Source organism: Mauremys reevesii, linkage group 13, assembly GCF_016161935.1.
Source record: "Mauremys reevesii isolate NIE-2019 linkage group 13, ASM1616193v1, whole genome shotgun sequence".
In the NCBI taxonomy this organism is placed as follows: Eukaryota; Metazoa; Chordata; order Testudines; family Geoemydidae; genus Mauremys; species Mauremys reevesii.
In genome coordinates this window covers 2997538-3068830 of record NC_052635.1, presented here as the reverse complement: position 1 = coordinate 3068830, position 71293 = coordinate 2997538, and the positions used below count along the sequence as shown (strand labels likewise).

Here is a 71293-nt window from a genome sequence, read left to right as displayed (position 1 = left end):
GTCTCAGGCCAGAGTTCAGAGCTGGATGCGCAGCGCCAGGGCGGTGAATGTGCTGAGTGCAGAATGTCTCTGGGGTGAGCACTGAGTGTCACTGACAGCGGAGAATGTCGGGGGGGGGGGTAGAAAAGCCTGGGGGGAGTCTTCACCCGGGACTCCTCATGCCCGGCTTCTCGGGGTTCGGGCTGATGGTGGGAATTTGCAGCTTAGAGGCCGGCCGGTGCAGTGCCTGGGTATGATGGGGATAACAGCGATGGGCCGGTTCAGGAGTGGGTCTCGGGTGGGTTCAGCCGAAGTGTAATTCCTAAACCGGATCCTGGAGTTTGTCTGTGGGGAGGGGCTGTGGGTTTTTGTTGGTTTCTTTGTTTGTTTCCAGTTTTCTTTTTAGGAGGTGCCAAAATTCCTGTGCTTTACATATTGCGGGGTGGGGATGCGTGGGGGCTGTAGCACATTCATACGCAGGGCTGCCCAGAGGGCGGGCAAGTGGGGCAATTTTCTCTGGCCCTGCAGGGGCCCCCACCAGAGTTCTTTGGGACCCCTGGAGGGGTCCTTCACTGGCTTTGGGGACCCCAGAAAACTCTCACGGGGCCCACGTACCCGGAGCTTCTTCCGCTCGGGGTCTTTGGCGGTGGGGGTCCTTCCGCTCCGGGGCGGAAGGACTCCCTGCCACCGAATTACCTTCGAAGTGGGACCCGCTGCCGAAGTGCCGCATCTTCTGCGGTAATTCGGCGATTTGGGTCCCCGACGGGGGTCTTTGGGGCACTTCGGTGGCGGGTCCCAGAGAAGAAGGACCCCCCGCCACCGAATTACCGCCGAAGGGGGCTTCCCGCCGCCGAAGACCCCAGGCCCCCTGAATCCTCTGGGCGGCCTTGGCACAGAGATATCGTTCTGGTTCAAACAGGGAGGAGTTAGAGCTTCAAGCTGGAGCACTGAGTAATTTTGGGAAGGAGATAAACTCCCCTCCTTTCAGAGTGAGAAGAATCTAAGAAGGAGGGAGGATTATGAGAAATCTTCCCCTTTTGAGCAGGTGAGTTAATAATTGCCAAATATTGGGCTGCTTCCTATACAATAGTGGGTGCTAACGCCTCTGGGAGACAGAAGGTTGAGCTAGATGGGCCCTTGGGAGAGCGTTGGGGCTGGCAGTTCTTAGGGTCCCAGGTTAGGTCCATCAATGGCTTTTAGCCAGGATGGGCTGGGATGGTGTCTCTAGCCTCTGTTTGCCAGAAGCTGGGAATGGGCGACAGAAGATGGATCACTTGATGATCACCGGTTCTGTTCATTCCTTCAGAAGTACCTGGCATTGGTCACTGTTGGAAGGCAGGATACTGGGCTAGATGGACCTTTGGTCTGACCCAGTATGGCTGTTCTCATGTTCTTATTCCTGGGGTCTTTCCCTTCATTTCTTAGGGGCACCAGAGACAAAATGCAGCAGCCAGGACTCCTGGGTTCCACTCCCAGCCCTTGGGAGTTCTGCCTTTCAGTGCTAAGGGATTCGATTCTGGAGTGCTTGTATCACAAGGCAGAAGCAGTGTTGGCAGCTGCTCCTCCCTGGGGCTCATAAACCCAGACTGGTTCTCCGCAAGGTTAGTTTTAGTGCAGGCTTTAATAGGATTTTCCTCACAGTGTGTATCTGGCACCGTAATACACGGAGGTGTCTCCGGGCTGCAGGCCGGTCAGTTGGAGGGACACTTGGCCTTTGGAGGTGTCTCTGGTGATGGGGAGTCGACATTTGAGAGCATTGCTATAAGCAGTGCCCCCATCAGCCCAGATACCTCCCATCCAGTCCAACCCTTTCCCCGCTGGCTGGCGAGCCCAGTGCACGCAGTAGCTAGTGATGGAGAATCCGGACACAGTGCAGGTCAGTCTGAGGGTCTCCCCGGGCTTCTTGACTCCCCCTCCGGACTCCACCAGGCTGACCTGGGAATAGACATCTGCGGAGGGAAAATAAAGGGGGAATATTGCAGCGATTCCCGGAGGTGCAGTTATTAGGGAACACGCAGTACCGGGCGCGGAGCGGCAGCGCAGATCCCGCCCGTACCCGCGGGGAGCAGCAGGAGGAAGGCGATGGCCAGGCTGGGGGTCATGTCTGCGGCTGGCGGCTCGGTCCCCAGGCGGGATGGGAAGCTGAAGCCCGGCGCTGGCTCTGAGCGGGGTGAGCGGCCGGGACTGGGCTATGAACAGGGCCCCAGGGAGCTCATTTGCATGGGCTGGGGGGTGTGGACAATATAACGGGGGGGGGGACCCAGGAGGTGTGTGACACTGTAGCTCATTGTAAAATCTAATACAGGTGGGTTAGAGAGTCCGACCTTAGCAGCGAATCTTCCCTTAAGGTCATGATTTTACCATTATTTCATGTGTAAAACAACTGTATGGAAACAGTTGTGTTATCTATATATCTATCTGTCTAGCCCTGTACACCTCCTCTATCTATCTATCTTTGGATTTTTGCCTCTCTTCCCCCCGCCCTCTTCAATGTTGGTGTCAGTGTTATCAACTGGGAGCAAGTTACATTATTGATTCGTTCTGTTCTCGGGTAACCCGGTCACTGAGTGTGGAAACAGATTTTGCAACGGTGATTTGGAATATTTCTGGGGTTTTTTTGTTTTATTTTTGGCTACTGTGGAAGCAGAGAAAAGGATAAAGGGAATTTGAATGCAGATATCTTAACTTTTAGGAGTAAAGTAAGAGTTAGACTAACACTAGCTTTAATAACATGAGAGTTCAGGCAGGGCCTGGGCAAGTAGAAAGCAAGTGGAACAAAAAACTCTAAGAGATACTGTTTTTTGTCCTTGTGTTAGATAAGAATGGAATGTAGATTGTGGCAGAAATTCATGAGAAAAAGGGAGATATCAGGAAAGAATATGTATAAACAAGATGTGGTTGTTGATCATTACTGTCTGCAAGAAAAGGTGTAAATGCTTGTCCTAATTGTTTATCTAATAGAGACCTGGCTGGGACAAGGAACCCCGCCTGTGTGTACTCTCCCCTTGCAAGTGTCAGGAAAATAAACTGTCTTGGACTTGTTGCAACCAACCTGAGAGTGAAGACTCTATTTTCTTCCATACTACATTGCTGGAAATAGTTTTGGAGTCACTGTGGCTTGGTGTGAGGAGAAAGGTCAGAGCTCTGCAGAAGGGATAAAAGCCATCCCTGTGCAGAAGGGCAGCAGAAGGCTCAGCCAGTGGATAAATCCTACAGGAGGCTTAGGTTTGGACAGGGCTCGGGAGCTGGAGAGGACCTTGTACTGACTCCTACGAAAAGAGTGAATTTCAACCAGAGAATTATCAGCCTCAGAACAAAAGCGATAGATGATCAGTGACCCCCACCCCCCGCCTTCCAGTCCATAATCCTCCCTCATTCATTCATTCATTCATGCCCGTCACCCCAACCGGGGTATGGGCCGCCAACCACAGATCTCCATAGTCTTCTATCCTGGGCCATTCGCTCTAGCTGGTTCCAGGTATAGCCCATTTTTTTTGCTATCAACCTGAAGGTCGCGTCGCCAGGTATTTCTTGGGCGGCCTCTTTTCCACTTGCCTTGAGGGTTCCACTGCAGTGCCTGTCTGGTGATGTTGGTTGGCTGCTTGCGTAGTGTATGTCCTATCCAGCCCCACCTTCTCCTTCTAATTTCTTCCTCTGCTGGGAGTTGCAACAGTCATCTCTGTCCAGCTTGCGTCCATCTTGTCTTGCTAATGCCTAGTAGGGTCAGGTTGTTGCTCCTCATCTCTGCTGCAACCTGCGCCGTCTTTCCTGACTCGTACATGGTCCTCACATTCCATGTGCCGATGGTAATCCTCCTGGTTGTAAGAAGGGTGATCGGCTTAGTGGCTTCCTCGCGGCTTTCACCACCCAGCGTCATGCATCTTCGAGTTGAAGACCCTTCTTTTTCCAGGCTAAAAGTCTCTGTTAACTCTATTGTTGGCGTTTCTGTAGCAAGCTGATTTTTAGAGGGTGGAGTTGCTAGCCCCACGCCCAACCCTCCTCCTTTACCCTGACTTGGGACAGGCAGATGGCCCCAAAGGACCTCTCTGGTGGAGTTATAATCCTCCCTCAGGGCTCCGCATTCCCACTGCTCTTCGCTAAGGGCTCAGCGTCTCCATTGACTTCACTGGGGAAGGAGGGATCCGTAACTGCAGAGTATCTGATCCGAAAGCTCTGGTGGGCACTGGGGGCATCTATGGAGCGAGGGCGGATGCACCTGTTCTTTCCTCCTGCTCCGTGAAATAGACCCTGGGCATCCGCTCCCTGCGCTCCCCGGGGGAGTGGGGTCAGCAGAGCCCTCTGTCTGCTGGTACAGCTCTGTGCGGTGTCCCTGAGGGGAGACACTTCGTGCATGTTCTCAGTGCTGGGGAGCAGAGCTGCTGCCTTCCCCGGTCTCTGCAGGGGGAGGTTTGTGTCTGAGCTCAAACTCGCTTCCCCTCACTGTGTCTCTCACACAGTAATACACGGCGCGGTGTCCTCGGGCCTACAGTGGCTTGGGGCATTGGCGGGAGGCCAGGAGCAGCCGGCTGTGCTTCTCTCGCCCCAGCCCCACCCGTGTCGCTCAGGAGGAGGGGTTTTGGGGGGAGGGGTCCCACTCCACACTCACCGGTGGCGGGAAGCGGAGCGCCGTGGCTGGGAGCTGGCGGAGCAGAGTGGGCTGGGGCTGGGCTGCTCCGCTTTCCACTGCTGCCGGTGAGTGCGGGGTTGCTGGGGCTAGAGGTGGAATGGGGGTGGGGCGGGGGTGGAGCAGGGGAGAAGGCTAAGTGGTGGGGCAGAGGGAGTTGTCTGGGATCCTACACACCCCTAGGGATGGCTTTGCTCCTTGCAGTGGGTGCAGCCCACGGGGAGTGGGGGGGAGCCGGGGATAGGGCTGGTTGCTGGAGCTGGTGCTGCCACGTATACAGCACGCAGATGCCTAGGGTACCATGACAATTGGGGCAATTTGGCAATTATCAGTCCCTTTCTTAATGATTCCCAACATTGGGTTTGCTTTTCTGACTGTCACTGCACATTGACTGGATATTTTCAGAGAACCATCCACAATGACTCCAACATCACTTTCTTGACTGTTAACAACTAATTTAGACCCCATCATTTTATATATATAGTTGAGATTATGTTTTCCAATGTGTATTACTTTGCATTGATTAACATTGAGTTTTGTTGCCCAGTCACGTCCGCCAATGCCCCAAGCCACTGGAGGCCTGTGGGCAGGGCCGGCTCCAGGCACCAGCATCCCAAGCAGGTGCTTGGGGCGGCAATCTGCAAGGGGCGGCAGTCCCTGTGGTTTTGCCCCCAAGCAGTCCCGAATTGTCGGCGGGGGCAGTCCCTGTGCCTTTAGGGCGGCACGCGCATTTCCCCAGCGGAGGCAATTCGGCGGCAGCTTCTATGTTCAGCTGTCCGCCGCAGCGCAGCTTCTGTATTCTTGCTGAAGACAGAAGCAGTCACCAAATTGCTGCCACTGAGGAAATGCACGTGCTGCCCTCACGGCACACATGGACTGTCCCTGCCATTCACAGAGGCAATTCGGTGTGCTGCTTGGGGCAGCGAAAACAGCAGAGCCGGCCTGGCCTGTGGGGCCCCCCAAAGTGACCCCCTCACAGCTCCTGCCTCCCGGGCCTCGCAGGCCTTGAGTGCAGCCCAGACCCTGCGGGGGGGAGCAGGTTCTTTCCCCCGCTCCCGCAGATTCCTGGGGCCCCACACAGCCTCCCCACGGGGTGGGGGGGGAGGCTGCATAGGGCACCTGAGTGGCTAGAGACGGCTCTGCTGCCCTGCCTAGGAGCCCCAGGTAAGCACTGCACTCCTCCACTCCCTTTCCAGAGCCTGAACTCCTGCCCCTTCCCACACACCTCTCCTGCCCCCAAACTCCCTTCCAGAGCCTGCACCCCTCACCCCCTCCTGTACCCCACCCCCTGCTCCAGCCCATAGCCTGCACACAGCACCCAAACTCATCCCAAAGCCTGCACCCTGCACCCCAATCCCCTGCCCCAGCCCAGGGCCTGCCCCCAGCACCCCTCCCCACACACACACTCCCTCGCAGGGCCTTAGGCAGGTGGGGAGCAGAGTTGGGGATAGCGAGCTCTGGGTATTTTGGGCACCACCAAAATTTCTACAAACCTGCCCCCCCACCCCGGGAGGTCCTTTGGGATCAGGAGAACCTATGATTTGATGAGACAGGTTGTAAAGAACCACTCATCTCTGAATCTCGTGTTTTGGTGGTGACATCAGAACTGAGATGCCTGAGGAAACTGCCTTTATGTTTTCTTGTTAGCCCCTGCGGTGAAACAGGAGTTTAGTTTTGTGGCTGGTTTGGTAGATCTTATCAAAGAATAACCCCCAATTCTGGGTTGTGTTGTGACCCACTAAGCACAGTTACAAGCAGAAATCTCTTTCTGTCTGTTTATCACAGGTTGGATCCCCGTGGTGTCCATATCTGGCACAGTAATGCAGAGCGGTGCGCTCGGATCTGGGGCTGCTCAATGGCAAATGCAGCAAGTAGTTGAGCTGTAATAACGTGGGATTGTTAGTGTGTGTGTGTGGGGGGGGGGGGGTTGGCCTGCTATAGATTCTCACCTCTTCTACCTACATCCCCTGTTTCATGCTGGTTTAAGTAAAGGGTTTGGCCTGGAGCTGCAATGAAATGATAAAAAAACAACTAAATATCTCAGGAATTCTTCTACCACCCCTCGAGGGGCAGCGAGAGTGTGATGGGTGGGAGAGGGGAGGGCGGGGGCACTTTATAGAAGTTTTATCTTTGTATAAACTACTCACAATTATCTGGCGTTTCTGTTATAAGACCCGAGGGAAATAAAGCAAAGGAGTAATAATTTGGAGGCTGTGGTAACACAGGTGACATCCTGGGACCTTTAGGGAGGCAAAAGTTTAACTTGGAAAATTGATAAAACAGCAAGTTAGTGGAAACAGAATCTCATCTTCCTGGAGGTAGAGAAATGAGCGTGTCCAAGGATGGGGAGTCAATGAGAAACTGTGGAGAAGCCGGAGTCTCTGTCCGGGCGGGAGATGCAGGGAGAGAGGCGTGGTGGGATTTAAAGAGGGCGTTGGGTTATTAATTTCCCTGGGCACCTGTAAACGTAAGAGCCTCTCCCCGCAGTGTGTGATCCCAGCTCTGTGAGCAAAGGCTGAGAGAGGGGGGAGGGGTGAAGTATCCATGGATGGTGGATGGATCGATCATAGAATCACAGAACTGCAGGGCTGGAAGGGAGGGGTCATTCCCTCCAGACCCTGCGCTTTGGCACAGGTGCAGCCTGAGGCCAGGGGAGGTGAGACAGCGGATCAGACAGGGAGTCAGATAAGAACGGAAGCTATTTAACAGGCTTCTAAGCAAACATCACACAGCTCTAGGGCACTGGTCAGGCGTGTTTGGGGGGAGTAGCCTCTGCTCGTTGATAGTTGTCCTGGTCCGTGTTTTTCCTTGTCCCGGTTTTTCCCAGCACACAGAACATGGGGGTCACATGGGGAGTGTTTGGCATTTTCTGGGCTCTATGGAATGTATTGTGAGGCGTAGAACAGTTTATGGGACCCAGCGTGTCAGTCCCCCCATCCCAGTCCCGAGGTGCCGGCCTCGGGATCTCTGCTCTCTGTGGCACTGGACGTGGCTGCAGAGCCGAGAACATTTTAATCATTTCAAGGAAGGGAACCGCGAGAGCCCAGCGCCCGGACTGTCAGTGTCACAAACCAGCTGGGACTTCCCCTGCTGACCGCAACGGGAGGTTTGTGTCTGAGCTCAGCCCGGCTTCGCCTCACTGTGTGTCTCGCACAGTAATAGCGGGCGGTGTCCTCGGGCTTCAGGCCGGTCAGTTGCAGGTAGATCAGCTTCTTGGAGCTGTCTGTAGAGGTGGTGAATCGCCCTTTCACGGAATCTCCGTAATGGGTTGTTGCTCCACTAATTGCTGATACCCACTGCAGCCCCTGCCCGGGAGCCTGGCGGACCCAGCTCATCCAGTAGCTGTCTATGCTGAACCCCGAGGTGGTACAGGTCAGTCTGAGGGAGTCTCCGGGCTTTTTCACATCCCCGCCGGACTCCAGCAGCTGGACTTGTGACCGGACACCTGGAAAAAACGCATGTTAAAGCCAGGTCAGTGCGAATTGCCAACAATCCATCCCGCTGATTCCCCTGCCCGTACAAGGCGAGAAAATACCTCCCAAAGCTGCTGCAACGACCACGAAATGGAGCCAAAGAGGCATTTTCCCTGGTGTGGGAGGGGAGTGGAAAGGTCTCTGGTGGGTCGGTTGGTAACTGCACAGACCCAGTGGGCTGCAGATTGTCTCGGCGGGCAGACTCGGCAGAGAGAGATTTAAACAGGAAACTCTCACCCTTGTTTGCATATCCCCCTCCTTATAACAGCTAAAACTCCTTCCCAGTGACTCACTGGATGAATGCCCTGGTCTGGTCACTCCCTGTGGGGCACCTGGCACTGGCCAGTGTCGGTAGACAGGACACTGGGCTGGATGGACCTTTGGTCTTACCCAGTCTGGCGGTTCTTATGTTCTTATGATCTCACATCTTGGTCTGGGGACCCAAGACTCGTTCCTAGAGAAAAAGCTTTGAACTCCTCAAGGGTTTAACAGACTCTCACCCTTTGGTGTTGCCCCAGCAGCTAAGTGGCCTATGCTCTGTCTACAGGCCCAGCCCTGACACCCCTGGAGCGGACACGACTCTCCTCTTCGCAGTCAGGGAAGTGTCTTTAATTGCTGCCAGGGTTTGCCCGCGGGGACTGGAAGGAGCCCCACTCTGCCAGGCTTTCGGCGCTCTCACCTCCCCACATTTACAGGGACAGGCAAGAACCGGTATCTGACAGGTGTGTGTTGCTGTCCGGTTCTCAGAAGAGAAAGGTGAGACCCCTCAGCTCCCTGCCCCCGACATCCCTGGACATCCCTGTCTGTGTTTCTGATACTGTTTCTGAAAAGCCCGGGTTTCAGAGTTTTGCTGCGTGCTCCGTGTTCTGTTCTTGCGCGCCAGGGCTGGGGCGCATCAGCGCGAGAGGAGATGTATCGAAAGGGAAAGGAGGACCCCAAACGAACAGCCACCGGACAAGGCCACCAGCCCTGCGCTCTCTGACCCTAAAGATCCCTGACACCTCCCCTGTGGGGCTGCTGCTTCTCTCTGCATGATCCAAATAAGGCCTACCAGGCTTCTTCCCTGTACCCTTACTACCTCAATGCCCTCAGCGCCAACCTTTGGGAGTTCCCTGTAATTAAGGGCTGCAGGTTCAGTCCTTTATCTCCGCGGTCACTCTGTTAAACTGCTGGAACTGTATTGTGGGCTGGATCTTTAGCTCCGCCCTCGGAGAGCTGCAGAAATTCTGGACTGTGATTCTCAAATGTGAGGTGGGTTCCTTAATCCATGAGGCCCCTTTGAAAATCCCAACCCTGCGCCGTATTTCCAGTACCAGCTGAGCGGGGTTTCTTCAGGAACTGGGCGGTTTCTGCAGCACAGGCCCATCGGGACTTGCCACAGAAGTGCGTGACAAAGCCCGTGAATTATAGGGGGTTACAAACTGACGGCAGGCTCTTATTCACCCCTGGGGTTGGAGGGGAAAGTTCTCAGGGGATTGGCTGGTAACTGCACAGACCCAGGGGGCTGCGGGTTGTCTCTCCGGGTACAGCCCGTGCAGAGAGAGGGAGAGATATAAACAATGAGTGGCGGTTGTCCTGTCTGCCGAGCCACCTCGTTATAGGAGACACAAATTCTTTTGTGATTTATTATTTCTCTTAGGAATCTGGGACAGAGACTCAGACTGTCCCTTACCACATCCCAGGCTCCATCCGTTGGGTCTGATGCGAACCCCAATGCGCTTGTCCCGTTTACACTGACACAGCCTGTCCTGTGAGTCTGATACCGAGACGGGCCCCGGGAGAGCCAACGTGCCCGGTCTGCGAGGGGAGAGCGACTCAGAACAGGACTCACTCCGGATTGGGGTTCACAGATGGAGCGAGGGATCTCTGCACCCAGCGGGGCTCTGGGCAGGAAGAGGAGACACATTGCCCGGGAACTGAAGGGTTAAAAGTGCCGGGAGGTTTGTGTTACATTCACCCGGGTGCCGGGTCTCCTGTCCCAGCCCGGAGCGGTGCGTGTGTCACTGCTGCCCCCGCGCGGCTGCCGGGAGAAGGGCGATTCCGTCTCCTGGGTTTTTGTATGATCACAAATCGGTTTCGTGTCACTGTGTCTCGCACAGTAATAGCGGGCGGTGTCCTCGGGCTTCAGGCCGGTCAGTTGCAGATACAGCAGGTTGTTGGAGTTGTCCCTGGAGATGGTGAATCGGCCTTCAACAGCCGGGGAGTACCACTGCTTGGATGCATCGGGTCTAATATCAGCGACCCACTCCAGCCCCTTCCCAGGAGCCTGTCGGACCCAGTGCATGTAGTAATCGCTGAAGGTGAACCCGGAGGCTTTGCAGGAAAGGCGGAGAGAGTCTCCGGGCTTTTTCTCATCCCCTCCGGACTCCACCAGCTGCACCTGGGACCGGGCACCTGAGAATAAAGACAGGCCATTAATATCGGTATAAAATCAGCGGTAACACAATATTCTTCTAACTCTGCCCGTTATTCAGAGGAGGAAAATACCTTCCAAAGCGGCTACAATGAAAACTAAATGGAGCCAAAGCGTCATATTTCCCTGGTGCTGGAGGGGAATGTTCTCAGGGACTGGCTGGTCACTGCACAGACCCAGGGGCTGCGGATTGTGTCTCCGGATGCAGCCTGGGCAGAGGGAGGCACAGATTTAAACAGGAAACTGGCTCCCTCATTTGCATGTCCCCGCTTTATAAGAGACACACACTCCTGCTGCCAGTGATCTGAGTGACTCGCCCCAGGGCTCCGGGTGCGGGAGTCAGACTGTCCCAAGGCCGCCCAGAGAATTCCCGGGGCCCGGGGTCTTCGCCGAAGTGCCCCAAAGACCCGCGGCGGGGTCCCGAAGTGGGACCTGCCCCCCCCCCTCTGGGCGGACCTGCAGTTACATAGTGCCGGCTGCTCTGGGAGCAGCGCGAGGCCCATGGCACAAGGGGGTGACAATCCCATGGGGCAGATCCAAAGCCTTGATGGGCCCAATCCAGCCCACAGACCGTAGTTTTCCCACCCCTGGAAAATGGGAGCTGCAAGAAGCCACGGCGAGCACATCCCTTGGCCCGTGACGCTTCCCACAACCCCCATTGGCCTGGAGCGGCAAACCTGGGCCAGTGGGAGGTGCGATGAGTGGAACCTGCTGACCCAGCATGTAAACAAACTGGCCTGGCCAGCCATGGTGCTTACCCTGGTGAACTGTGTGCCAAAGGTTGCCGACCCCTGCTGCAGGGCTTTAGGAACATGAAGTCGCTCTTGGTGGACTCCGGGGTCAGTCAGACTTTGTAGCAGTAGCCCAGAGGGCTGCCGCCTGCCACATCCAGGCAGTTGGTTGACACTTTGTTGCCCAAGGAGAGCTGGAGCTTGATGTTGGACTTCTTGAGGATATCCACCAGAATGCTGCCCCTGGAAATGTGCCACCCCAAGCATGTGCTTGTTTTGCTGGTGCCTAGAGCTGGTCCTAGTTCGGAGTAGTGGGAGGGGGAACCCTGACACCAATTCATAACAAAAATAAATGTTAAGGAGATCCACTTTTATATGTGCACTCAGCTGCCTCAGGTACATCTCACCTCCAAGCACAAGGCATAGTTCACTCAGAGGAGTTTCTCAATATCATGCGGACGTTCAGAGATGAACAATCCGGATTCTCCCCTGCTCTGCTGCACGTGGTCCATGTTTAACCTCTGCAAGCAGATGGGATGTGGGCCCGTTCTGATGCCCAGCGCCTCCTGCACTTTCAGAACAGGGGGCAAGTTTCATCTCAAATTTCTAGAGTTGACTTCAGCTGATGTATAGAACAGGGGCAGAAGCCCAGTTTGTCAGGTGACCAGAGCCAAACTGTAAATAACCTGCTGGTGAAGACTCCACAGGAACGGGTCACAAACCCATCACAGACTGAACTTTATTCATCTCCGCCCAGCCTCGGTGCATAGACTGTCAGGTCACTTTCTGAGCGGTTCCCTGGCTTAGAACAAGGGGCTCTGAGGCGGAAGGACCCCCCACTGGCGAATTACCACTGAAGACGAAGCGGGACCCGCCGCCGAAGTGCAGCTCCGTCTTCGGTGGTAATTTGGCGGCGGGGGGCGCTTCCCTTCCGGGACCTGCCGCCAAAGTGCCCCGAAGACCCGCGGCAGGGGCCCCCCACCAACGAAGACTGGGCTGCGCTTTGGCGGCGGGGGGCCCCCGCCGCAGGTCTTCGGGGCACTTCGGTGGCGGGTCCCAGAATGGAAGGGCCCCCCGCCACCAAAAACCCCGGGCCCCCGGAATCCTCTGGGCGGCCCTGCCAGAAGGAGACTAATTGGCATCTTCTTTATCCATCCACTAGCTCCCACACCTAACCGTGATCTTGAGCAGGGGCGGCTCCAAGCACCAGTGCTCCAAGCGCCTGCCTGGGGTAGGAAGCTGGGGGTGTGCTTTGTGGGTTGCTGCTAGGGTGGCAGATAGGGTGCCTTTGGGGGCTTGACTGCAGAGAGTCTGCTGGCCCTGTGGCTTCAGCGGACTTCCCACAGTTTACTGAAGCCACGGGATCAGCAGATCCTCCGTGCTTGGGGTGACAAAATGTCTAGAGCTGACCCTGAGGATAAACTCCATCTTCATATGTGTCTTAACTGGAAAACTACATGAATACCTTACTTAGAACACCAAATCCTGACTTTACCCAGGATGCAATTCTAACCCCGAATGTACATTCTAACCTGATTTTTCTCTATGCTAAGAGGGAGGTTTATTCCTGTTTTTGTAACTTTGAAGCTGAGCCTAGAGAGGAATCATCTGTGTTTTACATCTATTTATTACTCTGTAAAGTTACCTTCCATCCTGATTTTCGCAGGTGTGATTCTTTTACTTTTTTAAAAATAAAATTCTCCTTTTAAGAACCTGACTGATTTTCAGTGTCCTAAAAACCAAGGGGTTTGGTCTGTGCTCACATTGTAACCAATTGGTTGGTAGATTATTCTCAAGCCTCCCCAGGAAAGGGGGTGAAGGGGCTTGGGGGGAATATTATGGGGAAATAAGGACTGCAAGTGGCCCTTTTCCTGAATTTTTTTGTCTAAATCACTTGGTGGTGGCAGCAATAGCATTCAAGGACAAGGAAAGGATTTGTGCCTTGAGGAAGTTTTTAACCTAAGCTGGTAGAAATAAGCTTAGGGGGTCTTTCATGCAGGTCCCCACATCTGTACCCCAGAATGGGGAGGGAACCGTGACAGAGCCACATTAACCACATTGTCCAATAAAGTTGTGAGATAACAAAATAAAGCTCTGTTATCAATCACAACCATTGCAGTGTCACTCATAGACCAATCCGTCACCCTTCAATAGATTTACTGGGGAGAAAATACCTTCCAAAGCCACAGCAATGAAAACTAGGAGACAAGGCTAATTTTTCCTGCTGTTCGAGGCAGGGGCAGCTCTAGGAATTGCGTCACCCCAAGCAGGGCAGCACGCCGCGGGGGGCACTCTGGCGGTCACCGGTGGACCTCCTGCTGACATGCCTGCGGAGGGTCTGCTGGTCCCACGGCTCCAGTGGATCTCCCGCAGGCATGCCTGCGGATGCTCCACCGAAACCGCGGGACCAGCAGACTCTCCACAGGCATGCCTGCAGGAGGTCCACTGGAGCCACCTGCCACCCTCCCGGTGACAGGCAGAGCGCCCCCCACGGCACGCCATCCCAAGCATGCACTTGGCGCGCTGGGGTCTGGAGCCGGCCCTGGTTCGAGGGGAAATTTCTCAGGGAATTGGCAGGGGGCTGCAGATTATCTCCCCTGGTGCAGCCTGGGCAGAGAGATAGACAGATTTAAACAGGAGACTCTCACTTTTGCTTGCATATCACCCTGTTTATAAGACACACAACTTCTGTTGTGGAACAAGCTCCGTTTTTTTTTTTTTTTTAATCTGGGACCAAGAAGGAGCTGGATTTTCCCTCTGTGGTACAACCTCCTGCCCTGTCAGTATCAGAGCACGATTGGCTTTGCACTTCCTACGTCGTTCTGAGGAGGTCAAATTCTCATCTTCTTTATCTGAACCCGAACCCTAACCCTAAATTTAAGGCTGAACTCTAACTCCAAATTTAACATTTACCTTAATCCTAAAAGGAAATGTAAAATCTAACCTTACCCTAAATCCTTACAGTAGTGCTAAAAGTACCTCTAACTTCAGGGGTAAACTCTAACCCCATCTTTTGACTTTTACCCTTCATTTAATTTTAATTTATACCTTGAACCTAATGGTACATTCTGAACTTACCTTAACCACCATAGAGGTAATTTCTAACCCTATGTTTTAAAACTCACCCAAACTGAATTGTTCACCTAAATCCTAAAACCTTACTCCAGCTGTAATTCTGAGAGTAAACTATAACTCTAAACATCAAAGCTAAAACACAATGTGTAAACTTAACCCTAACCTCAAACACTTATCTTTAACTCTTACCCTTAACCCAAATTTATGCCCTATCTCTACATCCTGTCCGACTAATGCTAATTATTACTCTAAACCACTATTTTAACCCAAAACGTAGCCCCAGTCTTAACTCTAAACTTTATCCTTCCCTAAGATAAACTCTAAGCCAGGGATCAGCAACCTTCGGCATGCCACTCACCAGGATAAGCACCCTGGCTGGCCAGGCCGGTTGGTTTACCTGCCGCATACACAGGTTCGGCCAATTGCAGCTCCCACTGGCCGCGGTTCGCTGCTCCAGGCCAATGGGAGCTGCAAGAAGTGGGGGCCAGCACGTCCCTCATCCTGCACCACTTCTCGCAGCCCCCATTGGCCTGGAGCGGTGAACCGTGGCCTGTGGGAGCTGCGATCGGCCAAACCTGCGGACGCCGCAGGTAAACAAAATGGCCAGGCCCACCAGGGTGCTTACCCTGGTGAACCACATGCCAAAGGTTGCTGATCCCTGCTCTACGCCCTAAATAGTAAATCTAGCTGTAGATGGATAGAATTTAATTCTAAGGTTATTAGCGGTGAGTTACTTTATAGGGCAGAACAAAGAGAGTTAGCTAATATTTTACAGCCTTCCAAGCAATAATGCCAATAGTCGATTGCAGTGGATAACCTTGTATTTGGGAGACGATCTGGTTGGCCGTCAGGTGGGATTTGAAAGTGTTTCTCGTGATTCCACAGTTTAGACTGGCATCGGTAGACAGATACTGGGCTAGATGGACCTTTGGTCTGACCCGGTACGGCCATTCTTATGTTCTTATGTTTATGGAAAGCTAGAAGGAGCTCAGGTGCTGGGAACAGAGACCGGGGCTGGACCAGACAAACGTGTGCAGGGACTAGTTCTCTTTAAGATCTTGCCATCCTTACTAATGGGACTGACCCCACTGGCTCTGGTGGAACAATTTGTGGGGGAAGGGTTACTAGGAAGGGTTTGCAGGGCCACTCTCAAAATCCCAATGGAGCTGAAATCAAGAACGTCTCTGAGCGCAGACCTCACTGTTTCCAATCAGGTTTGCCTCTCTGGGCTCCAATCCATGTAGGGTTTAAACGGAAATCGGTACCGTTTCCAAGCTAACCAGTTTGCATCAAGCTCAGAAGCCCTCAGTCCTGAATTTTGAGGGTGAGCAAGGGGCCAGCACATCTGGGAAGAGGAGAGCACAGAGGGGCTAGCACAGACGTGTCAGCCAACACAGGGTCCCTTCACTGGGATGTCTTGTAACCGCGATGGTTTGTAATGTCAGAACGCAGTCAGGCACCTGAGGGGAGAAACAAACAGCTGGTTTGTGGATCTCCAGAGTGAAGTTCGACGGACAGTTAGCAGGACTAGCTCTAGGCACCAGCAAACCAAGCAGGTGCTTGGGGTGGCACAATTCCAGGGGCAGCATTCTGGGAGGTTTTTTGTTTTGGTTTGGTTTTTTGCTCAGGGCAGCAAAAAACCTAGAGCCGGCCCTGGTGCTATGTAATGTGAATCACTTGATTCAGTGTGAAATAATCTTCTCTTTGTTCTCCAAAATGTATCTTTTTAAATAATACTCTCCCTTTTTTCCCTCCTGCAGCTGCAAATGTTTCTATGCTCCCCCTATCATCTCAGTCCCAGAGGCTAGCGGAGATTAGAAGATGAAAAAACCGCACTCAGGACAGACGTTCTCAGAGCTCATGCAGTCCTCCTGCACTGAAAGAGTTCAGCAGAATGCATGGAGGCAAACAATGGCAGAGTCTAGGAAAGCATTAAATGAACGCAATGAGAGGAGGGAGGAGCACGGTGAGAGGAGGCAGGATGCAATGCTGAGGCTAATGGGGGAGCAAACTGACATGCTCAGGCATCTGGTGGAGCTGCAGGAAAGGCAGCAGAAGCACAGACCGCCACTGCAGCCCCTGTTTAACCACCTGCCCTTCTCCCCAGGTTCCATATCCTCCTCACCCAGATGCCCAAGAATGTGGGGAGAGGCTACGGGCACCCAGCCACTCCAGCCCAGAGGATTGCCCAAGCAACAGAAGGCTGGCATTCAATACGTTTTGAACTGTAGTGTGTCTTGTCCTTCCTTCCTCCCCTCATCCACCACCCCACCTGGTGCTTCCCTCCTCACCCACCCCTCCCAGCTACCTTGTGGGTTTTCCCCCTATTTGTGTGTTGAATTAATAAAGAATAATGATGTTATTGCCTCTGCAAATGGTAATCTAAGGGGGAGGGGAGGGCGGTTGGCTTACAGGGAAGTAGAGTGAAGCAAGGGGGTGGGTTTTCATGAAGAAGAAACAAAGATAACTATCACACCATAGCCTGGCCAGTCATGACACTGGTTTTCAAAGCTTCTCTGATGTGCAGGGTGCCCAGCTGTGCTCTTCTAATAGCTCTGGTGTCTGGCTGTGCATAATTGGCTGCCAAGCGATTTGCCTCAACCTCCCATCCCACCAGAAATGTCTCCCCCTTACTCTCACAGATATTGTGGAGCACAGAGTAGGCAGCAATAACAATGGGAATATTGGTTTCACTGAGGTCTAACCTAGTCAGTAAACTGAGCAAATGAGCTTTTAAATTTCCAAATGCACATTCTACCACCATTCTGCACTTGCTCAGCCTGTAGTTGAACTGCTCCGTACTACTGTCCAGGGTGCCTGTGTATGGCTTCATGAGCTATGGCATCAAGGGGTAGGCTGGGTCCCCCAGGATGACTATAGGCATTTCAACATCCCCAATGGTAATTTTCTGGCCTGGGAAGTAAGTTCCTTCCTGCAGCTGTTCAAACAGACCAGAGTTCTTGAAGATGTGAGCATCATGTACCTTTCCCGGCCATCCCACGTTGGTGTCAGTGAAACATCCCTTGTGATCCACCAGTGCTTGCAGCACCATTGAAAAGTATCCCTTGTGGTTTACATGCTGGGTGCCAAGGTGGTCCAGTCCCAAGATAGGGATATGGGTTCCATTTATCGCTCCACCACAGTTAGGGAATCCTATTGCAGCAAAGCCATCCACTATGACCTGCACATTTCCCAGAGTCACTACCTTTGATAGCAGCAGCTCAGTGATTGCATTAGCTACTTGGATCACAGCAGCCCCAACAGTAGATTTGCCCACTCCAAATTGATTCCTGACTGACCGGTAGCTGTCTGGCATTGCAAGCTTCCAGAGGGCTATTGCCACTCACTTCTCAACTGTGAGGGCTGCTCTCATCTTGGTATTCTTGCACTTCAGGGCAGGAGAAAACAAGTCACAAAGTTCCATGAAAGTGCCCTTAAGCATGAGAAAGTTTTGCAGCCACTGGGAATCGTCCCACACCTGCAACACTATGCGGTCCCACCAGTCTGTGCTTGTTTCCCAGAATCAGCATTCCAAGGCAGGAACCTGCCCCATTACCACCATGATGTCCAAATTGCTAGGGCCTGTGTTTGAAAGAAGTCTGTGTCCATGTTCTCATCCCTATTGTGATCGCGCTGTTGTTGCCTCCTTGCCTGCTGTTGCAGGTTCTGCACATACTGCAGGATAATGCATGAGGTGTTTAAAATGCTCACAACAACAGCGGTGATCTGAGCGGGCTCCATGCTTGTCATGATATGGCGTCTGCAGGAGAGCATAGTTGCAGCGGAAGAGGTGGAGGATGATGGTTAGCAGTCCTACTGCACCATCTGCTGAGAGCAGCACCCCAGACACAACAGCAGTGGTGTCGGTGAGCTGAGCTGAGTGGGCTGCATGCTTGCTGTGGTATGGCGCCTGCGTGGAAAAAAGGCGGGAAACGATTGTCTGTCGTTGCTTTCATGGAGGGAAGGGTGACTGACGACATGTACCCAAAACCACACAGGACAATGTTTTTGCCCCATCAGGCAATGGGAGTTAACCCAGAATTCCACTGGGGAGCGGAGACTGCGGGAACTGTGGGATAGGTACCCACAGTGCACCACTCTGAAAGTCAACGCTAGCCATGGTAATGTGGATGCACTCCACCAACTTAATGTGCTTAGTGGGGACACACACAATCGACTTTATAAAATTGCTTCCTCAAAATTGACTTCTATAAATTCGACCTAATTTCACAGTGTAAATGAAGATGTGACTCTCTGTGCCTGCGGGCATCGGGGTTTGTGAAAACTGATCTCTGTTTCTAGTCTGCATTTGCACCATAGCCATAGGCTGGACCCTGAGACAAGGTAAACTGGAATAGTTAGGCTCCGGGTAGGATTTTGGCCCCTAACTTTGTTGTAGGAGCAACAGTGATCTTTATGCTCTGTATAACTATGCTCTGTATAACCTGTATGCTCAAAAGGTCTGTTATACTCCCCTTTTGTCTCCTCTCCCTCTCTGAATACCTGTGAAGTGGCTTTTCCCCTCCCCCTCTCCCCTGGAATGCTTGTGGGATGAACTGGCTGGTTGAACAGATGGAAGATCAGAAGAACTTCCAGTTGGACAAGGTGTCTGGGACTCTAATTAGGCAGCACTCACACATCCAATGCATGGACGCTGCATGGACACTGCTCGAGGTGGATTGTGACCAACCAGATGCGGCCAAGTCATCTCTAGTCGCAGGCCATGAGGAGCAGGTCTTTAAAATGGGAAGGGTGCACTCACAAGCTTGTACCTCTGTGAAGGCCCTTCTCCCGGATCACCTGGCCCATGGTTTGCTGCGTTGCTTTTCATCGTGCCTTGGGAAGACTTACCTTCGTCGCTCTGTCCATCGCTGCGCTGTGAGACATTTACCTTCAAGGATCCTAACATCTCCAGTGCCGTGCCTGTCCTGGGAGCCTGAGTATGTGTAAGCGGGGGAATGGTCTCGCTATTGTGGAGAACTTTCCTGGCTTCTGCACTACCCTGGTGAAGTGCTCCCACTTCCTTTACCCAGAGGCCTCCCTGCTCTTGAGGCCTCCCCTTCCACTCTCCTGTCTGGCAGATCCTCGTAACCCGACAAGGCTGGGCCCAGGATTCCTGGGGGGCTCAAACCCCAACCCTGCTGTGGTCACCTAGGACAGGGGCTAGGGTGTCCCCACTCCGGGGTGCTCTCTCTGCACTGCGCACCTCCCTGACCCACTGATCACATCATACAATTTAAAGCAAATACAAGTTATTTAATTAACACTTAATTTAAAAAAAGAATAAGGAAAAATGGGAAAGGTTAAAGGAAAACACATTACGCTGCTCTGTGGCAGGGAACATCACAAACGGTGTCTCTGGAACGTCAGGGCAGTTCACAGTCTGTTCCTTGTAGGTCTCAGGCCTCCTTCTCAGGCCCTGGCTGTGCTGCAGGGACCCTGTGGGTCGGACACTTGCTCTGGCAGTGGCCACACACTCTCAGGCTCTGGGTGGCAGGACCCTTCTCCCCAGCGTCACCCCCGCCCTGTCAGGGTTACGATCCCCCTCCCAGTCTGGCCTGCAGGGCCTCTTGGCTGTGGTATCTCCCTGCGCTGGGCCCACTGCCCGGGGTCCCCCTCGCTCTCCCCAGCTGCTCACCGCACCCAGCTTCGGACTGCTCCAGCTCCAGCTCCACTCTGCCTCAGCACGGCTGCTGCTGCTGCTGCTCTGACTTCAGCTCCCTGGGCTGCTTCTCTGGCCTCTCTGGCTCCAGTTGCTACCACTCTGCTCCCAGGGCAGGGCTGTTCTGCAGGCTGCTTCTGTGACTCTGCTCTGAGCTCTCATCTGCTTCCTGGGCTGCTTGTCTGGCCCCTCTGGCTCTGGTGCTGCAGCTCTGCTCCCAGGGCAGGGCTGCTCTCTCTGGGCTGTGCTCTGGCTTTTTGGGCTGCAGCTCCGCTCCCATCAGCTTAGCTTGGGGCCCCGCTCTCTCCTTAGCTCGGCCCCACTCCATCTGACACAGACAATTCCAGCTCACAGGGAGGACGGGACCCCCCCTGGCCTCATGCCTCCTTGATTAGCTGCCCGCCCTGTCAATCAGGCTAACCTGGAGCATTGACCTCTCCACATTGTTCCTGGAGACTGTCAGTCTCAGGCTCCTGATTTCCCATCAACCCCTCCCCTTTTAGTGCTGGGAGCTAGCAACCAAACCCCCCCACTGAGTATTGTGAGTGTGACACCCCCCCACACACCTTCTTTTGAGCTTAGCTATCAATATAATAAACGTGGGTCATTAGTCCTCCCTAAGCTTACTAACTGGCCCAGTTTCAGGTAACAAACATCACTAGCTTTCTTTGAAAATACTTGGCACAGTCAATAAATCTTTCCCGATTTCCTTGCCCATGGAGCATTTTGTGTATGATCGACGTCACTGTCAAAAATCTGAGCCTCCATTGTGGGCAAGCAATGGAATTGATTTTGGGGTAGGAATCAGTATGAGAAAGGCCCAGCCACTTGCAGTAGAGGCAGATGCCCTGTCAGGTCCCTTCAGCTGAGGAGCTGGGCTTGGATTTCAAATGGATTGGGGCCACCTTAATTCATGGAGCTGATTGGAAAATCCCAGCTCTGCCCCATATCTCCTGCTGTAGCTGATTGTGATTTGCTCAGGAATGGAGCCGTCTCTGTATGGAGCCCATCGTGAAGCAAGCGGTGACATTGGCAGGGAATTATAGGGTTAAAAGCCCATGGCAGATTTTGGATTCACCCTGATGCCTTTTCTCAGCCTGTGCCCAGAACTGCATGGTCACTGCTGCCCTCACGCGGCTCGGGGGAGATGGTGCAGTCTGGGTTTTTGCATCAGCGCTACTAAGCTTTGTGCCACCGTGTCTCTAGCACAGTAATAGCGGCCAGTGTCCTCGGCTTTGAGGCCGGTCATTTGTAGATAAGCCGAGCTGACGGAGTTGTCCCGGGAGATGGTGAATCGGCCTTGAACGGCCGGGGAATACCACTGGCTGGATCCACTTGGCTGACTGACTGTAGCGACCCACTCCAGCCCCTTCCCGGGAGCCTGTCGGACCCAGCTCATCCCGTAGTCGGTGAAGGTGAAGCCAGAGGCTTTGCAGGAGAGGCGGAGAGAGTCTCCGGGCTTTTTCACATCCCCTCCGGACTCCACCAGCTGTACCTGGGACCGGACACCTGGGAATAAAGACAGGCCATTAATATCGGTATAAAAACAGCGGTAACACAATATTCTTCACACTCTGCCCGTTATTCAGAGGAGGAAAATACCTTCCAAAGCTGCTGCAGCGAAAATTACAAGGAGCAAAAATCCCATTGTCCCGGATGCTGGAGGGGAAAGTTCTCAGGGACTGGCTGGTCACTGCACAGACTCAGGGGCTGCGGCTTGTGTCTCCGGGTGCAGGCTGGGCAGAAGGAGGCACAGATTTAAAGAGGAAACTCTCAGTCTCATTTGCATATCCCGCTCCTTATAAGAGACCCAAACTCTGATGTGATTTTTTAGCGTTCAGAGAGAAGGAATCAGATTATCTCAGACTGTGTGTTTGTGCAGCCCCGGCACAGTGCGATGGGGTCCCAAGTACACATTTGATAAGGGAAAAGCAAACAGAGGGATGGTGTAAATCACTCCTAGAGGCGGGGGGAGGAGCAGGTGTGACTGAAGGTTCAGCAGCCACCCCAACCCCCTTCCCGGGTTTCTGTGGGACCCACCATCCCTTGGGATTAAACCCGGTCCCGGTGCATTCCAGCAGGTGGATTCTCCGGGTTGCTTCACTTCAGGACCCATCTGGGTCAGAACAAGCTGCGACTGGGCCCCCGTGGGAGGGGTGAGAAGAGGGAACAGTGAGGGAAGCGGCCACAACAAACACATCCCCCGTCACCTAACGGGAGACCAAACACCCCCGCCCCCCAGGCAGAAGAGAGTCTGCGCTACAGTGACACCCCATAGCAGCGGGGAGCGGGGGAGCCGGGGGACGACACGACTCTGGGAGTTGGGTCCCTGCAGCCCCTTGTTCTAAACGAGGGAACCGCTCGGAAAGTGACCTGACATTCTATGCACCGAGGCTGGGCGGAGATGAATAAAGTTCAGCCTGTGAAGGGTTTCTGACCCATTCCCGTGGAATCTTCACCAGCAGGTTATTTACATTGTGGCTCTGGTCACCTGACAAACTGGGCTTCTGCCCATGTTCTATACATCAGCTGAAGTCAACTCTAGAAATTTGAGCTGAAACTTGCCCCCTGTTCTGAAAGGGCAGGAGGCGCTGGGCATCAGAACAGGCCCACATCCCATCTGCTTGCAGAGGTTAAACATGGACCACGTGTGGCAGAGCAGGGGAGAATCCGGATTGTTCATCTCTGAACATCGGCATGATATTGAGAAACTCCTCTGAGTGAACTATGCCTTGTGCTTGGAGGTGAGATGTACCTGAGGCAGCCGAGTGCACGTGTAAAAGTGGATCTCCCTAAACATTTATTTTTGTTAGGAATTGGTGTCAGGGTTCCCCCTCCCACTACTCCGAACTAGGACCAGCTCTAGGCACCAGCAAAACAAGCACGTGCTTGGGTTGGCACATTTCCAGGGGCAGCATTCTGGCGGATAGCTTCAAGAAGTCCAACATCAAGCCCCAGCTCTCCTTGGGCAACAAAGTGCCACCAACTGCCTGGATGTGGCAGGCGGCAGCCCTCTGGGCTACTGTTACAAAGTCTGCCTGACCCTGGAGTCCACCAAGAGCCACTTCATGTTCCTAAAGCCCTAGAGCAGGGGTCGGCAACCTTTGGCACACAGTTCGCCAGGTAAGCACCGTGGCTGGCCAGGCCAGTTTGTTTACATGCTGGGTCAGCAGATTCCACTGATCGCAGCTCCCACTGGCCCCGCTTCACCGCTCCAGGCCAATGGGGGCTGTGGGAAGCGGCACGGGCCAAGGGATGTGCTTGCCCTGGCTTCTTGCAGCTCCCATTGGCCTGGAGTGGTGAACCATGGCCATTGGGAGCCACAATCGGCCAAACCTGAGGATATGGCAGGTAAACAAACTGGCCTGGCCTGCCAGGGTGCTTACCCTGGCGAGCTGCGTGCCAGAGGTTGCTGATCCCTGCTCTAGTCCGTATTTCACCTCCGCACATATCACAGGCAGCGCGAGTTACTCAGGCCCTCTGGTGGCCCATGGGGTTTTCAGCTCCTCTGTCTCAATAAGAAATACAGACAGATACACCCGGCTCAAGCAGATTCAGATGCAGTCATTGCCGAATGCTGCATCAGTACCACACCCAGTCAAACAAACAAACAAACAAACAAAACCCAACAATATTGCAAAGTGCAAACATGTGTAAAAGCCAAAAAAAAAAAAAAAAAAGGAGGAGAGGCAGCCAAAAAGCACATGTTTGTGCTTTTACCTAAGGGAGAAATAAAATGATCTCAAATCCCAAGACATGCATCCGACGAAGTGGGGATTCACCCACGAAAGCTCATGCTCCAATATGTCTGTTAGTCTATAAGGTGCCACAAGATTCTTTGCTGCTTTTAAGGGGAGGTACTTACAAGCGAGGGGAGTGCACGGAGCCCTCTGCCTCCCCTCCCCCCGCTCAGGGGCCGCAGGGACATGGTGCTCGCTGCTTCCGGCAGTGGCATGGGACCAGGGCAGGCAGGCAGGAAGCCTGCCTTAGCCGCAGTGGGAGCTGCTGCCACCCTGGAGCTGCTCCAGGTAAACAGCGCTGGGCAGGAGCCTGCCCCTCAAAGCTCCCCTGCCCCCAAACCAATGTTCTCTCTAATTTTTGACAGGCTGTGTGCACAAAAAAATTCTTCTGTGCAAATTTTTTTGCATGCAGTGTTTCGCCATGTGCGCAGAGTTTAGGATCTGTGTGCACACACAGGTGCACAGCTTAGAGGGAACTGTGCTCTCAACCCACTGCCCTGAGCCCCCTGATGCACCCCACACCCCTCCTGCCCCCAACCTGCCTTGAGCCCCCCCACTTCCCTCCCCCTGCTCTGAGCCACCTCACTCACTCCGCACCCCCTCCTCCACCCCTGGGTTAGATTGTGGGAGACAAGAATATCTGGCAGCAGGACCAGAATCTGAAACTAGAAACTCTCTGAGTACAAGGGGAAGCAGGTTTAGCTTTTTGTAGCCATGGGAGACCTGGCAGTGACAATTGGCTGGTAGCTAATGCAGGGTGGGAATTTCACACGAGCCTTTGGAATGTTCTAGGCCAAATATCACTCAGTGGGAGCTGCGTTCTGTGACCATAGTGCACCCATGACCAGGGCCGCCCAGAGGATTCTGGGGGCCCGGGGTCTTCGGAGGCAGGGGGCCCTTCCGTTCCGGGACCCGCTGCTGAAGTGCCCCGAAGACCCACGGCGGGAACCCCCCGCCGCCGAATTCCCACCGAAGCGGGACCCACCGCCGAAGTGCAGCCTGGTCTTCGGCGGTAATTCGGCGGCGGGGGGGTCCCCGCCGCGGGTCTTCGGGGCACTTCGGCGGCGGGTCCCGGAATGGAAGGGCCCCCCGCCGCCGAATTACCACCAAAGACCGGGCTGCACGTCGGCGGCGGGTCCCGCTTCGGCGGTAATTCGCCACTGGGGGGTCCTTCCGCTCCGGAGCGGAAGGATCCCCCGCCGGCGAAGACCGGGAATGAAGACGCTCCTGCGCCCTCTTGCCCCACCCCCTCTGGGCGGCCCTGACCCTATCCACCCCCCCAGAACACCCACAATCCAACCCCCCCAGTCCCTGCCCCCTGACCGCTCCCCCAACCTCTGCCCCCTCCCTATGCCCTGACTGTCCCCAGGACTCCCTGCCGCTTAGCCAACGCCCCCGGCCCCAGCCTCTTACCCCGGCTTCCTCCTCACCCGGAGTCTCAGTGTGTCTCCGGCGGGGCCTGAGCCCCGCCCCGCTCAGAGCCGTGTGGGGAGGGGGCGGGGCTGGGAGCTCACGCCGAGCGGAGGGAGCTGAGCTCAGCCCGGTGCTCCCAGCCCCGCCCCCTGTCCACGCGGCTCTGAGGGGGCGGGGCTCAGGGGCCCCGGCGGAGACACGCTGCGGCGCTGTCTGAGGACAGCGCTTGATGCGCTCAGGCTCCAGGAGAGGGGCGGAGGCGGGAGCCTCAGCTGTTCTCTTGGGGGCCCCTGCGGAGCCCGGGGCCCAGGGCAAATTGCCCCCTTTGCCACCCCTCCGCGGCCCTGGATTCTACTCAACCTCTATGTAACTTTTACAGACCCCGTCTTATAAAACACCAACAGTTGAGTGGAGTGAGGCACTACTAGCAATGAGGCTGCCATGTGCTCAGGATAGAATAGAGAATTTGAACACAGAATGGGAATATCATAGGACGAGTGAATGAAGATTTGACTTCAACTTCTTTTTTTATCATCACTAGTGGCTTGAGCTGATCTTTATGCCATATTTCCTGGGATGAAAGAAGTAGGAATTCATCTCTTGCCACTCCCAGTCACAACAGCTACAGGTGAGGGTTCTTTTTCATCACTGAATAGAATTTTGTGTTCGGAAAGAAGTCCCCTTCTGCCTGGTGATGTGAATGAACTAATGAGCATATCAACTGAGGGAATGGAAGTACCAGACACACGCGAAGCCACAATAGATGAATGCATTCCAGTCAAGAAGTTCATTAACAGAGTTGTGCAAAACTATAACAAGAAACCAAGGATGTAGACGTAGGGCTTCATAGAAGGCTTGAGTAGCCAAATTTACTTTGTGTGATGATTTTAAAACATGAGTTAAATCTAATAAAATGGTCATGAAACATTTTCAGTTCTTACTATGGTGTCATTCAGCCCAACTTCATCCTCATGATCTCATCCCCGATTGGCTCTGAAACGCCTGTAAATTCAAACCCTCTCTCCCAAATTTCAATTACTGGAAAAAGACTGATGATGTCATCAAGTGCTGAGGGGCGGGGTCTGTTAGCTCCATGGTGACTCCATGAAATTGTGGAACTTTATTGTGGGCTGGATCCTTAGCTGCACCGTTCACGCTCAGACTGTGATTTCCAAATGTCACATGGATGAAAAAAACAAAACAAAACGCGAGTCTCTTTTGAAAGTCCCAGCAGTGCCCACATTTACCTGCTCGCTAGAGTGGGGCTCATTCAGCTCAGGGGCGGCTCTAGACACCAGCGCGCCAGCGCAGGCGGGGCGGCGCGCGTTCGGGGGGGCATTGCATTTGGGTGGAGCTCCGGCATGCACTGGCAGGTCCACCGACGGAGCCCGAACGAGCATGACTGGAGAGGGGGACAGCGGCGCGGGAAGGGACGCGCCGGACCGGGAAGGGCAGCGCAGCGCGCCGCGCTGCTCGGGGCTGCAGCGGGATTTCTAGAGCAGGGCGGCTCTAGACACCAGCGCGCCGCAGGCGCGCTTGGGGCGCTGCTTCCCGGGCATTTGCTCCTCCCGAGCTCCTGCCGGCATGACTGCGGCAGGTCCGGACGGAGCCCGGAACGAGCATGACTGCGGCGAGCAAGAGCCGGCGGAAGACGGACCCGCCGCAGGGGCGCGAGGCGGCAGCGCGCCCGCCGCTGGGCTTGGGGCAGCCGGGAGCGCCTGATTCAGCTCCACCCACTGACACCCGCGGAGAGTCCGGGCGGTGATTGCCCAGTGTCCGTGGGGTGAAAACAATCCACGAGCCGCTTGGGAAAGTCCCGGCGGTGCCACATCCCCAGGCTCAGCGGAGTGGGGTTTGTTCAGGCGCTGGGTGATCTCTGCCCACAGCCCCGCCCGGACTCTGAAAGGCCCATTTCCATATCCAGCCTCCAGCTCTCCGTGCCTCAGTCTCCCCGCTCTGACCCAGGGGCTGGGATCGTTCCCGGCCTCCCGGCGGCGCTGTGGGGAGAAAGGCGATAACCACTGTGAAGGGCCGAGTCGCCACGGTGAGGGGCCCCCACACGGATTATAATGAACTAATCACCTTCCGCTGCGTTAATCCGCTAAACGTCCCAGTTTGCTGAAAGGGCCAGAGCCTCCCTGGTGTAAATCCGGAGTAACTCGAGTCTAGCGGAAGCAGCTGCGGTGACTTTACACCAGCGGAGGATTTGGCCCCGGGGCAATTCGCTCCATCCGTTGTGTCTGATGCGAACCCCAATGCGCTTGTCCCGTTTACAACTGACAGACGCTGTCCTGTGAGTCTGATACCGAGACGGGCCCCGGGAGAGCCAACGTGCCGGGTCAGCGAGGGGAGAGAGACTCAGAACAGGACTCACTCCGGATTGGGGTTCACAGATGAAGCGGGGGATCTCTGCACCCAGCGGGGCTCTGGGCAGGAAGGGGAGACACATTGCCCGGGAACGGAAGGGTTAAAACTGCCGGGAGGTTTGTGTTACATTCACCCGGGTGCCGGGTCTCCTGTCCCAGCCCGGAGCGGTGTGTGTGTCACTGCTGCCCCCGCGCGGCTGCTGGGAGAAGGGCGATTCCGCCGCCTGGGTTTTTGTATGATCACAAATCGGTTTCGTGTCACTGTGTCTCGCACAGTAATAGCGGGCGGTGTCCTCGGGCTTCAGGCCGGTCATTTGCAGATATTATCCCTGGAGATGGTGAATCGGCCTTTCACTGAGTCTGCGTAAAATTGTTAGCTCCCATCATTGTAAATGTATGAGACCCACTCCAGCCCCTTCCTGGGAGCCTGTCGGACCCAGCTCATGTCGTAGCTGCTGAAGGTGAACCCGGAGGCTTTGCAGGAGAGGCGGAGAGAGTCTCCGGGCTTTTTCACATCCCCTCCGGACTCCATCACTGGACCTGGGACCGGACACCTGGGAATAAAGACAGGCCATTAATATCGGTATAAAAAAAGCGGTAACACAATATTCTTCTCACTCTGCCAGTTATTCAGAGGAGGAAAATACCTTCCAAAGCGGCTACAGCGAAAATTACAAGGAGCAAAAATCCCATTTTCCCTGGTTCTGGAGGGGAAATTTTCTCAGGGACTGGCTGGTCACTGCACAGACCCAGGGGCTGCGGCTTGTGTCTCCGGGTGCAGCGTGGGCAGAGAGAGGCACCGATTTAAACAGGAAACAGGCTCCTCATTTGCATGTCCCCGCTTTATAAGAGACACACACTCCTGCTGCCAGGGATCTGAGTGACTCGCCCCAGGGCTCCGGGTGCAGGGGTCAGACTGTCCCATCCTGTGTGTCTGTGCAGCGCCGGGCACAGGGCGCGGGGGTCCTCCCAACACTTTGGGACCCCTGGGAGGAGTGAAAAGCTACCCGCAGTGACTGTATTTCCTCACCCGGGAACTGAGGGCCTGGCTATTGTGAGGTGATACTGGGGATTGAGGGGACTCAGCTCTGGAGTCCCATTCCAGGGGCACAAGGGCCATGCAACGTCCGGTCGGGTCGTGTCCCAGGGATCCATTGGGCTGGGCCACCCCCTGGAGAGGGAAGATTTCCCATGGCGCAGGGGGGCTTGGGGACGGAAGCCCCTTTCCCTTCCCGGCAGTGACCGGCTCCATTGAAATGATCCGTGACACTAGGAACGTGATCGGAGCAAGCCTGGCTCGTGCTTTGGGCCGGGTCTGGGGCCCGCCTGTGGGTGCAGGTGGGAGAAGATGGGGGGAGGGGGAGTCTGAGGACAGTGTCAAGATTTCGTAGTGGAGCCCCTCTGACATTAGTGGGCCGAGAGCAGCGTGTCTGGGAGTTTTTCTTTAGGGCAGAGTCGAGGGAGGATTCAGGCTACAGAGAAGGAAGATGATTCTGCGCGGCTGATATTTATATTCGTGTTTCTATTCCTGTTCCCAGTCACACGCCACTTCCCATTCACACTCGGGGTGTAAACTCGGTGGGACTGAGAGAGGTTTTATGGTCTGTGTTTGTACCGTGCCGAGGACTACGGGAGCCTAGACTATAAATTAGGAACATAAGAAGGGCCAGACTGGGTCAGACCAAAGGTCCATCGAGCCCAGTGTCCTGTCTCCCAACAATAGCCGGTCCCAGGTTCCCCAGAGGGAATGAACAGAACAGGGAATCACTGAGTGACCCACCCCGTCGCCCATTCCCAGCTTCTGGAGACTCACAACTAGCACCAAATCTATCACCGCTGAGCATCATCACCAAGATCATTTGCTTAGTTAATTATTAATAAGCAATTAAGTGTAGACAGAAGCTTTCTCCTGGTTGTGTTTAAAGAACTTGTGTGATATGAACGCTACGTGTTTCTAAACCATCCCCAGGATGTAATATTGAGGGATAACAACAGAAACACCACCACAAATATTCCCACTGACTTTCAGACAAGTAGCAGCATTTACGCTGACGCACAGATCTCCATTCCCATGACCACTCGTGTTCCCTTTCATATCCCCACACTCATTCACACACACTGGAGGGGGGAATGTTCTCAGGGAATGTTCCATAGACAGTTACACTGAACGATGCTCAGAGGATGAGGGTGGGTGGGTGGCTCCATAATGCGCCATGGTACTAGGCTCTCAGACTGGCTGGAGACCAGTTCACTGATGAGGCTAATCGGAGGGAGACAATGTACAGGGCAGAGAGTGAAATAAATCTATAAACAGACACGACCCAGCTCTCTGGCATTGACCAACAGGGATCTGGGGAACAGCCTTGTTCCCTTTTATAGCTGCCAGGGTTTGGGTTTTCACCTCTCCTGCTTTCTATCCGCACACGGGAACTGAGAGGTGAACATGGGACTATTTTAGGCTTCTGATGCAGCTGCCAGGAAGGTTTTTGTCTGAGCCCAGACTGGCTTCCCCTCACTGTGTGTGTCAGTGTCTCTACACGGCGGTGTCCTTGGCTTTCAGGCAGTCCATGTGCAAGCGGAAAGTGATGCTGTCCTTGGAGGCTGCAGATCTCCCCTGGATGGAGGAGGCGTAACACTGGATGGAGGGATCATAGTACCTGGCCCCCCACCCCAGCCCCTTCCCGGCTCCTGTCTGACCCAGCCCATCCAGGCGCCGCTCAGAGCGAACCCGCTGGTGGCACATTGCAGCGTATGGGACTCTCCGGCCTGCTTCAGCGCTGGCCCCGACTGGCTCAGAACCACCTGGGAGCGGGCCCCTGGGGGAGAAGGGAGAAAACAAGGCAGCGGTACATTGAAGCGGGGAATTTTAATCAAAGGGGGAAAATGAGTTGCATTAACCACTGAATTTGCATCTCCTCCTCTTTATAAGACACATCTTGGACCTCAGCCCTCAGCAAACTCAGCCTCCCGGAGGTGGGTGTAGTGGGAAAGTATTACCTGAGTGAAGGAGAAGAGTAGAACTTCACTCAAAGAATAATTTCTGCAGAGTTGTCTACAATTTTTAGAGACAAAATTCCTTATTGATTGCTCATCTTAAGAACATAAAAACAGCCACACTGGGTCACACCAAAGGTCCATCTAGCCCAGTATCCTGTTTTCTGAGAGTGGCCAATGCCAGGTGCCCCAGAGGGAATGAACACAACAGGGAATCATCCAGTGATCCATCCACTGTCACCCATTCCCATCTTCTAGCAAATAGACTCTTTAAATAATGTCTCTGACATTTCTTCCTCTCCGTTGATGTGCACAAGGCAGGTTGAAGGGCAGAAAGCTAATGATCAATAGCTACTGAGGCGGATTCAATTTCTCCATTGCTACCCACTAAGTAAAGTCCTCGCTATTCTCTCAACATATTCTCTCAACGAGTCTTTAACTGCCAATGTGCATTTTGAGTTGACTGAAGCCCAGATACATTATTGGCGGTTTCTTATTCCATTTCCCGGTGTCTCAGCTGCTCTGCCCTGTCAGTGCCTGCTGCTCTCTGCTGGCCCTGAGAGCTGTTTGCGTCCGAGGAGGAGGTTTTTGTATTCACTGCAGTTCATTTCTGATCGCTGTGTCTCTCGCACAGTAATACCGGGCGGTGTCTTCCGCTTTCAGGCTGGTCATTTGCAGATACACCAGGCTGTTGGAGTCGTCTCTGGAGATGGTGAATCGCCCTTTAACGGCATCACTGTAAAACGTGCTTTGGCTATTAGCAGGGTTGTATATCCGTGAGACCCACTCCAGGTCCTTCCCGGGCGCCTGACGGACCCAGCTCATACGGTAGCTGGTGAAGGTGAACCCGGAGGCTTTGCAGGAGAGGCGGAGAGATCCCCCGGGCTTCTGAATTCCACCTCCGGACTCCACCAGAAGATCCTGGGACCGGACATCTGGCGGGGGGGTGGGGAGGAAAAAAAGCCATTAAGAATCATGTTAACACACGACCTGAGCCGAAGCTCACAGAAGCCGTTGGGAAGCGGCTCGTTCATTTCACTTCGCTTTGGGCTGGGGCAGGAATGTACAAACTGCCCCGGAGTCTCCCACCGATGCTGGGGGCGGGGGAGGGGGGAAGTACCTGGAAGGGCCGCTAGAGCCAAGAGAAGATTCAGCCACTATATCATGCTGCTGACGCTGGAGGGGTTTCCGATGGTAACTGCAAGACCTTGGCCTGCTCCCCGTTCATACTCTGCCCTCCAGGAGAACACTGGATTTATGCAGGGCTCCGAGACACTGAATTTGCATCTCCCCTTTTTAAAAATCACACCCCAGACCGCAGGGGCGGCTCTAGAAATCCGGCTGCCCCAAGCAGCGCGGAGCGCTGCGCTGCCCTTCCCCGGTCCTGCGGCGGGTCCCGTCTTCCCGCGGCTCCGGTTGAGCTCCCGCAGTCATGCCTGCGGGAGCTCAACCGGAGCCGCGGGAAGACGGGACCCGCCGCAGCCATGCCTGCGGCAGGTCCGCTCGTTCCGGGCTCCGGTGGACCTGCCGCAGTCATGCCGGCGGGAGCTCCACCGGAGCCAAATGCCGCCCCCCCGGGAAACGGCCGCCCCAAGCGCCTGCTTGGCGCGCTGGTGTCTAGAGCCACCCCTGCCAGACCGCAGCCCTTGTTAAACTCAGGCCTCCAGGAGACGGGTTCGGCGGAAGAAGATATTCGGCGGGAGAAGGAGGGTTGGAGTCTCTCTGATAGGCTCATTGCTGCAGTGACCTCTAGGGATGCTCGCTGCCTCTGAAGCCTGGTCTACACTAGGCGTTTAAATCGGTTTTAGGAGCATAAAACCGATTTAACGCCACAACCGTCCACACTAGGAGGCACCATATATCGATTTTAATGGCTCTTTAAACCGGTTTCTGTACTCCTCCCTAACGAGAGGAGTAACGCTAGTATCGGTATTAAAATATCGGATTAGGGTTAGTGTGGACGCTGATCGATGGCATTGGCCTCCGGGAGCTATCCCACAGTGCACCAGTGACCGCTCTGGACAGCATTCTGAACTCGGATGCACTGGCCAGGTAGACAGGAAAAGCCCCGCGAACTTTTGAAATTCATTTCCTGCTTCCCCAGCATGTAGATCTCATCAGCACAGGTGACCACGCACAGCTCATCAGCACAGTTAACAATGCAGTCTTCTGAGAATCATAAAAGAGCCCCAGCATGGACTGCACGGGAGGTACTGGATCTGATCGCTATCTGGGGAGAGGATTCAGTGCTAACAGAACTGCATTCCAAAAGACGAAATGAAAAAGTATTTGAAAGAATTTCTAAGGCTATGACGGATAAAGGCCACAGCCGGGACTCAGTGCAGTGCAGAGTGAAAGTTAAGGAGCTCAGACAAGGCTACCAGAAAACCAAAGAAGCAAACGGAAGGTCCGGGGCAGGTTGAAAAACATGCCGCTTCTATGCTGAGCTGCATGCAATTTTAGGGGGCTGAGCTCTGTCTGTTCTTCGTCTGTGAGTCCTTGCCACCGTGTGTCCCAGTGCAGAGAGCGCTAGGCCGGGCCATGGGACACTGGCTGCTTATTCCTTGGTCTGCTGGGTTGCCTTGGATAAGTCACTTCTCTCTGTAAAATGGGGATAGAAACCCAGACCCTCCTTTGTGAAGTGCGCTGAGATCTCTTGCTGGAAATTGCTATATAAATGCTAGGGGTTGGTGCTATTACTAATGTCTGAAAACATATTTTTCTTCTTCTATGAGAAGGAGGCAGGCATTGGAAAGCAGGGGTGCTGGAACAATGTATATAGTGCGGATGCTGAGAGACACTGAACAAAACTGGAAACCCTGTATATGATGGAAACCACTTCAAGCCAGGGTTGGAGCAGCACCCCTAGTTCCACCACCTATGTTTGAAACTCTTCCTTGCAATGCTGGATGACCAGACAGAATTATTATTAGATTAGCACCTTAAAATGAATGGGAGTTGGGTGTGGGTACCCCCTAGCCTGCTTTGAATGTTGTAGCCCAGAAGTCCTAAAGAGCTAAACTCTGCTCTTATATATATATATATATATATATATATATATATATATATATATATATATATATATATATATATATAGTGAAAATGGACAGTCGGTACCTGAAAAAATCTCCAGCCTAGGATTATAACCCAGCAGGTATTTGTATAACTCCACCAGAGAGGTCCTTTGGGGCCATCTGCCTGTCCCAAGTCAGGGTAAAGGAGGAGGGTTGGGCGTGGGGCTAGCAACTCCACCCTGTAAAAATCAGCTTGCTACAGAAACGCCAACAATAGAGTTAACAGAGACTTTTAGCCTGGAAAAAGAAGGGTCTTCAACTCGAAGATGCATGATGCTGGGTGGTGAAAGCCGCGAGGAAGCCACTAAGCCGATCACCCTTCTTGCAGCCAGGAGGATTACCATCAGCACATGGAACGTGAGGACCATGTACGAGTCAGGAAAGACGGCGCAGGTTGCAGCAGAGATGAGGAGCAACAACCTGACCCTACTAGGCATTAGCGAGACAAGATGGATGCAAGCTGGACAGAGACGACTGTTGACAGGAGAGCTGTTGCTGTATTCAGGACATGAAGAGAGTGACGCACACCACACACAGGGAGTAGGCTTCATGTTGTCCAAGCAGGCACAGAGAGCACTGATTGGTTGGGAGGCACATGGTCCCAGGATCATCACAGCATCCTTCAGAACTAAAATGAAGAGGATTAAGATGAATGTTGTTCAGTGCTACGCTCCAACCAATGACAGTGAAGAGGAGGACAAAGACTACTTTTACAACAGACTCCAGAAAATATTAGAGACTCTCCCAGACAAAGACATTACCATCCTTATGGGAGACTTTAATGCCAAAATTGGACCTGATAACACAGGATACGAACAAGTCATGGGGACCCATGCTCTGGGAGAGATGAGTGAGAATGGAGAGAGATTTGTGGATCTGTGTGCACTTAACAATCTGGTCATAGGAGGCAGCATCTTTCCTCACAAGCGGATCCACAAGAGTACCTGGGTATCGCCAGCAGGCATGACAGAAAACCAGATCGACCATGTCTGCATTAGCAAGAAGTTCAGAAGATCCTTGCAGGACGTTAGAGTTAGAAGAGGAGCAGACGTGGCGTCCGACCATCACTTAGTGGTGGCCAGATTGAAGCTGAAGCTGAAGAAAAACTGGATAGACGCGTCAGACAGAAGAGCGAAGTACAACGTCAACCTTCTGAAGGACCATAAGACCAAGGAAGATTTTGGATTGATGCTGAAGAATAAGTTTTCAGTACTACAGGATCGGTCTGAGGACGAGGAAGACAGTGTACTCAACAGATGGCAGAAAGTGAGAGACACACTTAGGTCAGCATGCCAGGAAGTGCTTGGAATTAAGAAACACCAGCAGAAAGAGTGGATCACAGCAGAGTCCTTGACAAAGATAGAAGACAGTAAGAAGAAGAAGGCAGCAGTCAACAACAGCAGGACTAGAGCAGCAAAGGCCAAAGCTCAAAAAGAGTATGCTGAAGCCCACAGAGCAGTGAAGAGGAATATTAGGAAGGACAAGAGAGATTATGTGGATGGACTGGCAGCAGAAGCAGAGCAGGCAGCATACAGCGGTAACATGAAACAGCTGTACGATACTACCAAGCGACTGTCTGGAAAGTTCAGCAAGCCAGAACGTCCCGTTAAAGACAAGCAGGGAAAGTCTATAACAGGAATAGAACTACAGATGAACAGATGGGCGGAGCACTTTGAGGAACTCCTGAACAGACCAGCACCACCAAATCCACCAGACATTGACCCAGTCAATGAGGACCTCCCAATCAATTGCGATAAACCAACCAGAGATGAGATCAGAAAAGCCATCACCATGATGAAGAACAGGAAGGCGGCTGGACCTGACAATATCCCAGCAGAGGCCCTGAAAGCAGACCTGGATGCCTCAGTGGAAATGCTGTACCCCCTCTTTGAGAAAATATGGGAAGAAGAAGTGATTCCGGCTGACTGGAAAGAGGGATATCTCATCAAAATCCCCAAGAAAGGAGACCTCAGCAACTGTGCCTACTATAGAGGAATCACACTCCTGTCGGTGCCAGGGAAGGTCTTCAACCGAGTCCTCTTAGAGAGAATGAAGGATGCCATCGATCCACAGTTACGAGATGAACAGGCAGGTTTCCGGCAGAACAGATCATGCACGGACCAGATAGCAACGCTCCGCATCATAGTCGAGCAGTCTATGGAGTGGAACTCCTCGTTGTACATCAACTTTGTTGGATATGAGAAAGCATTCGATAGCGTGGATCGAGAGACCCTCTGGAAGCTCCTTCGGCACTATGGCATCCCAGCAAAGGTGGTCAACCTGATCAAGAATTCATACGACGGCATACACTGTAGAGTGATCCATGGAGGGCAGCTCACAAACAGCTTCCAGGTGCGAACCGGAGTCAGACAAGGATGCTTGTTGTCACCACTTCTCTTTCTTCTCGTCATCGATTGGATTATGAAGACATCCACTTACAAGCGTAGGAATGGAATCCAATGGTCATTGTGGACCCAGCTTGATGACCTGGACTTTGCCGACGACCTTGCACTCCTTTCGCACAGTAAACAGCAGATGCAAGAGAAGACCAACGTAGTGGCAGCCACGTCATCACAGGTTGGCCTCAACATCCACAAGGACAAGACCAAGATCCTTAGGATCAATTCCATCAGCAACGACCCAGTCACACTGAATGGAAGCCCCCTGGAAGAAGTGCAGTCCTTCACCTACCTAGGTAGCATCATTGACCAGCAGGGTGGCACAGACACAGACATCAAAGTAAGGATTGGTAAGGCAAGAGCAGCCTTCTTACAGCTCAAGAACATCTGGAGCTCCAGAGAGCTGTCTTTGGCAATAAAGATTCGACTGTTCAACTCCAACGTGAAATCAGTCTTACTGTATGGAGCTGAAACCTGGAGGACAACCAAAACAACCACCAGGAAGATCCAGACCTTCATTAATAGCTGCCTCAGAAGGATTCTCCAGATCCGCTGGCCAGACACCATCAGTAACATCCACCTCTTGGAGAGGACCCATCAACTCCCAGCAGAGGAAGAAATTAGAAGGAGAAGGTGGGGCTGGATAGGACATACACTACGCAAGCAGCCAACCAACATCACCAGACAGGCACTGCAGTGGAACCCCCAAGGCAAGCGGAAAAGAGGCCGCCCAAGAAATACCTGGCGACGCGACCTTCAGGTTGATAGCAAAAAAATGGGCTATACCTGGAACCAGCTAGAGCGAATGGCCCAGGATAGAAGACTATGGAGATCTGTTGTTGGCAGCCCATACCCCGGTTGGGGTGACGGGCATGAATGAATGAATGAATGAGGTATTTGTATGTGTGTGTAACTGTAAGTGACAGAGAACTCCCGTTGCTTTGAGTGGGGTTAATTGTAAAAAAATCTGTTGCACAGAAGTTATTTCACTCTTCTCCTTCTTAGTATCAGTGTCAATATTATTTTCAACACCCACTGTATATAGGCAATAATACAGATAAAAATGTCAATAAGGTAAATGAAAGTCTCAATGGGAACACTGGATAAAATAATAAAAATTAACAGTAATACATAGACCTTAGATTAGAAGCTGAGCCCTGCCCCTGTGTTGATGCATTCTGATACAGGGGGGGAGTTTTTAGAGGATTTTAGCTTAAACAATGTAACTTCTCAAATCCCATGGGAGTTTGAAACCTCACAACGTTGGGTTCCTTTGAAAATCGGGAGCAAACTCTCTAATGGGTGGAGGACCTGTTGTTTCTCAGGAGAGATCCAGTGTGCTCAGAGGCACAGCTCAGCAACATTTCAGAGTGAGCAATCTCTTACAAAGATTGCTGTGTAAAATCCCACAGCAGTCTGGGGCTGGGATATTCCAAACAGTTTAAGGAGATAGAAGGTCGGGGAATGATTTTCAAGGATGCAAGTTAATTCGTGATTTCGTCTAGACCCTAGAATAATTTCTTAAGCCTTGATTCAGGATAGCACTTGGCATTTGCGTAACTCCATCTCTGTGCAGGACACCACTTCCAGTTGTAGTGGTACCATGGTACAATTCGTAGTACCATGGATTTAACTTCACACTTAATTCTCGGTAATGCCAGTGGCTATTCAAGATCTGAAAGAATGTTTGTCTCATATCACTAAAACACATAGAAATCCCTAAATATTTACCTGCTGATATGAACACAAACACGCTCTTTAATACTAATGCCTTAAACGATTTAATAAATCGGCATTTAATTGTAGTTCACTGCTGCCCTCTGCAGCATGTTGGTAAAGTTGTACTATTTCAGCTCGGTTTTTGTTCCGTGTTTAATAGCTTTAATCTGCTCACTGTGTGCCTAGCCCAGTGATACCGGGCGGTGCCCTCGGGCTTCAGGCCAGTCATTTGCAGATACAGCAGGTTGTTGGGGTTGTCCCTGGAGATGCTGAAGCGTCCCTTGAAGGGCTGGGCGTAGTTGATGGTAGTTGAAGTTGGGTGTATTTCCCCCGATCCACTCCAGTCCCGTCCCAGGGGCCTGGAGAACCCAGCTCATCCAGTAGCTGCTGAGGGTGAACCCGGTGGGTTTTCAGGAAAGGCGGAGGGAGTCTCTGGGCTTTTTCACATAAACTTGGGGGTCCAGGGGCTGGATCTGCGACCGGGCACCTGGGAATAGAAAGATATTATAAATCATATCAATAGTAATAACGATAATAGACTGCTCCCTTGCCCCGCCAATGCTTTCCAGGGGAGAAGATACCTTCCAGAGCTGCTACAATGAACAGTAAATGGTGCTGAAGTCTCATTTTCCCTGGAGTTGGAGGGAAAGGCTCTGAGGGGATTAGCTGATAACTGCACAGACCCAGGGGCTGCGGATTGTCTCTCTGGGTGCAGCCTGGGCAGAGAGAGAGAGATTTAAACAGGAAGTGTCACCCCTATTTGCATATCCCGCTCCTTATAAGACACACAAACTCCTTCCCTGAATGATCAAATTTCTTATCCTCCGATTCCGAGGGGTGGGCGAAGAATTTGTGTAACTTTCGGACGCAAACCTTCCTGAACTGAGGAGGAGCATGGCTTTGACTACCATTGACATCGGATCAGCTCCTACATGGAGAGCAAATATTGAATCCGGGGCTCTTTAATCTGACAGACAAAAGATATAGCAGGAATCAAAGGCTGGAGGTTGAAGCTTGACACATTCAGATTGGAAATAGGGTGCAAATATCTAAATGAGAATAATTGGCCATTGCACCGACTTACCAATGATCCTGGTGTGTTCACCATCGCTGACCATTTTTTAACCAAGACTACACGTTTTTTCCCTGGGAGATCTGCCTGAGAGATTATTTTCGGGGAAGTTCTCTGGCCTGTGGAGGTTCGATTAGATGTTCAAATGGTCCATTCTGGCCTTGGAATCCATGAATCAATGAGCAACCAGTCGCCTGGATAATGGTGCTGACCTCCCTGCAAAGCGCTTTGAGATCTGAGAGGAAGTGGTGACGGTGACAGGGCCACGGGGGGGGGGGGGGGAATTTTCCGCAGGCCCCGCAGCAGCCCCCAGGAGAATGTCGGAGGATCCTCCCCCCCCGCCACCCATTCCCCGGCGCCTCAGCGCACCAGGAGCGGCCCTGGACAGAGCTAAAGCAGCGAGGCTTGGGTGGGGCCTGAGCTCCTCCGGCTCAGAGCCACGTGGTAAGGGGCTGGGCCTGTGAGCTGCTGCCGAAGCTCAGGTCCCGCTGGAGCCACACCGCTGCAGCGCTGTCCAGGGTCGCTCCTGGACGCCGCACGCTGAGGTTCCAGAAGAGAGGGGAGGTGGGGGTAAATGGCATGATAAGGGGGCCGGAGCTGGGGGGGTTGGATAAGGGGTAGGGGACAGTCAAGGGACAGGGAATGGGCATAGGTTCAGGGGCGATCAGGGGATGGGGAATGGGGTGGGATTGTGGGCATTTAGATGGTCTGTCAGGACTCAGCAGGAGCGGGGGGGTGGATGGGGTTGGGGCAGTCAGGGGACAGGGAGCAGGGGGTACATGAGGGTGGGGTCCTGGGGGTGTTTGGGGAGGGTCTTGGGTGGGCGGTCAGGGGACAAGGAGCAGGATGGGTCAGAGATTCTGAGGGGGGCAGTCGGGGGGCAGGAAGTGGGTGGGGGGCAGATAGGGGGCAGGGCCAGGCTGTTTGGGAGGCACAGCCTTCCCTACCCTAAGACTCATTGAGCAGTTTGAGGCTTTCAGACAGCTATTTAACACAAAGCACCAAGCTGTTAGCTTTTCCCTTAGGGCTACCATCCCTTTCACTTCTCAAATGCCAAATTATAGTCTACATTTAATTTCAGTGCCATAGAGAGATTCATGTCAGGGGAGGGTAGCTCCTTGAAAATTAGCCACTTTAGATTAACAGTGATAGAGCCAAGAGAGCCATGGAGGAGGGATCACACAAGAAGAGCAATATCCTACACCACCTACCTCCTTCCCAACCCTACCAAGGGAGACCCCCCTCCCCTGCTTTCCCCGAGGCTCCAGGAGGTTAATTCCGTGGTTCTCAAACTTTTGTACTGGTGACCCCTTTCACATAGTAAACCTCTGAGTGTGACTCTCCCCCCTTTATAAATTAAAATACTTTTTAATATATTTAACATTATTATAAATGCTGGAGACAAAACGGGGTTTGAGGTGGAGGCTGACAGCTCGCGACCCCCAGTAATAACCTCGTGACCCCTTGAGGGATCCCAACTGCCAGTTTGAGAACCCCTGGGTTAATTTAATTTTAGCACCCTGTGTCCATTCACATACTTGTGCTATTTTGAGCATTTCAGTTTCACAACATAGGCTCATCCCAGATTGTGGAACAAGCTCAAATGCTCAGTTTGTGGAGTATGTACATAAGTTATATGAAAGACAAACACACAGTAACCGTCTCCAGTTTGTGAGGGACCACATGGAGCCAGTCTCTAGGAAACAGGTAAATGCATGGAGATTAAGTCTATTAATGGCTATTAGCCAGGATGGGTAAGGAATGGTGTCCCTAGGCTCTGTTTCTCAGAGAGTGGAGATGGATGGCAGGAGAGAGATCACTTGATCATTACCTGTTAGGTTCACTCCCTCTGGGGCACTTGGCATTGGCCACTGTTGGTAGACAGGATACTGAGCTGGATGGACCTTTGGTCTGACCCAGTATGGCCATTCTTATGTTCTTATGTTCTAAGCTAAATGAACCCAAAGTTATGGAGACAGGTATGAATCAAGGAAGCCAGCAGAGTTTCAGAAACCTGGGAAAATCTCTGACTGGATGGGCTTAGGCGTTTGGTCACAAGCTGAGGTGGTTCAAAAGTTTTGGATTTTTTTTAAGCAGAATTTTTTTATTGTTTCTTTAAACAAACAAACACAGCAAGTAGCAAATATTGGGCCACACACTTCTGAAACCCCAAACCATGTCCAGACTAATTTCACAACACATTTTGAAGGAAAGCAGACATTGTCCATGATTTTTTTCTGCTTTTTAAAAACCTCGAGTTTTCAATCCAAAAAAAGTTTTGACGGAAAATATTTGTCCAACCCTTTTAATGAGCTTTGGTGCCTTTCAGCACTAGCTGATGCTGAGAACCAGTGATACCTTTTTAAATGTTTATTTTTCCCGGGGGGGGGGCAAGTGGGGCTATTTGCCCGAGACCCCACAGGGGCTCCCATGAGTATATACTAGTCTATATTATTGCAACTTTTTTTTATGGAAGGGGCCCATGAAATTGATTTTCCCCAGGCCCCCGGAATCCTCTAGGCAGCCCTGGCATCAATTACTGGATCCCTTTATCGCATGTAGATGAGATGCAATAAATTGATCCCTGATATATCTAACACTACCCGCCGATCTGGCGAGTTGTATAGACATACACTTAGTCTCTTTGACTGTGTGAAGCCACTTTAGCTCAGCATGGTCAGTCTGCAGGTGGAATCTGTGTCCCCAGATGTATGGGCATAACTTCTCCAGAGCGTACACAATGGCATAACATTCCTGAGACAGACCAGTGGCTTTCCCTCTCAGGGCAGGTCTTCACTACCTGCTGGATTAGCAGGTCGGGATTGATCTATCAGGGATTGATTTATTACAGGGGTCCCCAACGCGTTGCCCGCATGCACCATGGTGCCCACAGGGGCATCTAAATGTGCCTGCATCCTAGACGGTGGTTGAGCACCCGCCGAAATACCGCTGAAATTCGGCGGCATTTTGGTGGTGACACCTCTGGATGACAGCACTTGATCTAGATCAGTGGTCCCCAACCTTTTTGTCTGTCACACACCAGATGAAGGACCATGGTGGCGGTTGAGCATCTTGAAAAATGCCGCCGAATTTCTGCGGCATTTCGGTGGTGACGCCTCTCAATGATGTTGCTTGTTGGCGGCAAGCAGCATCATCGAGAGGCATCACTGCTGAAATGCTGGAGAAATTCAGCAGCATTTAGTCGGATGCTTGACCGCCAGCCAGGACGCTGGCACATTTAGATGCCGCCATGGGCACTGCGTTGGGGACCCCCTGGTCTAGATGGTGCTGGTCCTGCCATGAGTGCAGGTGACTGGACTTGATGGCCTCTTGAGGTCCCTTCCAGTTCTTTGATTCTAAGTCTTCATGTACATTTTTAGATGTTCCTCTGTGTTTGTGGGTCTTTTTGTTTGTTTCTGTGTTTGGAGTAGAAAAAGGGGTGAGAATAGCTCTTACCATGGCAGTGCGTGAAGTGGAGCAATTACACTGCTCTACAGCCAAAATGCTTCTGAAATAAATGTAGTCCAACTTTACTAATTCTGGGTCACTGAGAACAAAAATGATGCTTAAAATTGTTGATTGGCTCTAGTTTTCAAGATATGCTATTGGGTCAATATATACGACCCTTGACTTGGGAATGGCGGAGGATAAGTGAGATATAAAGGGAAAGGATCTCAATTTAAACCAGAAATGACTAAAATACATCTTTGACTGGATCTATGAATAAATCTATGAATGGCTCTGGACAGTACTTGCTTTTTAGGCAAAACAATGAAGGATGCAATCTGAAGCTGGTATTGCCTCATACATGATATGAATTGCATCATGTTATTCCTAGAAGTCATGGATGATGCAATCATAACGAAGCTTACATCACTCTGCTGAACAAATTGCCCTGTATCAGCTCTAGAAATCATACAGTGTCGTGCTCTCGTATTTGTCAGTGTTTGATTTTGCAAAGGGACACATTTCTGTTTAGCCAAAGTGAGCAGAGATGCCTCGTACTTGTGTGAACAGTGCAGATAACTTCTGCTATGTTTGTGGTGAAGTGACTTTTGCATCACAAAAGCGCAGTCTAACCACTATGGTTAAGAAAGCCTATCACCTTTATTTTGGCTGCAAAATTGGAGATCAGGACAAGAGGTGGGCCCCACACATATGCTGCAACACTTGTGCAACAAATCTTTGCCAGTGGTTGAACAGGAAAAGGAAATCTATGCCTTTTGCAGTGCCAATGATGTGGAGAGAGCCAACAGATCATACCAGCAATTGTTACTTCTGCATGGTGCCCCAGTTGGGAAAGGTGTGTCAAAGAAGAAAAAGTGGACTGTGCATTATCCAAACATTCCATCAGCTATACGCCCAGTACCCCACGGAGAAGGACTGCCGGTTCCTGATGCACCAGAATCATTCTCACTTGAGTCAGATGAGGAAGAGGATGAAACTTCTGGTCCTGAACCATCAATGTCACAGGACCCACATTTTCTCCCATCCTCCTCCTCTGAACCACACCTTATAACACAAGGTGAACTGAATGACCTTGTCAGGCATTTGGAACTACCCAAGAGTAAGGCAGAGCTGTTGGGCTCCAGACTACAGCAGTGGAATCTCCTGGCAGGTGATGTTAGGGTTTCCATGTTCCGTGACTGTCAAAAGGATCTTGTCCCATTCTTCTTCATGGAAGGTGATCTTGTAGCCTGCAACAACATCGATGGTGTGATGGCAGCCCTCAACCTCATTCACGATCCAGATGAGTGGAGACTGTTCACTGATTCATCGAAGACGAGTCTTAAAGCTGTTTTACTGAATAATGGCAATTTTTTGCCATCAATTCCAGTTGGTCATGCAGTCCATATGAAGGAAACCTATGACAACATGAAACAACTTTTGAGGTGCATAAACTATGACCAACATCTGTGGCAGCTTTGTGGTGATTTGAAGGTTGTTGCTCTCTTGCTTGGTCTGCAGACTGGATACACAAAGTACTGCTGTCTTTTCTGTGAATGGGATAGTCGTGCAAGAGATTCCCACTACATCAAGAAAGATTGGCCACTCCAACAGTCATTGGAGCCTGGGAGGAAAAGTGTTCAGCATCCACCACTTGTTGAATCAAGGAAGTTTTTGTTACCACCCTTACACATCAAGCTGGGTCTGATGAAGAACTTTGTCAAGGCCATTGACAAAACACAAGCAGCTTTCAAGTACCTCTGTGGAAAATTTCCAAGGTTAAGTGAAGCTAAGATAAAGGAAGGTGTCTTTGTTGGTCCTCAGATTCGTGAACTTCTTCAAGATGATGCATTTGACCATGCGTGGCAAGGAAAAGACGGCATGGAAAGCCTTCCAGTTAGTGGCAATAAATTTTCTCGGAAACAACAAGGCAGATATGACCAACAGGTTGTTGGTGGAAAACCTCCTCAAGGCATACAAAAGCCTTGATTGCAACATGTCACTAAAGACACATTTTTTGCACTCTCATCTAGATTTTTTTCCACCGAACTGCGGAGCAATGAGCGACAAGCACGGCAAGCAATTTCACCAGGACATTGCAACAATGGAGAAATGCTATCAGGGCAAATAGAGCCCATCAGTGCTTGCAGACTATTGCTGGACAGTGGCAAGAGATGCTCCATTTAATGAATACAAGAGACAAGCCAAGAAGCGCCGAGTAGACACTGAATAGGACTAAACTATGTACTGTGATGGAGCAAGGCCGGATGGCTACAGGAAAGTACTGAGGAGCAGGTATGTTAGCTCCAGGCTAAGCAAATCCCTAGTACCATGGGAACCAAAATGGCAGTTGCTCCAGGCTAATCAAGGCACCTGGGGCCAATTAAGAACTTTCTAGAAGGCACCGGAGAGAGCTACATTGATTGGAGCACCTGCAGCCAATCAGAACAGGCTAATCAAGGCACCTGGTATAAAAAGGGGAGCTCACTCCAGTCTAGGGAGGAGGAGCCAGAGGAAAGAATTGTGCATGAGGAGCTGCGAGCAAGAGACACAAGGAACTAAGAACTGAGAGGGGGTACTACTGGAGGATTGAGGAAAACACCATACAATCAAGCAGTATCAGACACCAGGACGATCCTGTGGTGAGGATAAAGAAGGTGTTTGAAGGAGGCTATGGGGAAGTAGCCCAGGGAGCTGTAGCGGTCAAGCAGCGGTTACAAGTAGCACTATAGAGACTGCTGCAATTCACAAGGCCCTGGGCTGGAACCCGGAGTAGAGGGCGGGCCCGGGTTCCCCCCTAGCCCCGCTACTCCTAATCAGACATAGGAGTAGTTGATCCAGACTATGGGTTTCATCCAAGGGGAAAACCACTGAGGGGAAGAAATCCGCCAGTAAGTGCAGGACTTTCTGGAGGAGAGGAGGAACTTTGCCACAGTACATAATAGTTTTTTGCCTTTTGATTCATAATAAATTTTAGTTAGATAACCCTTTTGCTGATTTTTAAAGTGTGACATAAACAGGACAGGTGAAATATTATCATGTAAAGCAACCATAACCACATGAAAAGACCTAGGCTTACAATTTATGATTAAAACTCTACTATCAATATACATAGATATAAAATGTAAAAACTTAAATATCTTAGAAACAGTAGCCAATCCGTTGTTTTAATTGTCATAGTTGAATTCAGCACATCAAAATACATAATAAATAGCACATTTTATCTCTGAAGCAGACGAATTCTCAAAAATTGTAGACTAGTGTTACAGGTTGAATCATTATAGAATGAAAACCAAATGGAGCCAAAGTCTCAGTTTCCCTGCTGCTGGAGGGGAAGTTTCTCAGGAGGATTGGCCGGGCCATCACTGCCAGGGCCAGCTCTAGGTTTTTTGCTGCCCCAAGCAAAAAATTTTTTGGCTGCACCCCCCCCAGCCCTGAGCTCCCCCACGCCCACCAGTGCCCCCCCACCCGCACCTTCTGCTGCTCCAGCACTGGGCTCCCTCCAAAACTTGGGATCCGCTACCAGCACATGGCTGCCGAGCCCTGGTCCAGCCCCGGCGGGCGGGAAGGCGAGGATCTCTGGCTGCGGGGCTACGGGCTCAGCACTGACGAGCCCAGCCGGCCGCTCACCTCCTCACACACACAGCCCCTCGGCTCCAGGGGACCCCGCTTCCCTCCCTCCCCAGATCCTCACACAATCTGGGCAGGGCCACCCAGGGGATTCAGGGGGCCTGGGGCAAAGCAATTTCGGAGGCCCCGTCCATAAAAAAAGTGGCAATACAATAGTAACATGTATTTGGAAATGTAAAAAGTAAGCAGTGAAATACATTCAAAAATTAATTTGTAATAATTTGAAAATACACCAAATACATTATTTAAAAACATGAACTGCTTTACTGGTCTGTCTACATTTGCAATTACATAATGGGCTGTTGCTGGGTGATGGTGACGGTTGGTGCCAATGGGCTGTCGCTGCCTGGGGGTGGTGCTGCTGTTGCCCAGGGCTGGGTGGGGAGCTGGGCTCTGGGTTGGGGGTGCCCGGCTCACAGGGGCTGGGCTCAGGAGGACTGTGGGGAGATGGGGTTGGGGGGTGTCTGGATCACAGGGGCTGGGAGTCAGGGGCTGTGGGGGATGGGGCCAGGGGGTGCCCGGTTCAGAGGAGCTGGGCTCGGAGCTGGGGGTCAAGGCTTGGGGGGATGGGGTCAGGGGGGTGCCGCCCCAGCCCCTTACCATGCCGCTTACCCCCTGCAGCGGCGTGGTGTCTCCAACTGGGGCCTGAGTTCCCAGCGCTCGGCTGCAGCTCGCAGCCCCGCCCCCTTATCAGCGGAGACACCGGGGGATGGGAGAAGAGGGAGGCAGAAGGAGCCTCCGACACACTCCTGGGGACCCCTATGGGGCCCGGGGCCTGGGGAAAATTACCCCACTTGCTCCCCCCTGGGCAGCCCTGACTCTGGGAGCCCTTCTCGCTGCCGCCGCAGCCCGGGCTCGGCTACAGGGGACACAACCTCCCTCCCTCCCTCCCTCCCTCCCCAGCTCCTCGCACACTGTGGGATCCCCTCTGGCCGCGGTGGTGAAAGGGGCTCCCGGAATGTGTGAGGAGCCTGGGAGGGAGGGAGGCGGGGTCCGGAGGCAGGGAGGGAGAAGGGGTCCTGCTGCCAATGCCTCTCCGAGTCTCCCCAGGGCGGCGCGGCGTTTCCCTTCCAGAGTGGGCTGTGCAGGGCGCCGCTGGGCTGGGCAGGTGGCGCGGATCCCGGCTCCGGCGAGAGGCGGCGCCAGGCACGGCTCCCGGCAATGCCGTCCCAAGCAAAAAAATAAAAATAAAAATGGGGGGCAGAGTGCTGCCCCTTAGAAATTGCTGCCCCAAGCACCTGCTTGGAAGGCTGGTGTCTAGAGCCGGCCCTGGTCACTGCTCAGACCCAGGGGACTGCGAACTGTGTCTCTGGGTGCTGCCTGGGCGGAGAGAGGAACAGATTTGAACAAGAAACTTCTCAACCTGTTTGCATACTCCCTTCCTTATAAGACACAAGCTTCTACCCTTTGCATTAGTCTTGAAGAAGAGAACTCACAGGACCCCTCACTCTGCGTTGTGAAGTGCCTGGGCTGGGGGATCGTGTCTGTGCTTTTACCTAAGGGAGAAGTAAAATTAAGTTAAATGGGCGGTGATTTCCCAGTGTCCGTGGGGTGAAAACAATCCACAAGCCGCTTGGGAAAGTCCCGGCGGTGCCACATCCCCAGGCTCAGCGGAGTGGAGTTTGTTCAGGCGCCGGGTGATCTCTGCCCACAGCCCCGACCGGACTCTGAATGGCCCATTTCCATATCCAGCCTCCAGCTCTCCCTGCCTCAGTCTCCCCGCTCTGACCCAGGGGCTGGGATAGTTCCCGGCCTCCCGGCGGCGCTGTGGGGAGAAAGGCGATAACCGCGTGTGAAGGGCCGAGACGCCGCAGTGAGGGACCCCACACGGGTTATAATGAACTAATCACCTTCCGCTGCGTTACTGCGCTAAACGTCCCAGTTTGCTGAAAGGGCCAGAGCCTCCCTGGTGTAAATCCGGAGAAACTCGAGTCTAGCGGAAGCAGCTGCGGTGACTTTACACCAGCGGAGGATTTGGCCCCAGGAGCAATTCGCTCCATCCATTGGGTCTGATGCGAACCCCAATGTGCTTGCCTCGTTTACACTGACAGACGCTGCCCTGTGAGTCTAACACCGAGACGGGCCCCGGGGGAGCCAACGAGCCAGGGCTCCGAGGGGAGAGCGACTCAGAACAGGACTCACTCCGGATTGGGGTTCACAGATGGAGCGAGGGATCTCTACACCCAGCGGGGCTGTGGGCAGGAAGGGGAGACACATTGCCCGGGAACGGAAGGGTTAAAACTGCCGGGAGGTTTGTGTTACATTCACCCGGGTGCCGGGTCTCATGTCCCAGCCCCGAGCGGTGTGTGTGTCACTGCTGCCCCCGCGCGGCTGCCGGGAGAAGGGCGGTTCCGCAGCCTGGGTTTTTGTATGATCACAAACCGGTTTCGTGTCACTGTGTCTCCCGCACAGTAATAGCGGGCGGTGTCCTCGGGCTTCAGGCCGGTCATTTGCAGATACAGCTCACTCTTGGGATTATCCCTGGAGATGGTGAATCGGCCTTTCACTGAATCAGGGTAATATATATCACTCCCATCGTACCTTATAAAAGCGACCCATTCTAGTCCCTTGCCAGGAGCCTGTCGGACCCAGCTCATACTGTAGCTGCTGAAGGTGAACCCGGAGGCTTTGCAGGAGAGGCGGAGAGAGTCTCCGGCTTTTTCACATCCCCTCCGGACTCCACCAGCTGCACCTGGGACCGGGCACCTGACAATAAAGACAGGCCATTATTATCGGTATAAAAACAGCGGTAAAACAATATTCTTCTAACGCTGCCAGTGACTCAGAGGACGAAAATACCTTCCAAAGCGGCTACAACGAAAATTACAAGGAGCAAAAATCCCATTTTCCCTGGTGCTGGAGGGGAAAGTTCTCAGGGACTGGCTGGTCACTGCACAGACCCAGGGGCTGCGGATTGTGTCTCCGGGTGCAGCCTGGGCAGAGAGAGGCACAGATTTAAACAGGAAACTGTGTCCCTCATTTGCATGTCCCCGCTTTATAAGAGACACACACTCCTGCTGCCAGGGATCTGAGTGACTCGCACTAGGGCTCCGGGTGCGGGAGTCAGACTGTCCCATCCTGTGTGTCTGTGCAGCGCCGGGCACAGGGAGCTGGGCACCTCCTGACACTTTCGGACCCCTGGGAGCAGGGCCGGCTCTAGGTTTTTTGCTGCCTCAAGAAAAAAAAATAGCCGCTCCCACCCAGCCCCTTGTGTGTGTGGCTTTTATACGTTTGCACTTTGCAATGTTGTTGTTTTGATTTGTTTGACTGGGTGCGGTACTGATGCAGCATTGAGCAACGACTGCACCTGAATCTTCCTGGGCCACCAAAGAGCCTGAGTAACTCGTGCCCCTGTGATACGTGCGGGGGGGGGGGAATACAGACCAGAGAGGGGCATTTCAAAAGGCTTAAATCCCCGCATGCTTTGCGGCCCCGGTGTCACGCCTGGGTCTCTTGAAGGGAGGCTCCGGGGTTGTGCAGCCGCGATCGGAGGCTGAGCGAGAGCCTCCAATGGGGACAGTTATCTCCTGAGACAGCCCCTGGCTTTCCTGGGCACGCTCCGGATTTCAGTCTTACTAGGAGCTGGGCTGCTGCTTCTGAGCGCTCTGCTCCTTGCGCTCGTTTAAAATGAGCCCGACGTTCCCCAAATCATTAACTGACACGGACAAGGAGCGCTGGAGAATTGCCCGCTGTCCGACGGGTGCTAATTAACATAAGAACATAAGAAAGGCAGTACCGGGTCAGACCTAAGGTCCATCTAGCCCAGTATCTGTCTACCAACAGTGGCCAATGCCAGGTGCCCCTGAGGGAGTGAACCTAACAGGCAATGATCAAGTGATCTCTCTCCTGCCATCCATCTCCATCCTCTGACGAACAGAGGCTAGGGACACCATTCTTACCCAACCTGGCTAATAGCCATTTATGGATTTAGCCACCATGAATTTATCCAGTCCCCTTTTAAACATTGTTATAGTCCTAGCCTTCACAACCTCCTCAGGTAAGGAGTTCCACAAGTTGACTGTGCGCTGCATGAAGAAGAACTTCCTTTTATTTGTTTTAAACCTGCTGCCTATTAATTTCATTTGGTGACCCCTAGTTCTTGTATTATGGGAATAAGTAAATAACTTTTCCTTATCCACTTTCTCAACATCACTCATCATTTTATATACCTCTATCATGTCCCCCCTTAGTCTTCTCTTTTCCAAGCTGAAGAGTCCTAGCCTCTTTAATCTTTCCTCATATGGGACCCTCTCTAAACCCCTAATCATTGTAGTTGCCCTTTTCTGAACCTTTTCTAGTGCTAGAATATCTTTTTTGAGGTGAGGAGACCACATCTGTACACAGTATTCGATATGTGGGTGTACCATGGATTTATATAAGGGCAATAATATATTTTCAGTCTTATTCTCTATCCCCTTTTTAATGATTCCTAACATCCTGTTTGCTTTTTTGACCGCCTCTGCACACTGCGTGGACATCTTTAGAGAACTATCCACGATAACTCCAAGATCTTTTTCCTGACTCGTTGTAGCTAAATTAGCCCCCATCATGTTGTATGTATAGTTGGGGTTATTTTTTCCAACGTGCATTACTTTACATTTATCCACATTAAATTTCATTTGCCATTTTGTTGCCCAATCACTTAGTTTTGTGAGATCTTTTTGAAGTTCTTCACAATCTGCTTTGGTCTTAACTATCTTGAGTAGTTTAGTATCATCTGCAAACTTTGCCACTTCACTGTTTACCCCTTTCTCCAGATCATTTATGAATAAATTGAATAGGATTGGTTCTAGGACTGACCCTTGGGGAACACCACTAGTTACCCCTCTCCATTCTGAGAATTTACCATTAATTCCTACCCTTTGTTCCCTGTCCTTTAACCAGTTCTCGATCCATGAAAGGACCTTTCCTTTTATCCCATGACAGCTTAATTTACGTAAGAGCCTTTGGTGAGGGACCTTGTCAAAGGCTTTCTGGAAATCTAAGTACACTATGTCCACCAGATCCCCCTTGTCCACATGTTTGTTGACCCCTTCAAAGAACTCTAATAGATTAGTAAGACACGATTTCCCTTTACAGAAACCATGTTGACTATTGCTCAACAGTTTGTTTTTCTATGTGTCTGACAATTTTATTCTTAACTATTGTTTAAACTAATTTGCCCGGTACCGACGTTAGACTTACCGCTCTGTAATTGCCGATATCACCCCTAGAGCCCTTTTTAAATATTGGCGTTACATTAGCTAACTTCCAGTAATTGGTTACTGAAGCTGATTTAAAGGACAGGTTACAAACCTTAGTTAATAGTTCCGCAACTTCACATTTGAGTTCTTTCAGAACTCTTGGGTGAATGCCATCTGGTCCCGGTGACTTGTTAATGTTGAGTTTATCAATTAATTCCAAAACCTCCTCTAGTGACACTTCAATCTGTGACAGTTCCTCAGATTTGTCACCTACAAAAGCCAGCTCAGGTTTGGGAATCTCCCTAACATCCTCAGCCGTGAAGACTGAAGCAAAGAATCCATTTAGTTTCTCTGCAATGACTTTATCATCTTTAAGCGCTCCTTTTGTATTCTGATCATCCAGGGGCCCCACTGGTTATTTAGCAGGCTTCCTGCTTCTGATGTACTGAAATTCCGACACTGCCACTCAGGGCCAGCTCCGGGGTTTTTGCCCCCCCCCCCAAGGGATGGGAGGGGGAAAAAAGCTGCGATCGGCACTTCGGCTGCAATTCTGTGGCAGGTCCTTCCCTCTGAGAGGGACCGAGACACCCGCCTCCGAAGAGCCCGGTGTGCTGCCCCTTCCTCTTGGTGCCCCAAGCACCTGCTTGCCGAGCTGGTGCCTGGAGCTGGCCCTGCTGCCACTTGATCAAAGGATCCGGTCATTATCTTTAAAAAGTTGTGCCTGAATGAAAGGATTTCTCCAGGCTCAGATTCGTTTCCAAGGGGGCGGGGGCAGGAGAGAAGAAGGGGAAAGCCAGGCTAACCCTTGGGGGGTATTTCATGGCGCTCTCTCCTCACTGAGCCCCACCGGCTGTACTGCAGCACAGGGTTACCTGGCTGGTGGCACTGACAGTGTTACTGGCCGCTCGGGGCTTCCTGCCCAACCCTGGTGAGATCTCGGCAGCTCTCGCTGTTCCTCTGGGAACTCGGGCTTTAGGAACATGAAGTGGCTCTTGGCAGACTCCGGGGTCAGGCAGACTTTGTAGCAGTATCCCGGAGGGCCGCTGCCCGACACATCCAGGCAGTTGGTGGCACTTCGTTGCCCGAGGAGAGCTGGGGCTTGATGCTGGAATTTTTGAAGCTGTTGGCCGGAATGCGGCTCCTGGAAATGTGCTGCCCCAATCACCTGCTTGTTTTTCTGGTGCCTAGAGCCCATCCTGACAAGTACTATCTGACCTGCCCCTCTCCAGTGTTTAAAGACAGAGCTGATTAGGCTCCATAGATAGTCTTTTGTTCTGCTCTCTGTGTGTGTATATATATCTCCTCAATATATGTTCCATTCCATGCATCCGAAGAAGTGGGCTGTAGCCCATGAAAGCTTATGCTCAAATAAATTTGTTAGTCTCTAAGGTGCTGTGACGGAGCTGTTCTGGCGGGACCCAACTGAGAGTGCCAAATCAGGACCAATTGCTCAAACAGGGCAGTTACAGCCCTAGGCTGGGGTTTTTCCACCTCTAAGGCAAACCAAACCAGCCAGACAAAAAGGACTTTGGTCTCACCCCACTGGCTAACCACAAGTCACACAAGCAATTTCCTTAGACACTCCAGTCTCCCAGTATCACCACCAGTGCACTCGTCCTGGGGATGAATGGTTATGAAAACCAACACCCCAATAAAAGAAAAAGGTTCCCTCGATCCCAAAGGACCAAACCCAAGACCCAGGTCAATATACACATCAGATCTTACCCACAAATCACGCTGTTGCCAATCCTTTAGAATCTAAAATCTAAAGGTTTATTTACAAAGGGGAAAAGGTAGAGAAGAGAGGTAGAATTGGTTAAATTGAATCAATTACATACAGTAATGGCAAAGTTCTTAGTTCAGGCTTGCAGCAGTGATGGAGTAAACTGCAGGTTCAGTTTAAGTCTCTGGAATGCATCCCCCGCTGGGATGGGTCCTCAGTCCCTGGTGTAGAGCTTCAGTTTGTAGCAAAGTCCCTCCAGAGATCAGAAGCAGGATTGAAGACGAGATGGAGATGAGGCATTGGCCTTATATAGACTTTTCCAGGTGTAAGAATCCCTTTGTCTTCACTGTGGAAATTTACAGCAACATGGAGCCTAGAGTCACATGGGCCAGTCCCTGCATACTTTGCTGAGTCACAAGGCGTGTCTGCCTTCTCTCCATGGGTCAATTGTGTAGCCGATGGCCCTTTAATGGGCCATCAATCCAGCTATGCCGGGCTAACATCAGCTTGTCTGGGACACTTCCCAGAGGCAGAGCAGAATACAAACTATAGACATTACAGAGCCAATACTTATAACTTTAACTACAAATGATACAGACATATAGACAGCATAATTATAACCAGCAACCCATAATCTGGTCTTAGACACCTTAGATGACCCCCTTTATCTAAGATTTGGTGCCACTGCAGGACCTTGGTTGCAACCCATGTTCTATATGGTCCCAATTTATATCAATAACGTCACAGGTGCCACAAGCACTCCTGTTCTTTTTGTGGATACAGACTAACACGGCTGCTACTCTGAAACCTATCTTTTGTTTGTCACTGTTTAGTGACTACTACAGCTGAAATCACTGCTAATCAGGTCTAAGTGCTTTGGCAAGGCACCTTCCCGGTCTCCCCAGCTTCCACTGCTTTTAGCCCTGGCGAGACAGGCTTGGGTAAAATAGTCCCTCTTGGTGGCACAGAGGCAGTCCTTTCCTTCTCTCCACCAGCCTTTTTAGGTTGGTTTTCTCCCTTATGGGAGAGAATGCAGCCCCCTCGCCTGGTGAGGGTTGCTGTCCTGCTGCTCCTACCCTGCTGGTAACAAGACTCCTTTTCTCTCCCTCCCTCTTCTCCAACAGGGGAGGGTTTAAAAAGGTCTCAGGCAACCCTTAGTTGGAATCAGCTGATCCTAATTGACCTCAGGTAGCTCCCTCTCAGCTGATTCTAATTCATACTCTGGTAACCCCTTCTCAGCTGAACCGGATTGATCTGTAGTTACCACTCGTAGGTTGATAGAGAGGAGGGCCTTTTAACCCTCTGAGACTAATTTCTACCCCACTCCTCTTGCAGCTGTCTGTCCTGAGTTTATCACACTGCTTAAAACTATTGTGGGAAAGTGTTTCTGTGGAAGAGATGCCCAGTCTGCACTAGCAGTGAGGTTCCCCTACTGAGAGCTCAGCTGAAATCACTGAGAGCTGGTGGAACCTCAAGAGACCAACTCATCGAGGTCACAGTGACAGGTGGCAGCAGAAGGTGATGGTGCAGGGCCATTGGCAACAGAGCAATGGAGTGAACAGTGGCACAATGAAAAACAGTGGCCAGACCAAACAGTGAGCAGCTGGAGGAACGAACAAAGTGCCTTCTTGGCCTCCAACTGGGAGGTGACCTCATGTGAAAGCACCTCTCCACTGACCAAAGACAACTCAGCTCGCCATGCCAGCAGTGTGGATGGCTCCAGCTGGGCGACATGGCTCTGGGCAGATTTGCCAATGAACACAGGGTGCCCTGGCACGGGGCCCCCCAACAACAGGGGACCCCAGAGCTGGGCTCTTGGGCAGCTCAGCACTGGTGCACCCCCCTGCAGAGGCAGGGGAGCAGGCGTGCAGTGCGGGTGGTTGGAGCACAGGGAACGTGGGTGGAGGACTCAGGAGGAGCACCGGGCAGACTCGCAGACGACCAGAGAGAAGTGGTGCTTTGAAAGGGAAACCGCTGCCTCTCTCCAGCTGTGTGACTGCCGCTGCTCCTCCTGAGTCCACATTCAGAAAGGGGCTGGGGGGGGGGGATGTGTGGATGGGGAGGTTCCAGGGGAGTGGTTAGGGGCAGGGGGTCCAGGAGGGCAGTTAGAGACAGGGGTCCTGGGAGGGGATGGTCAGGGGATAAGGAGCAGGGGGGGTGGATGGGTAGGGTATCTGAGGGGGGCAGTCAGGGAGCAGGAAGTAGGAGGGGGCAGATAAGGGGCAGGGGGCAGGCTGTTTGGGGAGGCAGAGCCTTCCCTACCCAGCCCTCCATACTGTTTCGCAACCCCAATGTGGCCCTCGGCCAAAACGTTTGCCCACCCTGGGCTAGAAGCATGTGGTTCAACAGTGAAAGATTCAACAGTTGAAAAAGTGAAGAACTCTCTCAACACATTCAAAAAAATTGCATACATGGCTGATGAATGCACCGATGCAAATGGGCATCAAGTATTAAGTTATTGTGTACATTAACTTGATGTCAGGGGTAGGCCAGTAGATGCATTTCTAGATGTTCAAGTTATAGAAGATACATCAGCTGCATCTGTGGCAACCCACATCTTAGAAGAGTTAAATGCTTGTCAATTGGACCCCAAACACATGGCTGCTTGCACATTTGATGGAGCTGCAAACTTTTCTGGATGACATGGTGGAGTACAAGCTTTGCTCAGAGAAAAGTGTAACCCTAATCTCTCCTATACACACCGCAGAAGCCATCTACTCTAAGTAGCACTAGTACAAGCTGAAGACTCTTCAAAAGACATTTTAAAAAGCTATAAATTTATTGTCTTCATTATATTCTTTTTTCAGCAAGAGTCCAAAAAGACTGAATATCTTAGAAAATATAGAAAATACACTGGGACTGAAGTTCAAATCAGTCCAGCCTGGGAAAACCCGCTGGCTTTCTCATGAGCGATCCTTGGCTGTTGTCTTAAAATTACTCCAGCTGAGGCACTACCAGCAATGAGGCTGCCATGTGCTCAGGATAGACTAGAGAATTTGAACATAGAGTGGGAAGATCATAGGACGAATGAATGAAGATTTGACTTCAACTTATTTTTTATCATCACTAGTGGCTTGAGCGGATCTTTATGCCATATTTTCTGGGATGAAAAATAGGAATTCATCTCTTGCTACTCCCAGTCACAACAGCTACAGCTGAGGGTTCTTTTTCATTACTGAATAGAATTTTGTGTTCAGAAAGAAGTGGCCTTCTGCCTGATCATGTGAATGAACTAATGAGCATATCAACCCGGGAGAGCCAACGTGCCCGGTCAGCGAGGGGAGAGCGACTCAGAACAGGACTCACTCCGGATTGGGTTTCACAGATGGAGCGAGGGATCTCTGCACCGCAGGCCCAGCGGGGCTCTGGGCAGGAAGGGGAGATACGTTGCCCGGGAACGAAAGGGTTAAAACTGCCGGCAAGTTTGTGTTACATTCACCCGGGTGCCGGGTCTCCTGTCCCAGCCCCGAGCGGTTTGTGTGTCACTGCTGCCCCCGCGCGGCTGCCGGGAGAACCGCGATTCCGCAGCCTGGGTTTTTGTATGATCACAAACCGGTTTCCTGTCACTGTGTCTCTCGCACAGTAATAGCGGGCGGTGTCCTCGGGCTTCAGGCCGGTCATTTGCAGATACAGCTCACTCTTGGGATTATCCCGGGAGATGGTGAATCGGCCTTTCACTGAATCAAGGTAGATTGCAGTACCCCCACCGGGATATATAAAAGCGATCCATTCCAGTCCCTTGCCAGGAGCCTGTCGGACCCAGCTCATGTAGTAGCTGCTGAACGTGAACCCGGAGGCTTTGCAGGAGAGGCGGAGAGAGTCTCCGGGCTTTTTCACATCCCCTCCGGACTCCACCAGCTGCACCTGGGACCGGACACCTGGGAATAAAGACAGGCCATTAATATCGGTATAAAAACAGCGGTAACACAATATTCTTCTCACTCTGCCAGTTATTCAGAGGAGGAAAATACCTTCCAAAGCTGCTAGAGCGAAAATTACAAGAATCAAAAATCCCATTTTCCCGGGTGCTGGAGGGGAAAGTTCTCAGGGGACTGGCTGGTCACTGCACAGACCCAGGGGCTTCGGATTGTGTCTCCGGGTGCAGCCTGAGCAAAGAGAGGCACAGATTTAAACAGGAAACTGTCACCCTCATTTGCATGTCCCCACTTTATAAAAGACACACACCCCTGCTGCCAGTGATCTGAGTGACTCGCCCTAGGGCTCCGGGTGCGGGAGTCAGACTGTCTCGTCTTGTGTGTCTGTGCAGCGCCGGGCACAGGACGCTGGGCTCCTCCTGACACTTTCGGACCCCTGGGAGGAATGAACAGCTCCCTGCAGTGACTGTATTTCCTCACCTAGGAACTGAGGGCCTGGCTATTGTGAGGTGTTATTGGGGCTGGGGGCGGGGGCCAGTCAGCTCTGGAGCCCCGCCCCAGGGGCACAAGGGCCATGCAATGTCCAGTCAGGGGGGTCTGTGTCTGGGGAGGGGTCGTGTCCCAGGGATCCATTGGGCTGGGCCACCCGCCGGAGAGGGAAGATTCCCCATGGCACTGGGAGGGATTGGGGGGACGGAAGCCCCTTTCCCTTCCCGGCAGTGACCGGCTCCATTGAAATGATCCGTGACACTAGGAACGTGATCGGAGCAAGCCTGGCTCGTGCTTTGGGCCGGGTCTGGGGCCCGCCTGTGGGTGCAGGTGGGAGAAGCTGGAGGTGGGAGTCTGAGGGCAGAGTTAAATTTGCTGTGGAGGCTCCCTGGGATTAGTGGACCAAGAGCGGCCTGACCAGGGACCAGGGTTTCTTGCAATCGGTTCTGGCCACTAATAGAGACAGGAAAATGGCCTAGTTCAGTGGCTGTCCTGTCAGCCTTTCCAGACTGTACTGAATCAGGAGTCTGATTTGTCTCGCATACTCCAAGTTTCACTTCACATAAAAACTGTATCAGACATCAAAATACAAAAGTGTCACAGCACCTTATCGAGAAATTGCTGAGTCTCATTTTATCATATAGTTAGAAAATAAATTGATTGGAATATAAATATTGGTCTAAATTTCAGCCTATAGAGCAGTATAAACAAGTCATTGTCCGTATGAAGTCTGAGTTTGTACTGAATTGGCTAGTGCTCTTTATGTAGCCTGTTGTAAAACTAGACAAATTTCTGGATGACCTGATGCATCCCCAGGAAGACCTCCGCTTACCCCCACTGAGACCCACTGCCCTGTCCCGCTCCTTATAAGAGATACAGACTCCTCTCCTCGGAGATGTAAATTATTAACACACTGGCTCAGAGGGGGGTCAGACGCTCCTTACACTTTTGTATATGGGAGCTCCCTTAACCAGAATTCTTTAACCGGGGATTTGGGGCCCCCTGTGAAATCTATTCTAGTGAACTAAGAGCTGGTGGGAGATTCCGCTCGGAAGCCCCCACTCCCCGTGCACCGTGGGGCGGTGGCTCTGTGGGGTCAGTGACGGGGGTCAGGTCCGAGGTTTTCACTGGTTTGGGGGACACCCGCTGGAGAGTGAAGATTCCCCGCGGCGCTGGGGCAAAGTGCCCCCTGCTTTTTCCCAGCAGGGGCCCGCTCCACGGACATGCGCAGTGACCGGGGGCCGGGTCCGCAGCAGGAGCGCCTAGTGCACGGAGCAGGCCGGTGCTGCAGTTGGTCGCTGGAGATGGGAGAAGTGCTTAGAGGAAAGTCTCAGGCCAGAGTTCAGAGCTGGATGCGCAGCGCCAGGGCGGTGAATGTGCTGAGGGCAGAATGTCTCCGGGATGAGCACAGAGTGTCACTGACAGCGGAGAATGTCGGGGGGGGGGGTTAGAAAAGCCTGGGGGGAGTCTTCACCCGGGACTCCTCATTGCCCGGCTTCTCGGGGTTCGGGTTGATGGTGGGAATTTGCAGCTTAGAGGCCGGCCGGTGCAGTGCCTGGGTATGACGGGGATAACAGCGATGGGCCGGTTCAGGAGTGGGTTGAGCTGAAGTGCAATTCCTAAACCGAATCCTGGAGTTTGTGTGGGGGGCAGGGCTGTGGGGTATTTTGCGGGGGAGAAACCAAGATTCCTGGGCTTTGCATATTGCTGTCAGGAGGGGCTGTAGCACATTCATATCTGGGATCCAACCCCCGGGGAGGGAGAGATGTCCAGAGGTCACCGCTCTTCGAATGAAGAGGGAGGCTGGATTAGCAGTAGAAGGGAGGGGAACAGGCCAGGATGAGCGGGTCTCTATGGGGCGATGACAGTAACTGTGGTGTCGGGTATAGAAGGCAGAGGGTGCACCCAGCCTTTTCGGTCTCTTGGCGTGAGGGAGGCTGTGGGTAGCCGTGGTGGGTAGGTGCAGAGAGGAGGAAAATGGGCAGTAACGTAGGGTCTCTATGAGGTGAGCGTGGCCATGGGGAGTAGTGGGGGGAGGTGTAAAGGAGAGGGGAGAGTTCTAGTGTGAGGGGGCGTGTCAATATAATACTCTCCTAATGACACTTTTAACTGACTGGAAATGAAAAATGTGAATCCGAGCAGAGAGAGGATGAACTGGGGAATAGGAGGAGGCAGGACCGCAGGTCAGTATTGGAGGTAAGCATTCGTAGTGCTTTTCTTTGAGGTATTTCTATTAGGATTCGTATTTCCATTTACGTTGTTATTCACATTCCAGTTCACCCTCCCATTCATATTGCCAGTCCCATCCATAGGAGTTCATAGTCATATAACTGTTCCTATTTCCCTCTGTATTCCCATTTATACTCCACTTCATATCCCCATTCAAATTCAGATTCAGATTAATACCCCCTGGATACTTCCGTTTCGATTCCCCTTCCCATTCATATTTATGTTTGGATTCATACCCACTTTGACCTTCCTCTTCCCACCACGGAGCATGAAACTCACAGACGTGTTTCCTTTGGATTGTGGTGGGAATGTGGATCTGGGCATCAGATCCTCAAAGGCTTTGACGCCACTCAGGAGGTGCATAGACGCTTGTGCTGCCCCCTCTACAAAAGGGTGGATTTTTATCCAGAGGATGATCAATGGGCTGAGGGGGGAGATCACTCAGAGATCACTGACCCCACCCTGGCTGTCAAACAACCCTCACTCTGAGCTCCGCAGGCCCCCTGACCTGCACTAAGGGCTCGGCTTCTCCACTGACCTGACTTGAAGTTATACACTGTCCCCCAATGTGAAATAGTTGTATACCTTCAAGTCAGCGGCACTGCTATGGGTACCCACATGGCCCCACAGTGTGCCAACATTTTTATGGCTGATTTAGAATAACGCTTCCTCAGCTCTTGGCCCCTAGTTCCCTGGTGCTGGAGGGGAAAGTCCCCAGGGACTGGCTGGCAACTGCACAGACCCAGGGGCTGCAGATTGTGTCTCCGGGTCAGGGCCGGCTCTAGGCACCAGCCCTCCAAGCATGTGCTTGGGGCGGCACTTTCTAAGGGGCGGCACTCTGACCCCCTCCCCTCTTTTTTATTTTTATTTTTTATTTTTTTGCTTGGGGCATCATTGCCGGGAGCCAGCCCTGGCACAGCCACTCACCTGAGCCGGAATCTGCGCCCACTGCCCAGCCCAGCGGTGCCCTGCACAGCCCACTCGGAAACGCGGTGCCGCCGGGAGTGGCAGTGGCAGCAGGACCCCTCCTCCCTCTGTCCCCGGCTCCTCACACGCTCCGGGAGCTCCTCACACAGCTGAGCCCGGGCTGCTGCGGCGGTGAGAGGGGCTCCCAGAGTGTGTGAGGAGCCCGAGAGGGAGGCGGGGTCCCCTGGAGCCAAGCCCGGACTGCGGCGGTAGCGAGAAGGGCTCCCAGAGTCAGGGCTGCCCAGGCGAGGGGGGGGGGGGGGCAAGTGGGTCAATTTTCCCCTGGCTCTGGGCCCGACAGGGAATGTCGGAGGCTCCCCCCCGCCTCCGTCTTCTCCCATCCCCCGGTGTCTCAGCTGGTAAGGGGGCGGGGCTGCGAGCTGCAGCCCAGAGGTGGGAACTCAGGCCCCGCTGGAGACATCACGCTGCTGCAGTGCTGTCGGGGAGAGGGGGTAAGTGGCATCGTAAGGGGCCAGGCCAGAGCCGGGCACCCTCCGACTCCATCCCTCCCATCCCTGACCCCCAGCTCCGAGTCCAGCCCCTTTAAGCTGAGCACCCTCCCGGTCCCATCCCCCCACAGCCCTGACCCCCGCTCTGAGCCCAGCTCCTGTGAGCCAGGCACCCCCCAACCCAGAGCCCAGCTCCCCACCCAGCCCTGGGCAACAGCAGCACCACCCCCAGGTAGCGACAGCCCATTGGCACCAACCATCACCATCACCCAGCAACAGCCCATTGTGTAATTGCAAATGTAGACAGACCAGTAAAGCAGTTCATGTATTTGGTGTATTTTCAAATTATTACAAATTAATTTTTGAATGTATTTCACTGGTTATTTTTTACATTTCCAAATACGTTACTATTGTATTGCAACTTTTTTTTATGGAAGGGGCCCCCGAAATTGCTTTGCCCCAGGCCCCCTGAATCCTCTGGGTGGCCCTGCCCAGATTGTGTGAGGAGCCGGGGAGGGAGGGAAGCGGGGTCCCCTGGAGCCGAGCCCCGGCTGCGATGGTGGCGAGGGGCTCCCGGAGCGTGTGAGGAGGTGAGTGTCCGGCTGGGCTCATCGGTGCTGAGCAGGTAGCCCCGCAGCCGGAGATCCCCACCTTCCCGCCCGCCAGAGCTGGGCCAGGGCACCGTGAGGGTGAAGAGCAGCAGGTCCGGGGAGCTCTCCAGGTCCTCGGCTGCCAGCATGTCGGGGTTGAGGGCGGTGAGCGCGAACTGATCCACCTTGGCCACCAGCAGCGCCGCGAAGCCCAGGGAGGGGGCCGTGTTCTTCGTGCCACCCCGTAGCCGCGCCGCCACCTGGAAGTACTCCCGCTCCGCGCCGCCCAGCAGCTCCACCCGCATGGGGACAGAGTCGCAGCTGGGCCAGGGCTCTGCTGCAGTGTGCTGGTAGCGGATCCCACATTTGGGGGGGGAGCCCAGTGCTGGGGCAGCAGGGGGTGTGGGTGGGGGGCACTGGTGGGCAGGAGGGGGAGCTCATGTCTGGGGGGGGGCAGCCAAATTTTTTTTTGCTTGGGGTGGCAAAAAACCTAGAGCCGGCCCTGCTCCGGGTGCAGCCTGGGTTGAGAAAGGGACAGACTTAAACAGGAAACTGTCTCCCTTATTTGCATATCCTATTCCTTATAAATGACAGACTCCTTCCATTAATTATGTGAATTACTCTGAGTAGGACTCTGAGATGAGTCAGACTTTCTCTGTGTTTCTGCAACTAACAACCTGCAGTGGGTTCCTGAATATACATTTACCTAATGGAGAAATGATGGTCAGGCCGACCATGGTCTAAATATATAAAATAAGTTCCCTTGCATTCCTTACCCACCTCCCCTTTGCATTTTCTTTCGGTTTTATTGGGGAAATCGGAGCTCATATTGTCTCCCTGTGCTGCTCACAATCCGTTTTCCCTTTTTGTACCAGTCCCGCTCTGCTCTGCGTCACTGTGTCTCTGGCGCAGTAATAGGTGCCGGTGTCTGCGGCTGTCAGCGAGCGGAGCTGCAGGGAGACCTGGTTCTTGGCGGTGTCTGCAGAGATGGTTACTCGGCTTTGGAGAGACGGGGTATAAGCTGTTTCCCACTCTCCGTCAACATTTTGGAAAATATGTCCCATCCACTCCAGCCCTTTGCTTGCAGGCTGCCTGATCCAGCTCCAACCATAGCCACTATCGATGGTTTCACCGGAGACAGCGCAGCTAAGGGTGAGGGTCTCTCCGGGCTTCACCGCCCCCAGGCCGGACTGAACCAGCTGCACCTCACACAGAACACCTGGGAAAAGGAGGGGAAAAAGCAAAGACTATATTAACCATCGAACAAATCCATGGCTCTGTCCTTTTCCCCCCACTGCCCCAGAAACACTCACAGGTGAGGGTTGAGAGCAGGTAGAGGAAAAGCCACAGAGATTTCATTCTCATTTTCATGAAATGAGGGAAACTCCCCAGCGGGCAGGACCGGACAGTTATGTGTCTGGGGAGAGACTGAGGCTCCTAGAACCAGGGATGGGTATTTAAACAGGAACCCCCCGGGGAGGGATTTGCATGCGGGTTTTCCAGGGTGGGTATAAGAGATGACAGGGGGCGGTGTCTCAGTACATGGCAATATCCCCTTGGAGACAAGTATCCCATTTATACCACACAGAGACAGGGGGCTCAGCTCAGCACCCAGATCCTGACAGCGGGCCGGGGCTTCCTGAGAGTAGGAAGGAGGGTCCAGTGTATAGCTTCTCAGCCTGGGAGACTGGAGTCCTGGTTATTACATTTATCATTGATCTACAAACCCCTAGTGTGACCTTGGGATGCCACTTAAAGTAACTTTTGCCTCAGTTTGCCGTTAATCGGATTGTTAAACAATAATAGAATATAATTTATTTAAATATTTGTGTATGTTTTCCACTTTTTCATATAAATTGATTTCAATTACAAGATAGAATACAATGTGTACAATGCTCACTTTATATTATTATTTTTATTATAAATATTTGCACTGTAAAAAACAAAATAAATAGTTTTCAGAGTGGTCGCCATGTTAGTCTGTATCAGCAAAAAGAACGAGGAGTACTTGTGGCACCTTAGAGACTAACAAATTTATCTGAGCATAAGATTTCCTGAGTTAAAACCTAGTTCATCAGATGCATAGAGTGGAAAATACAGTAGGAAGATATATATATGAGAACATGAAAAGATGGGGATTGCCTTATCAATTCTAATGAGACAATCAATTACAGTGGGCTATTATCAACAGGATAACTTCAATGTATACCTTCAAGTCAGCGGCACTGCTATGGGTACCCACATGACCCCACAGTATGCCAACATTTTAATGGCTGACTTAGAACAACATTTCCTCAGCTCTTGTCCCCTAACACTCCTACTCTACTTGTGCTACATTGATGACATCTTCATCTTCTGCACCCATGGAAAAGAAGGTCTGGAGGAATTCTACCAGGATTTCCACAATTTCCATCTGACCATCAACCTTAACCTGGACTAGTCCACACAAGAGATTCATTTCCTGGACACTACAGTGCAAATAAGCGATAGTCACATAAACACCACCCTATACCAGAAACCTACTGACCTCTATACTTACCTCTATACATGCCTCCGTCTTTCATCCAGACCACATCACATGATCCATTGTCTACAGCCAAGCTCTAAGATACAACTGCATTTCCTCCAATCCCTCAGACAGAGACAAGCACCTATAATATCTCTATCAAGTGTTCTTAAAATGACAATATCCACCTGCTCAAGTGAAGAAACAGATTAACAAAGCCAGAAGAGTACCCAGAAGTCACCTACTACAGGACAGGCCCAACAAAGAAAATAACATAATGCAACTAGCTGTCACCTTCAGCCTCCAACTAAAACCTCTCCAGCACATCTTCAAAGTTCTACAATCTATCCTGAAGGACGATCCCTCACTCTCACAGACCTTGGGAGACAAGCCCATCCTCACTTACAGACAACCCCCCAACCTGAAGCAAATAATCACCAGCAACTACACACCACACAACAAAACCACTAACCCAGGAACCTATCCTTGCAACAAACCCCGTTGCCAACTCTGTCCACATATCTATTCAAGGGACACCATCATAAGACCTAATCACATCACCCACACCATCAGGGTCTCATTCACCTGCACATCTACCAATGTGATATATGCCACGTGCCAGCAATGCCCCTCTGCCATGTACATTGGCCAAAATGGACAGTCTCTGTGCAAAAGAATAAATGGACACAAATCAGATGTCAAGAATTATAACATTCAAAAACCAGTTGGAGAACACTTCAACCTCCCTGATCACTCAATTACAGACCTAAAAGTTGCAATTCTTCAACAAAAAAACTTCAAAAACAGACTTCAACAAGAGACTGCAGAACTGGAATTAATTTGCAAGCCTGATACCATCAAATTAGGCCTGAATAAAGACTGGGAGTGGGTGGGTCATTACACAAACTAAAAACTATTTCCCCATGCTAATTTCCCCCCTAAGGTGCCACAAGTACTCCTCATTCTTTTTAAATGAAATAGTATTTTTTCAATTCACCTAATAGAAGTATGGGAGTGCAATCTCTTTATCGTGGAAGTTGAACTTACAAATGTAGAATTATGTACTAAAAGCTGCATTCAAAAATAAAACAATGTAACAGAACCTACAAGTCTACTCAGTCCTACTCTTGTTCAGCCAATCGCTAAGACAAACATGTTTGTTTACCTTTATGGGAGATACTGCTGCCCACTTCTTGTTTACAATGTCACCTGAAAGTGAGACCAGGCATTCTCATAACACTGAGTTATCTGCAATTAATCAACAGCCTAGTGTTTCTTAATAAGGGGCATAACAGAGAAGGGAAGGGGTAGCAGTCTCCATAGATTTCCTGTGTCACTTTCGGCAAGCCCCTTGTTAAACTTGGTTCCTCACTGAATCAATAAATGGTCCAGATCCTCGGCTCATGTAAATGTCCAGAGTTCATTTGGTTTTTGCGGAGTTAGACCACTCGACACCAGCTCGGGTCCAAGACTCTTTTGGGGTCAGTTCGGGACATGTTTAGAAAGTCACGGAGAATGCAAAGCAGAACGTTTTCAGAAGAATTTGAACCCAGGAGAGGTACAAGCGAGGCAATAGAGAAGAGGGATACATTTGTGTGGTTACACTGACTAACTCAGAATCCGGTAGGAGAAAGCGAAAAGTCAGGCTTTCATCTACCCACTTCTCTCTCTCTCTGTTCCTGGCTGCCTACAGCAGACGTTATCTCCCGTCACACTCCTGTGCAGGCTTGCTCAGTGCATCGGGCACGGGTGGCAGGGTCTGAGCTGACTGTGGGCAGGACGGATTGTGCGTGAGTGCTCTGTGCTGTCTAACAGTAACACGTGGCGGTGTCTGCAGCTTCCATGTTGTTCAATTGCAAATAGAGCTGGCCTTTAGCGCTGTCTCTGGTGATGCTGTTTCGAGCTGTATCCAATTTCTCCACTTGTCCAGATCAATCCCAATGACTCCAGCCCCCTTTCCAGGAGGCTGCCGGATCCAGCTCCAAGCGTTGCCATCAACAGAGGTACCATAAACAGCACAAGTACGTTTGGCAGGCTCCGTGGGCTTCACCTGCTCTGTTCCCCACTGCTCCAGCCGGATTGCTAATACTAATGGATAAGTGGTTTCCAACATTCCCAATGAGTTGAGAAGCCTGGGTTTAAGTTGAACACGCATCGAAACACATATTTAACTGAAAACATTTGGGCAAAGCACAATGGGGTAGATTTTCAAGCGTGTTTGGGCACCTAAAGATGCAGGCAGGCGCCTAGAGGTTAGACGCCAAACTGCTATTGACAGTCAGTGGGAGTTAGGCATGTAACCTGCTAGATGCAGGTTTAAAGTTAAGCTCCTGCTTAAATGTTTTGCTGTATTCCATCCAGAGTGACCAGCGGCTATCAGGATGGAGCCCTACACAAGGCAACAAAACAGCAACAACTCCATGGTGGGACAGCCAAAAGAGAAAGGAAAATAAAGAGTGAACCCATATTCTTCCGTGAACCAGGGTGGGAAAAATCAGTCTCAAATGGTCAGCGCTTGGCGGTTGCCTGCGCACAGGGTATAAGAGATGACAAAGGGCTGGCAGGGGGAGCTGTATTTAAGAGAGATTTATATCTAAACCTTGCAGTAGGGAGATCCTACTGGGGCAGCCTCTTTCTGCTCCCCAGACTGACCAACATCGGTGGGGATTTGCAGGAATATTGTACAAGGACAGGTGCTGAGAGGATAGAGTAAAGTAAACAATGCATTATATCTCTCTCCTCCCCTCCCCCACGTTGCTCAATTCTATTTTATTTACTGCAATTCACATATTCTTTTTTACACAAGTGAATATGTGAATAAGTATCTGTTACCTACTGTCTGTACATATCCAGCAATATTATTCTGAAGGGCACCAGTTTTAGGCATTTCGGAGGAAATAAGGAATCTATATATCCCTCTATTCTGATCTCCTGCAAAACACAGGGCAGGGAATTTCACCCAATGATTCCCACATCAAGACTAGACTTCTCTTTCTGCTAGTCATGTCTTTTATCAAGAGAAGTCCAGTCTTGATGGTTGAGTGATAATTAACTAAATAAGGGCTGGTTTGTTTTTCAGTATTTGCAATGGTGACAACTGCTGTGTCCTCTCTCACACAGTAATATGTGGTGGTGTCTGTTGTGATGTCTCTGGAAGTGGTGGCTCTGTCTTTGACAGAAGGGGCATAGACAACTTCTCCATTAGAGCTAATGCCTCCCAGCCATTCTAGTCTCTTTCCTGGAGGGCGCCGAATCTAGCTCCAGTAGTAACCCCTGGGAATGGAGTAACCGGACACGGCACAGGTCAGTCTGAGCGTGTCTCCGGGTTTCACCTTCCCTGGACGGTGTTGAGTCAGCTAGACTTGAGAAAGGACACCTACACCGTACACAGAGAATTTAAAGCCAATAGTATGTTCTATCTATCTATCTATCTATCTATCTATCTATCTATCTATCTATCTATCTATCTATCTATCTATCTATCTATCTATCCTTCCCTCTGTAGTATCTTTCTCTATCTCTCTATCCATTCTTCCCTCCTCAGTATCTCTCTGGAAATGACATTTCTGAAGCCCCCCTATGGAGCTAGGATACTAAATTCCACTTGATTTTAATTAGTCTGGGGATTTAAAAGCCCTTAGGTAGCTTTGATAATCCCATTCTAAGTCTATTATTGGGATCAGATGTCTGTTATCACCCAAGGAAAACTTCCATGGTGCGATGGCCAATAGGAAAAAGAAAATTAATAACGACTTCGTTTTCCTCTATGTTTTCAGCCTGAAAATTCCCGAATGATGTTTACGGGCAGACACAGCGCCTCCCTAAATTCAGCCGTGTATGAGTTGAAGAGGAACCCAATGATTTGCAGGCAGGTTTCCCGCAGCTGGGATCAGCTTTGGAAGGAATGACAGAGCCGTATCCGTTAGTATTATTGAAGCAGCAAAGAATCCTGTGGCACCTTATAGACTAACAGATGTTTTGCAGCATGAGCTTTCGTGGGTGAATACCCACTTCTTCGGATGCAAGCAGTGGAAATTTCCAGGGGCAGGTATATATATATATAAGCAAGCAAGAAGCAGGCTAGAGATAACGAGGTTAGATCAATCAGGGAGGATGGGGCCCTGTTCCAGCAGCTGAGGTGTGAAAACCAAGGGAGGAGAAACTGGTTCTGTAATTGGCAAGCCATTTCTATCAGAGTAGAAGCCCCAACGGAGTTTGGGGGCCCATTGTGCTAGTGGCTCCACAGACACCTAGTAGGAGACAGTCCCTGACTCAGAGATCTCACAGGCTCTACGTTGACAAGAAAGGTGGAATTATTATCCTCATGTACAGGTGGGAAACTGAGGCACAGAGAGGTTTAGGCCGGGAGTTTCACTGCACTCAACTCAAAATGAATTGGGCAAATCCTTTAGGCCCCTACCAAAATCCCAGTTTAAGCTAAGAACTGAAGCGAGCTCTCCTGAGTCAGTTCCTTGACCACAAAATAAACCTTTCTCCAGCTTTGGTTTACTTCAACGGGAGATGTGTGTACTGTGAAAATATTCAGTCTTATCCTCTCGTTTCTCGATAAGAAGCAGTGGGACTCTTGTCTTCTGTTCTGGGCTCGGGAAGGAATTTGGTGTCCAGCAGGTTAGAACAGTGGAGAGTAGAATTCAGGAGTCCTGCGTTTCATTCCCAGTTAGGGGAGGGGACTGGGCCTCAGGACCCTTGGTTCTGTTCCGTTCCTTGTTCTAGGAGGCTAGTGGGTTAGAGCGCGGGACTGGGAGTCAGATCCCTGAGTCTGGTTCTATTTGGAGTTGTGGGTGGAGAGTGGGGTGTAGCGGTTATGAGAGAGAGGATGGGAATAAAGAGGCCAGAGTTTTGCTCTTAGCTCTCGAGGGAGAGTGGTGTCTAGCGGTTAGAGCAGGCTGGATTGGGAGCCAGGGCTCCTGGCTTGTATTCATATTTCAGTGTGTGCCCTTGGGCAAATCATTTCACCGGAGCGCGGCAAGTCCCCGGTCCCGCTCCCCCATCCGGAGCGCCGGGCTGAGTGCGGCAACCCCCTGTCCAGCTCCCCAGTCTGGAGCGCCGGGCGGATCGTGGGAATCTCCCGGTCCCGCTCCCCCGTCCGAAGCGCCAGGCGGAGAGCTGCAAGCCCTATGCCCGGCTCCTCCACCGGCGCTCGAGGGCTGGATATAAACGTCCCGCGGTCCCACCCCTGTTCTAGGCAGAGAGGAATAAATGTGTAAATGGGAAGGCGATTCTCTTGTGCAATGAGACTGATGGCCATTTTTTCTATTTATATTTAATGGGGAAAGTAGTGCCCTTGCGGATGGATATTTTATTTCCATGTTTGATGCAGTTCCTGTGACAGGTCGGGTATATGCAGTTTTGGATTGAATTTGTGCAGCATAGTAAATTGGTAACGCTTTATACTGTGCGGCATGACGCAGACATTAGTTCTGGGAGGGGACAGCATGGAGAGAAATTCCCTTAATTCTCATTTTTAATATGTTTTGTAGGTCTGGTGTTCCTATCCGTTCTCTCCCTCTCTCTGAACATGTGTGCATATGTGCCAGCAAGAGGATTCACACTCCCTGTTAAGCTGGCATTGCTGCACTGTTCAGAATCCGCTTCCCCTTTTTGTGCCAGTCCCACTTTGCTCTGTGTCACTGTGCGTTTCCTCACACAGTAATAGGTGGCGGTCAGGGGCGGCTCTAGGCACCAGCGGCCAAGGCCCGGCAGGGCGCATCTGGGGGGAGGCGTCATTTGGCTGGTGTGGCCCGCGCCCCATGCCTGCCGGCGGGTCCTTCCCCGGGCTCCGGCTGCTCCCCGCTCCATGCAGTGCGGCGGAAGCTCCAACCGAAATCGCCCTCCCCAGGATGCCGCCGGAGGAAGGAGGACGCCCGACGGGACTGGGGAGGCGGCGGCGCGGCGCGCAGCGCTCTGGGGCAGCCTTTGCTTTGGCCTTTGGTGGCGGTGTCTGCAGCTGTCAGCTAGCGGAGCTGCAAGGAGAACTGGTTCTTGGCGGTGTCTGCAGAGATGGTGACTCGGCTTTGGAGAGACGGGGCGTAGTTTGTTGTCCCTTCTTTGGCTACTTCTCCCATCCACTCCAGCCCTTTCCCGGGTTCCTGCCGGATCCAGGTCCACCAGCAGCAATAACTGGAGAGGGTGTCACTGGAGGGACCCGAGATGGTGCATGTGAGTGTGAGGGTCTCTCCGGGCTTCGCCATCGAAGAACTGGACTGGCCCAGCTGCACCTGAGAGAGGACACCTGGGAAAAGGTGAACAAAGCAAAGAAAGAATTAGCCACCGAAGGAATCTATGGATCTGTCCTAATTCCCCCAATTTCCCATAGACACTCACGGGTGGGGGCGGAGAACAGGGAAAGAAAAAGCCACAGAGATTTCATCGTCCTTTTCAAACTCCCCAGCGGGCAGGACGAGGCAGTTCTGTCTCTGGGGAGAGACTGAGGCTCCTAGAACCAGAGGTTTGTATTTAACAGGAACCCCCGGGCAGGCATTTGCATGCGGGGTCCCCAGGGTGGGTATTAAGGGTGACAGGTGGTGCTCTCGCAGTACATGACAGCATCTGCTTTAGGACTGCTGTCTTTTTTATACCACAGAGCTCAGCCCATCGTACATTTAATTGCAACAGATGATTTCCTGGATAGGAAGGATTGCGTAGTGGGTACGGCAGGGGAGCGGGACAAAGTATTGGGTCTGTGCATCAGGGTAAATGATCAAAAGGTACTAGTGGCCGCCTGTGAAAATAACATTGACAAACCGCAAGCCAGATATAGAAAAAGGAGGGGAAGGATTGTCCCGAGCGCAGTGTTTGTGCCACAGACATCCCGTGTGACCCTGAGCAAGTCACTTAGTCTGGCTGGTCCTCACTTCCCCCTCTGTCAAATGGGAATAACAGCACCCCCTGCCCCGCCACACACGGGTGTGGTGAGGAGAAATACGTTGATCAGAGTGTGAGGCTCAGATACTGCGGTGATGGGAGCCATAAAATTACCTACGATAGAAAAATACATGATCAGAGTGTGTCCCTGCCTCAGTTCCCAATACGGACTTACCAGCCTCCTAGAAGCGCTGTGAGGCTCAGTACAGATTGCAAGGCGCTCGGGTAACATGGTAGTGAGCGCCCTTAAGAGAGCTCGGTAGAGAGGGAGAGAGAGAGAAGCAATGGCTGGAAACCGGGACCAGATGGCATTCACCCAAGAGTTCTGAAAGAACTCAAATGTGAAGTTGCGGAACTATTAACTAAGGTTTGTAACCTGTCCTTTAAATCGGCTTCGGTACCCAATGACTGGAAGTTAGCTAATGTAACGCCAATATTTAAAAAGGGCTCTAGGGGTGATCCTGGCAATTACAGACCAGTAAGTCTAATGTCGGTACCGGGCAAATTAGTTGAAACAATAGTTAAGAATAAAATTGTCAGACACATAGAAAAACATAAACTGTTGAGCAATAGTCAACATGGTTTCT

General features: G+C 52.0%; 3 gene segments (V, D, J or C); all 3 read right to left on the bottom strand.

Moving 5' to 3' along the window:
• Nucleotides 1-7367: 7367 nt before the first annotated feature.
• On the bottom strand, nucleotides 7368-8236 carry LOC120380449. The segment is given in 2 exon segments: nucleotides 7368-8048; nucleotides 8139-8236. Coding segments are annotated over 2 exon segments (471 nt in total).
• Nucleotides 8237-10000: 1764 nt separating this feature from the next.
• LOC120380810 lies at nucleotides 10001-10480 on the bottom strand (the record flags this gene model as incomplete). The annotated part of the segment is given in 1 exon segment: nucleotides 10001-10480. A coding segment is annotated over 1 exon segment (480 nt), but the record flags the coding sequence as incomplete, so codon positions are not given.
• A 10606-nt stretch (nucleotides 10481-21086) lies between these two features.
• Nucleotides 21087-56810, bottom strand: LOC120380807. The segment is given in 2 exon segments: nucleotides 21087-21466; nucleotides 56689-56810. Coding segments are annotated over 2 exon segments (426 nt in total).
• Nucleotides 56811-71293: the final 14483 nt, after the last annotated feature.